We start from the raw sequence: 71,772 nt of genomic DNA on the forward strand, positions 1-71,772 counted from the left end.
ACACACACACACACCCTTAGTGAGCCCCTGCAGAGATTACCCTTGGACATACAGTCTGTGCATGTGTGTTATGTAACTGGAGAGGAGGAAACAGGGGGAGGACTCTCAGTTAGTCATTGTACGCAGACACGAAAATATATTGTAGATTTAGTTGTTTGGATCATTTGTTCTCAGCAGAAAGGTCTCCCATCCCTTTCTGCTGAGCTCCTGTCCATGTAGACGCTGACTCGTCGTTGCTCTGACCTTTTTCTCTGTAGCAGAGATCAATATCAGAGCGGTGTGGAGCGTCTCCTCTCAGAAACACTTGGTTTCTCTCTCAGGCTGCAGCTGAGCGGAGCTGACGGGGCCGAGAGTCTTCAGGTCTTTATGGATATAGAAGCAGGACAGAGATATAGGCTATCCAATCCCCCCCGTCACAGATACGCTAAAGGATACGGCTGGTGATGAAATCCTGTGGAAGAACAGTCCGATATTCCTTTGATCCACAAACTACAGATGAATCATTGGAGGAAATATCTCATTGCAATATTTCCAACCAATCTGGTCAATTTAACCAAATTCAATCTTTAATTTCTATGATTTATACATGCCTGTTGTTGTTCTGGACTTTGGACAGTGCTACATTAAAATACTTGGAAGTAGATGTGCAATGATTACTCTAATCTACTAATTGATGAGTCAATTAAGAATATCTACTGCTAAAATGGGAAGAAAATGCTGTTTTCGATCTCAAATATGGGGACAGTACATACCTGTGGGGATGGACTGACCAAGCAACACATCAGCTTGGACTTTGAGAAACAATCCATCAAAAATAAGTTAAATAGGCTCTTAAGTAGAATAGATCAAATGTTTAAAATACTAATTGTTGAAGTCTTACTACGATTTTTAGTTTTAAATAACTTAGCTCACGTTTTGATATATTACACAAGTAAAATATTTGACATGACTCAATAATATTTAGGAAACTGCTTAAAAGAAATCGATATACTCGGTAAGAAATCAAGGGTTTTGGGCTTTTGAGAGACAGATGGACAGGTTGTTGGGTCCTTTTGTTACGTAAATCAAAGGTAAATCAAATATCCTCAGACGCCACACGGGGAATAAATGCATCACGGTCATTGTGTCCTGCAGATCTTCTGTGCCCCGTCGTTCGATGATAAGATCCTGGAGGTGGTGGCGGTGTTTGGGAGCATGCAGATGGCCGTGTCCAGAGTCATCAAGCTGCAGCACCACCGCATAGCACAGGTCCGAACACACACACCTTAGTCAACAGCAGAGGACACACACACGTTTGAGAAGACACACATCTAACTGAAGCTTCTTGTGTGTGTGGCTCAGTGTCGAACAGTGAAGATCACGATCCTGGGAGATGAGGGCGTTCCCATTCAGGTGGACGGGGAGGCCTGGATCCAGCCGCCCGGGGTCATCAAGATCCAGCACAAGAACCGGGCCCAGATGCTCACCAGAGACCGGGTGAGGGAGAGAGGGAAGGAGGGGCTGAAAATCTCTTGGAAATTGTGAAGAGTGTGGGTTGAAATGGTGCTGATATATTCTATGGTTTTTCCCCGCAGGCGTTTGAGAACACGCTGAAGTCCTGGGAGGATAAGCTGAAGTACGACAAGCCTCCTCTGAGACCTCACCTGTACCCGCAGCAGTCTGTGGACCTGGCCACGGAGGAGGAGGCCGCCCTGGTGCAGCTGTGTGCCCGCGCTGCAGAGGAGCTCATCACGAGGTGAGCAGGGCACCCTCCTATTACAATCAGTCACGTGTTACTCACGTGTGCTAATGGACATGTGTGCTCTCAGGATATGTGAGGCAGCGAAGACCGACGGGCTGTTAGAGCAGGAGCTGGCTCATGCTGTTAATGCCTCGTCTCACGCCATCAACAAGACTCACCCCAAGTTCCCAGAGGTCGGTAAAACACACTAACACTGGTTCTAGGCTGGGCTTGGGACGGTTGCGGTGTCATTTAGCTTCGTTGTAGAGCACAAGTTTTAGCCTAAACCTCTTGGTGCTGTGTTAACTGAAGCTGCAGTTTGAGTTTAAACACAATGTAGTTTGTATAATCCTCACAAGCTGAAGAGGTTTTATATCTGAAGCTATGCTAATCAAGTTCTACTCGGCTACTGTAATTGGTTTGTTTTTACACTATGCTTGCCCTGATGTGTTTGTTGTATGACATGTGAGGTGATACTAAATACATGATGTCCTGTTTCCAGAATCTGACCAGGAACACGGCGATCGAGGTGGCGAGCACCGTGAAGGCTCTGTACAACGAGACCGAGTCTCTGCTGCTGGGACGAGTCTCTCTGGTGAGAAACCATACCTGTAACAGAACTACAGAATATGATTTCATCAGGACAACAGCTTGAGTTTGGTTCACTAGAGGGGAGGAAAATATACACATCCCAACACAAATGAGAGCAAGCTTTAAGAAGATGTGACGCTTTTGAACCTTGTTGTAGTAAATCCACTTTCAGCTGCATGTGGATGATGTTGTCTCCTTGTTTCCTTGTCTCCTTGTTGACCTGTTTCCTTGTTGACCTGCTTCCTTGTCTCCTTGTTGCCTTGTTTCCTTGTTGACTTGTTGACCTGTTTCCTTGTTGACCTGTTCCCTTGTTGACTTGTTTCCTTGCTGCCTTGTTGCCCTGTTTCCTTGCTGCCTTGGTCTCTTGCTGCCTTGTTTCCTTGCTGCCTTGTTGCCTTGTTGCTTTGTTTTCTTGTTGACTTGTTTCCTTGTTGACCTGTTTCCTTGATTCCTTGTCTCCTTGCAGCAGCTGGAGCAGCCGGAGGAGGACCAGCTGTCCACGGCTCTGCAGAGCGTGGAGCTTGAGCTGGGCAAACTGGGAGAGATCCCCTGGCTCTACCACATCCTGCAGCCCAACGACGAAGAGGTGAGCGGCCTCAGCACACACACATACACACACACACACACACACACACACACACACACACACACACACACACACACACACACACACACACACACACACACACACACACACACATCATGTCTTCAGAGTAATGTGGCTCCAGGTAACGGCAGAGCTGACCAGCTAAATGAAAGGCTATAGGTTGACTGTGCTTATGTACCAGGACCACTCTCTGGGTTACGGCAAGAGGAACAGTCGCAGCAGCATGTTCCGCATCGTGCCCAAGTTCAAGAAGGAGAGGGCCGCCAAGAAGACCAGTCCGCAGTCAGGTAGGGTGTGAGCTCTTTCCCCCAGTAGAGAACACAGCGGCCGGAGGGGGTCAGAGTCTGGGCCAGCCCCCTGAAGTAGTGTCCCTCTCGCTGCAGAGGAGGAACACGATGTTTTTGTTGTTGTTTATCCGTTTCCATGTAAGGGTTGCTTCAGCTGCATAGTTGGCAGGTCACAGTGACACAACGAGCGCTGCACAATTAATCAAAAATGCATTCATATCGCAATATTTCATTCCAAACTCCTGCAGCCCTAACTCTAGACATTCAATTCAAAATGTTTTTAGCGAACTCAGAAGATCACACCTTATATATTTTACTTAAAAGGAAGGTAGTGTTGAATCGGACTCCTCTCAAAAAGGTCTACAATAGAGGGGAAGCAATTTGATTTGTGTATTATAGTGAAGTGTACGAGTGTTTTGTGACCCTTAGCTTACCAGAAATCATGTCAGTCTTGTGGACACACTTAGGTTGATAAATGTTGGATATATTTCCAAGATTGAGTAGTGGAAACTTCTGTTTGTACTAAATTAAGTACCCTGATTGAATCCAGTTCTTGTGCTATACTTGGGTAGCAATGTGTACTTCTCTACAGCGTTTGTACTACGTTTATTTGAAGTTAATTTGAAGATTCAGACTCAGGTGCACGTTGCAAAACATATCGCTTATACAGAGGCTATCTGTCAGTATGCACAGTAAACAGAAGCTCCTCCTTTACCACTTCATGTTGAGGACTTTTACTTATAACAGAGTACTACACTGAGGCATTAGCACTTTTACCTCTGTACCTCGTCCACTTCTAGGTAAAACCAGGATGATGATCTGGAAGTGCTTCTATCCTCTCTCCAGTCTTTGATACTAAAACCTCTGTCTGATAGGATGCACACAAACATCATGCCATCATCAACACACACTCCATGCATTAAGTTATTATTTCTTTCCTCCACTGGTAGAAACACAACGATCAGGTGTTGTATCACACGGTGTGACCCTAACCATCATATCACACACCCCCCCCCTCCCCTCCATTCATGCTCTCATCATCATGGCTTCAAAGTGGAGCAGAACAAGGCTGCACCTGCAGGGGTGAGCAATGTGTCCATGCATTAGAACAAAAACCAGCTGGAAATCAAGTCTTTTTGGTTGCATTAAAAAGAGTGAAAAAGTCACGATCAGATTTCCGGATGACCAAACAGTAGCGTGACGTTGCTGCTCTCTCATTGGTTAAATGTTTTTATACACAGATGGTCTAAGAGTTGAGCAGTGAGATCAGCGGGCTGGTTATCTGGCTGTACTTCCTGCAGTATTCCTGCACACGCTGCCTATTCCTTCTACTTTATTCCATGTGTTCTCATTGCCGGTGATGTGCATGCCCCGCCCCCAGTCTTCCCTGGACCAGCACCGGCCTCCGTGCCTCGTTCTGACCAACCTTTGGCCTTTCTCCGACTCCTCCCAGCTGCCGCCACCGCTCTCCCTTTCCCCTACTCTCCCTTCCCTCCATTTTCTTCCATCTTTCCCACACATTGTATCCATTCGTGTGTGTCTGTCTGTGTGTGTGTCTGTTTGTGTGTGTGTGTGTGTGTGTGTGTGTGTGTGTGTGTGTGTGTGTGTGTGTGTGTGTGTGTGTGTGTGTGTGTGTGTGTGTGTGTGTGTGTGTGTGTGTGTGTGTGTATGTGTGTGTGTGTGTGTCTGTGTGCGTGTCTGTGTGTGTGTGTGTGTGTGTGTTGACATATCCACATAAAGGTGCTGTGAGAGGGAATGGATGAAGTTTGAGAGTGTGTGTGTGGATACCAGTGAGGCACCCTGAGCCTGTCTCTGCTCTGCCCCGTGTGTGTGTGTTTGTGTGTGTGTGTGTGTGTGTGTGTGTGTGTGTGTGTGTGCATAGTGGAGAGGTGGGGTCCAGAGGAGGTGGGGGTCTGGCTGGAGCAGCTGAGTCTCGGGGAGTACAGAGACACCTTCATCCGACACGACATCCGCGGCTCGGAGCTGCTGCACCTGGAGAGGAGGGACCTGAAGGTACACACAGACACACACACACACACACACACACACACACACACACACACACACACACACACACACACACACACACACACACACACACCTCTTTCTCCCTGTCCTCTATACTTCTGACACTCTTCTAGATGTCTCCCTGTCCTGCTTCCTCCTCCTCACGCTGCATTGCTCTTGCTTGGCTGCTACTGTCTGACGTTGCTTGGTGTAACCCACTAACACTAACAGGGGGGTTGGGATGGGTGTGGGGTGGGGGGGGGACAGGAAGTGTAAAGTCAGGCAGGAAGTATAGCTGTGATATTTATAGAAGCTGCATTTCATTTAGCTGATGCTTTTATCCACAGAGACAATAAACCATACAGATAGAAACAGTACAACAAATCAAATGCAGATATGTTGGATTCAAAGGTCTGTTCAATAAGTGCGTCAGGTCGAGGTCTTCTCTCAAATCCACCCCGTTTTTAAATGGTTTTTTGGTCTGAATTACAGGGTTATATCATCTGATAGTCACAAAGAAGACATGGACTCTTCTGTACGTTCTGTAATGATGCTACACAGAATGAATTACGGGTGTTTTTATTCAATTTAAAGCATCTGTTGTCTTCAAAAGGTCAACTCTGATTGATTCCTTACTCATACCGGTCTGTGATTATCCATCAACTGTTTTGTATCCTCTGATCTCAACTATAGTCAAGAATATTCAACTTTTCTGCCTTTTTTAAGACTCAAACACAAGATTAATGCTGTGTATAACTTTTATTTGTTGTCCTAAAAAGTGAAACACAGAAAAGGGTGATGATTTATTGCTATATGTTTTATAGACATTCAAACCAGACTTGGTCAAGAAAAGCTGCACAAGGTACAAGCGATACAACAGGTGGGTTTTCAGTCTACAGCGGAAGATATGAAGACTTGTCTCTGTCCTGATAACAGTAGGGAGTTTCTCGTTCCATCATTTTGGAGCCAGGATAGCAGAGGTGTGTTATTTTTAACCTGGGTCCACCTCACAGGAGCAGCGAGCCGATTGGTCGATACAGATTGAAGTGCACATGCTGGAGTGTTAGGTTAGACCCCGTCCCGATCTGCCATGGAGAATGAACTGACTGTGATGTATCTTTACACTGAAAATCAAACGTGCACAGATCACATGTTCACTTGAATTGTGTCTCTGCTCTCTGGGACATTTGTCTGCTCCTCAAAATGCAAGTGTTGCCCACCATCAGCTCTCCTGCTTTCACAAAGGGAGCAGGGACTGCAGGTTTCTCTTTCTAAAGTTGTTGGTAATGAATTGAACAGTAAAAAAACAGAGATGCTTTTTCTGAACATTACTGCTAAATCAAATTTGAATTATAAGCGAGTCAAATTCAGAGGTAAAGTAAAAAGTAATGAATACATTTAAAGAAACCTTTACAAAGATAATTAGAGAGTGCTGAAGTGTCTGCCACACCGTACTGCAGCTGTTTTCAGAGGTCCCTCAAGAATGAATCCAGCGAGTCGCTGTTTGTTTGTTCAAAATGTGTTTATTTTTGGGTTGCTGTTTTTTCAGATTGTGCAACTGATAACAAAAGGAAAGCGATTGGTTGCCTAATTATAAAAATGGCAACAGAGCTCTGCATCTGTTCAGAGTGGAACGGCGATTCATCCCGAAGTATAGAGGTGTCTTTCTGTGTTTCTAATGTGTGTCTTCTTTCTCTCCTCAGGATCTGGGGATATCGAAAGTGGGTCATATGAAGAGAATTCTCCAGGGAACTAAGGAGCTCGCCAAGGCCTCCATGGTTGACCTTTAACCCGGGAGCAGACGCTACCGGAGAGTGGAGGGGCGCATTTTTCCCCTCACAGTGGAAGAGTTTGGCAGCACCGTGGGAGGAGCAGGAAGGTGTTCAACAGGAGCTGGATGTAATCCCTCTGCTGAGAAAGCCTCTGAAATGTCGTCATCCAGAAACCTTTTGGTGCCAAACTGAGACGGTGGGATGGAAATGGATCGATCTTCACAAAAAAAAAAGCCATTTCTAAGTTAATAACCATTCATAGCACACAATCAGGTATGCAAGTATCCATACTGACAGCTGAGTTGTACTTACAAAACAGTAGCAGAACCAGGACTTCCATGAGCTTCAGTTTCAGGTGTGTGAGCGTGGTTTCATGAGCACTGCTGCAGAGAGGAGGCGGTCCCGGTCTCGGGGCGGGGTCAGTGGGAGACGGCCGCATGCTATGCTTGCTCAACCTTAGATAATTGCATGATTAGTGTCTTGATTATTTTGTGTGCAGAATAACACTTGAACAAGTTTTACACGACTTAAGTATTACGATGCCGTGTGTTACTACTGAAAGCATCCTTAGTTCAACTCTTTCTTTACCTAGCTTTAATTTATTTCGTTTGCATGATGATGATGATGATGATGTGTCAAAGACTCGTGCCATACCTTCAGTCATTTAGTGTGCAACGTGCTTTATTGGTAGAGGTCATTATAGGTTTTTAAACAAGCTGTTGAGGTTTAATTATATGGAGTTTAATATCTGTCAGGTGACACGTTCTTAGTGGATATCAGTACCAAGGTGAATGTGGAAGAAGAAAACATCTGATCACTTTGTTTGTAGTTTTTAATTCCAGTTAAGGTCAGATTAAAATGCTCGTTAGTCAGGAGGAAATTAAAGCATAAGCTGTAGGTTATTTTTTTAAAGGAACACTTATAAAAAGGCACTTTTTACGTCTTGCTTCGTGCAAGTGCAAACACTCATATCATTTCATAGCGTTAACGGTTCACCTCGACTTTTGAACTCAGTATTTAACACTAAAGGTTTTAAATAGAGCAGTTGATCTGCAGCCTGCATAGCGTCGTTCCAGCGCAGCTTTTTTGTTCTTCTTCTCTTTACAAGTTGTTAGAAAAACACTTATTTGAGTTTCTCCTCAGACTGGTGGCATTACAGGGTATATTTCTATGTGATGCTATGTTTTGTATATACATATATGCACTGTATATACAGTATACCAGTGTATGCAAACGATGTTTGTAAGTGTTGTAGTCCAATAATGCATTTGTAGATTTTGCTGACATGGCATGCATTGTCAGCAGCTGACACATTGACTGTGTATATTACACCATAACAGTTGTGTGTGTGGTTCTGATCTCTTGTACATGCTGTTGTATTCTTATGATGGTGCAATATTTTATCTCTTGTTTTGATACTGTCTCTGCAGCTTTCCAACATTTGCGATAAAAAAAGAAGCCGTTTTGTACATCCTCGAGGTTTGGGGGTTTAGATTTTAAGAAGTTAAAGCCTGCAGACCGCTTTTTCTTACGGACTCCACAGCAAAGTAAATCTTCTTCCAGCGGTTCACTCGTTTGTAGTTTTGCTCCTCTGTGCTTCCAGGATGGTACACTGAAGTAGTGTCAGTGAGTGGGCGGACATGACTGTTGTGTTCACTCGTGTACCATAATGCATCTGTGTGTGTGTGTGTGTGTGTGTGTGTGTGTGTGTGTGTGTGTGTGTGTGTGTGTGTGTGTGTGTGTGTGTGTGTGTGTGTGTGTGTGTGTGTGTGTGTGTGTGTGTGTGTGTGTGTGTGTGTGTGTGTGTGTGTGTGTGTGTGTGTGTGTGTGTGTGTGTGTGTGTGTGTGTGTGTGTGTGTGTGTGTGTGTGTGTGTGTGGGCTACTACAGCAGTGGATAACTTATCAGCAATTGTACATGTACCATTGCCAACCTCTTATATCAACTCTAGTTCCCTTTGGAGAATAATTAGTTGCCTTTATGTCCTCTAAGAGTTATATATGTCTGCTGTTAAGAAGTACCTACTTTTTTAACTTAATATCGAGTGCCACATGTTCACCGTTCATTTAAGTATCCTTAAAATAATAGAAATGAGTGAAACTACCAGAATATCCCACCAGAGGGCGCGAGACCCTGAGTCTAAACAGAAGCGATAACTGTTTTCTCATGCCGACAATCAATTCAATCAGGCTATCTGTTTTATGTTCTGCAGTATTGCTCATTGGCATGCAGGAGTTAATACCCCTATCAGTTAAATTGCAATTTAATAGAATATTTTTGATGCAAATCTAACCTAAAAGAAGATGTGTTTTGCAAATTATAGACAGAAATAGACAGATTAACACATATTCTTCATTGCCCCACAGCCTGACTGAAGACCATGTGTGGATTAACTCTGCCTTTAATTCATGAGTATATCAACATCATTGATGACCTGTATGACAGACGGCCTTCTGCTCTTATTTCAGTTTCTGTCAGTATGTGCTTTATATAGGGAGCAGTAAAGTAGAGCTGCTGAACGCTGCCTTCTTCTGGCCTCAAATCCACATTTAATCTGACTCCCCTCCCGCTGTCGCAGCTCCTCACCTCTGTCTGCGTTCTCTCCAGAGTGTCTGCTGGGTTTCTCTAATCTCAAGTGTTTTGGCCCCCAGACTTGAAGTAGCCCCCCCTCTTCTCTCTGTCCCTCGCTGTGTTTTCCAGTGTAAATAATGCTGCAAACTGCCTGGTTTTTTTTTAACCGAAAAACCAAACGAAACCCATGCAAGGATCTCTAAAAAAAACAAAACACGGGATGATAGTTTTTGACGTGGTTCCTTACAAAGCGACGGGAGAAAAGTGAGTTTCATTTGTTTACATTATGTTTACAATGGCACAGTTTTAATTTGTAAGAATATGTATGTAGGTATAAACAATATTTGCATATTTATTGCCTAAGGTTTAACTGACATGATGTGTATTGTGTTTTCACATTTGGAATATAATGTTACAGTCGTCACCTGTGTTACTCTCTGGATGATTCTTTGGTAAAGTAGTTGATCATTTCTATGACTACTAAGTGACTGTTTTCTGTGCCTTTTTATGGTTAGAATGCATGGTTAACTATTTATTACGATTTGGAGTCACTGAGATGTGTATTTTTGTATTCTGAATAAATAAATGGTTGAGCTTTTGTTGTACATTTGTAAGGTGCCTTAAAACAGGCTACCTATTCATATCTCTCTTCTTCAATAAAACCAAATACATATGCACTTTCTGCCTCTGTTTGTGTTGACTTCCCTCCAAGGACATGAATCAGTGCTTCATCTCAAGGAAATAGAATGAGTTTGAGTTGAGTGTGCATGAATATAAAGCAGTTTAGCAGCTTTTCAACTCAGGAAATCCTTCTGTTTAAAGCTCCTCTAGTGTGCCATATAGGATAAATCAGTAGTTGCCAGCTCTTAGAGTCCTACTCTGAACCCACAAATGCTGAGGACTCCAAAGGTTTATGATAGAAATGTATAGTACAGGTCCCCAGAACATAGAAACTGCGAGATGCTAACGTGCATATGTAGGGCAATTTGCACAATTAGCAATAAATTGTGTCAATTAACATTAATGTGGACAGTAAAAAAAATGTCTTGGCCTATATGGACAATTTTGGAGTGGTTTTGTGTGTTATTGAGGATGCTGAGTCCAAAAAGTGCAGATTTAACCATGTGGTCGATTTGAAGATTTAGGGGACTCTGGGTCATTTGGATCGGACAGAATAAGATAAGATATACTTTATTTTCCCAAATTAGGAAATGTTTTTGCTGCAGCAGCATGTAAAACAAAGTATTGCACATAATTAGGAATAAAAAGAGTAAAAAAAAATCAATAAAACAATATAAACATCTCAAAATAGAAGATAAAACAGAAGTAAAGAGGGAAATTGACCGTAGAGATAAATTCTGTAATCTATCTGACAAATAAAACACTATTGAAGGGCCAAATTACAGCTATAATGAAGGCCTATTTATTATTCAGTAGAGGTAATTACGTTCATCTGATGCTCTCTATATCCAATGGGTGCAACACTACGCCTGGTAGACAAAATCAGCCACAGAGAACTACAGTATGGCCACTGTCTGGTTAGAAGTGACATTTTTGATCCTGAAAATATTAGAAATGCACTCAGCATCCTCAATAACTTAAAAAATATCAAAAATATTCAAATGTGGACTAATAAGTTTATCAATGCAACCTGCTAATTGTACACGTTGCTCAACATATGCAAGTTAGCATCCAGCAGTGTCTATGTGCTGGGGACCAGTACTTTACATTTCTAACATCTAATTTGGTGAAGATTTCCGGGTTCACCCTTCTGGCAACTTTATAAATCAGTTGAGGAAAACTGATGTTTCCAAACCAAACGTTGAATATCTACGATGTGAATTAAGACTGTGGCCCGTTTCTTCTGGAACACCCACGGGCCCGAGCATTCCTCTCCACATCCTCTCATCTGATTTTACATTTTACTGCTCTCATTTTCCCCTGGTTGTAGTCTGGCTGCAGCCCTTTACAAACCATAAATGTTTTCAGGAGCTGATTCTGTTTGTTCTCCTCATCTCTGGCGATCTCTGTCCATTCCTTTCCACCTCTGTTTCCCCACTTGTCAACAAGGAGTTACCTCAACTTGTGAAACATGGGAAGTTTGTCCAACTTCCATATGTTGTTGCTGGTGATGTGCCCCAGTAAACTCAAGTTTCCAGGAGGTTTTAGTTGCGTTTGCATCGAGAATCTATATGACAATAAAATAACATGTCCAGGAAATGGAAATGTTTGGAAAACCATTTCAACATGCACTCATCAGGGTTGAGTTATTCAAGGTCTGACAGATCTGTTATTGCATTTCTCAGTTCCTTTATGCGTTAACAACAACAAACTACACAGTTTTTTAAAACTTGGTACACATACTTTTGATTGCTTTTCCCTTGAGATGTAAAAAAAACCAAAAAAACAGAAGGTTTTCAAATCTGCAGTCAATTCAAACTGCTTAAAAAGGTTACACAAGTTCAGTTCAGTTCAGTTCAGTTCAGTTCAGTTCAGTTCAGTCACCTGGATGGATTTTCAGTCAAGTGCACAAGATGAAAAAAGAAGAAGCAGACACACAGATTGTGGTCAATCTACAAATTGCTGCTTAGAAATAATTTAGGTTTGCCCAATAACATTAGAGCATAGCATCAGCACAATTAGTGATACAGCTGGTGTAAATTTACAAATGCTAAGCAGCCATTTGTGAGTGCTTTGTATCCGTTTCATTGAGTACATAAAGGGTGCTATAGGAATAACACAACTGTATATAATGTACCATAGGATGTATCTGCAGGGGGGTTTAAATACATGCCAAATGCGATATAATAACACGTATTTTTGCATTTCACTTCTTTCCATACAGGAAGTGTGCACGATTATATCTCATCATCCACTGTGGCATGAAATCAAATTCTATTAAACATAAATGCTGTTAAAAAATCAAAACAAAACCCGTTCAAAATACAACTGCAGTTCGACAGCGCCAGTGCGACACACATCGTTTTCTCTGCGTTCGATTGATGATGCCTCGGTCTTGTTTTCATGGGAAGAACGGGGATGCACAGGAACTGGGGAGTTCGGTTCATTTTGGGGAATCGGTGAAAATGAACCGCTAGAGGGTAAGGTGAACCGCTATTACCTAATATTTAAATAGTTATTTTGTTCACGGTCAAATGCTTATACAATATGAGTTGAAATAACGTCCTGGGTCAAGTAATAAATAATGCTGTGTATGAATTGTACATTACAAGTAATATTCTTATTTTTAATTATTTTCCGTATTTTAAACACCCCTTTTCAGTGGATAATACTACCTAACACAATTGTATACATTGTAAAATCTGTTTATTTTTTACACATTTATCGTTATTATTTATTTGTAGTTATATCTTGTAGTAAAATGCCCATATTTTTTAATGTGACTTCTCTATATTTGCATAGGTTTTTATTTTTTATTTTAAAGTGGATTGAATGTCAAGTAACACCCATGGTGGAATGTAACTAGGTTAATTGACTCAAATTATGCACTTAAGTACTATTTATCACACCTTAATTTCAGTATTTCCATACATATTGTTCGACTATACAAGAGTTCAAATATTTTACTTTCTTTTTCTACACTCATAATGACTGGTTACTTGTTACTGAGTACTTCTTCCACCTCTGCTTAACATCTATTTCCCGCTGAATCAATCAAGTATTTCAGACTCTGATTCTGATCCTTCCCACCTTTAATTAATTAAAACTGGAGATATGAAAGCAGTAGTGAATAAAACTAAGGTGGGCAAACTGCTGCTTCTCTTCCCTACTATTTTTAAATCCAGGCTTCTTGTCGCCTGCTTTTAATTGAACTATGCATATCTTACACTGTAACTGTTATGCATGTATTTTGGTCTGTGTTAATCTACATTAGCTTGTTTTATGTGTATTTTATTATCTTAATGACTGTTTTTAAATGCCTTTTATATTGTTTTCCCGGTGCACTGTTTCTTAATGCTCTTAATGTTATTTTTAATTAAAATCGTCGTACGTTGGTTGACTGGCGCTGTATGACTAAACTTGCCTTGCCGTGTTACGTCAGTTACGTCGCTTACGTCAGTTACGTTAGCAAGAGCCGTTCCAATCGGGCGAATCGTTCACGGTTCGCGCATGAAACCCAGCGGCTGTCGTCAACGCTGCTGGAGACCCACCGACACTGAGGGGTGAGGAAAAACCACTTCATAACGGCTGATAGTCATGCTGATACTACACTGCAAATGACAACGTAGTGCTGTTTGTTGTGTGTTTAAAAGCTAATGTTGTCGTTAGCTTCGTGGCTAGCTAACGACAATACCGTGACGTCACAGACCGCGGCCTGCTAGCCTCCGTGATTGACAGCTTGTCAACTAACAAGGTGGTTTTATCGAGCTCTGTGTGACTGTCATTATCTGTGTTTAAAAACGGGTTGTTTTGAGCTGAAACGGCTGCAGAATGGCGGAATGTGTTGACTGTGTTGTGTTAGCATAGAGTAGTAGCGGTGGTGAGTCAACATCAGCATCCAAAGAGAGAGGCTCCTCTGCGGGCCTGCGGCTGCTGCGGAGGAGCAGCCCCGCGAGCTGCAACAGCACACAGCTATTCCTCCACCATGACATGCCTTTATTAAGCTTTTGCTAATGTTCACAGGTGTGTGGCATGCATAGGAGTAGCATGCATCACACAGTCTGATGTATGACAGTCATTTAGTCTGCTCCTTGAATCGGCTGCTCGAACACATTTAGCTGAAAATGACTTGTAAACAACTGTGATAATCAGACTGGGTGTTGCATTCTACAACTATGCATGTCATACAGCTATTTACTTAAGGAAAATGTTCATGTAAACTCAGAGAGCTACAATAAATAAGTCATTTTGTATGTTATTGTAACACCAGCCCCACAAACTGCAGCAGTACATTACATTCTTCCAGCTTAACATGCATTTATTAACCTTGTGCTAACGTAAATTCAGCTAAATGTGTTCATGCAACAGATTCTAGGAGCCATGATGATGCACTTGACAATTAAAATGTGTTTGGGGCACGCAATGTGTAGTGAAAATGTCATTTCTTACATGCAAAATGACTAATTTAGCTCCCTGTCTTTGAGAATAGGTGTATGACATGCATAGTTATAGCCTGAAACACACCCAGTCTGGTGTATGAACGTTGTTTACAAGTGATTTTTTGTTGTTGTTGTTGTACATGCAACCGATTCGATGATGTCTTGACAATTTAATATGAATTTGCTGCATGCAATGGTTAGTGAAAACCTGATCTCTTGCATGCAAATTGACTCCTTTAGCTCTCTTTGAAGGAGGAAGGTTGTTTTTAAGACACTGCAGAGGTGACACTCAGGGTCCTAAAATAGAAATTGCATTGAGCTGTCCAAGTGGGACTGAACAGTGTGGCCTTAGTATCAATACTTGAATGTTTGCCATCAGTAGTTGACTTTGGATCTGACACAAGCTGCAATGATTGGTCGATCAATGGAATAATAATCGCCTGTTTTGCAAATATTTTCTTGCAAAAATGGCATCAAATGCAGTTCTCATCCTCTTAACTCTGCATTTATCTGTATTATGTCTTATTATACTGGATAACTGTGGGCTTTGGACTAAGAAAAGCAATACTTTTGAAGGCATTACCTTGGACTTTGTAAATTAAACCCCCAGTAAATCCTCACAATTGATGGAAGAAATGTTGACATACACAGTAGAAAAGCACAGGTGTTATTTACCTGTATTAGTGTCAGGCTCTTAGCATTGTACTGGGACACCTGTATAGACAGAGGCATCGTTAAGGTTTATTAGTAACACCTGTGCTCACACACCAAGATCTACTGGATGTGAAACACCTGATCAGGTGCTGAAGGTATATAGGTTATTTATTTGTCGAATTATTTATTACGGAGCATCTGCTGCTGCAAAATGTGTCTCTATATGCCACCAGCACTACATTATTCTCTGTCTGATGTCAACTTAAGAGATATTAGTTTACATTTTGAAGAAGTTAGCTATGAAGTCATTTGTTGAATTATTTTCTTGTCTGCTCCACCTGTGGCTCGTCACAGAGCAGCGTTTGTTCTCACACTGACTGTTTCTCCCGTCTGCGCTCCATTTCTGTTTATCTGTCCTTCCGGCCACCCACACTTGCTCTCCAAATGTTGGCCCACATCATCTCCGAAGCAAACAGGATTTCAGACTACACAGCTCCTGCCCTTGACAGGTTGTTTTTTTTCTGTCTCCCTCTAAGATGATCGCAAACACCCCCGAGAATCCCTTTGGCGGGATCTGCTTAGCTTCATTCCATTTTTGTGATGATAATTCCTTTGATGAGTCATTGTTTTTTAAGCGTCAACTAGTCTCATTTAATTACAGTTTATCCGTGACATGGCAAACACCAACTACTCCGGGTGGAATTGGACCACATCGGTTGCAGGAGGTGGTGACGGAGGTTGACTTTCGTTGGGTATCACTGAACACTGAAGCTGTGAACTGATAATATGAACATCCCAGGCTAATGAAAGCACATTTGTTTATGACTTAATCTCTGTGCAGGATGGTCACAGCCTTATGGGCACATTTTCAGAACATTTAAAGAAATGTATCCTCGTGCAAAGTGGTGGGGACATGTCCCAGCGCCCCCAGTATGAATGCCGCCTTTGACAGACGTCACTGGGCCGGCTTGCCTTGTGATTGAATTGGGATGTGCTGCATAGTTGGGGTTTATGCAGCAGCAGCTGGTCCTGTTGTTTCTGCACGGCCCACCGAAGCACCCACGAGAAGCTAGGAGGTCCCAGATCAGCGGCGGAAGCCCGTGGCATGTGCTCTGCCCCTCTTGTTCTCAGGATGCAGGACGGGCCAGATCAATAGGACCGCCTGCATGTGTCTAGACTCTGCTTTGGACCGTACCTCAAAGGAGAGGCTTGGATTTCTTGGGAAACTTCTCCTTCTTGTACACTGTAAATATTTTGCCTCCTTTTACCCGCTGCTTACCGAGCGTGTTTCCCCGGCTCTGATCACACACCCCTGTTCTCTGAGCCAGGCTGTTTGATCTGTGATGCGGGCCTGACTGTGTAAAGAATATCAAAGAAGCAGAGGCCTTCTGTAGCTTATCCTCCGCAGCAGGACAAGTCCAGGCCTCCTTTTAACCTCTCTGTTGTCTGCCCGGCAACTGTTTATAAAACATATCGTTTAAATTCCTACCCAAAGCTTGGTTACACCTTTTAAGCCAACTTAATTCCAACTCATTACTTGTCAAACAAACTAATTTACTCAACCTAAAGAAGGTTTTAGAATAGAGACATGTGATGGATTATCACACACTGGTGTCAGGGTGTTTGGAATACATTTCAAATGTTTATGGGCAGCACATTATTAGCTAGATGGATGCTTTATTTATCCTAAATTGATTATTTTCTCACAGGAGCACCTGGACATTTTCAATCGTCAAGAATTACAACATTTCTTTAAAAAAATGGAATAAAATAAAGATTAACATCAAAAAAGTTAACATTCAAAGAGCAATATATAGATATTCTCATCAAAGTAATACCTATACTCAGACACCAGATGCTATTCATTCAAATAAAACACATCATTCAAAGTAAGTTGTGATCCTGATGTTCTTTTTGTGGCAAATAAAAAAACCTCTTGTTCGGACAAAGAAACGTGAATTAAAAGTGCTTAATTCACGGTATTTCACACAGGTTTGTGCCTCTGGTTGTAAAATGTGTTGTAATCTTGAGTCCATTGATCAGTGAAGGTGATGCGGTTCATGTAAACCAGTGCCTTCCTGTCAGCAGAGACACAGTGTGATATCTGTGTTTACAAAAAGCTTCGTCATGGCTCCGTCATGTGATGCCGTGGTGAGACAAGCTGAGGAGAAAGAGAGCGACAGAGTTGCTCATGTTGAGCGTTTCTGTTTTACTGGCTGAGGATTGTTGATAGAACTGGAGAGACTACATAAGCCACCGGGCTCAGCTGTGGAGAGAGAGGATAGAACTCTGAATCTCTACGCTCTATTATTCCTGCAGTTCGTTCTCTGAACTTCTTTGCCATGTCACTAACTTTGCCACTTTCCTCTACTCCCAGGTGAGCGGCCAGTCAGCTCTCCGTCACTATGGACGCCTGTGCACGTATTAGAGGAGTCCCAATAAGATCCAGGGCCTCCGTACGGAAAGAGGTCTGTTACTGAGTTACAGCATCTCATTCTGCATCTATCTGTTGTGTTGTGTCTCTTGAAAGCATATTTCAAACCCCACCCTCCAGTGTGTCTTTATGGATGCCATTCAGTGTTGGAAATTAGCACTAGCATTAGCCACATGCTTGTAAAATATGCAATAGGTTGCTAGCTTTGCTTCACTCAACAGCCAAGAGTAGCTCGCAAATCATTTAGTCCATTTGCTGCGAGGGCAGGTGGACAAAAGCACAGGTTTTTGCATTTTACTTTCACTTGTAATGTGAATGAGCTATGTTAGGTTAGATCTTGTTTAACTTGTTTGTCCAGTTGGTTTAAAGTTTAACAGCATGCTGTTTATCTAATGTGTAAGCCAACAGGAAGTGTTTTTAAAATCTCTATTTGAATATAATCTGATTAGCCAGGATGATTGTCCCGTGCAAAAGCAGACAGATGCACCAAATATCAGTCTTTGCTCCTCTTGAATGCATGCTGTGTTAACTGTAAAATACAGAGACTTTGTTTTTTGTTGTGTTTTTATATGCTGGTATTTTAATATCTGTTTTTAGAATGAATTAGAACATCATTTTCTACAGTCTTATAGGAGATGTATAAGAAACAATTGCACATTTAGGGTTAATAATATAGTCAAATAGTCAGAAAATATATAAATGAAAGAGAAAAACTAATGAAGCGCCAAATACAATAAAAAGCATATTTATAAGTTCTAGTTATACTTATTACATTGGGTTATTGGGTAACTATTTAGTAACTCAAGTGATGCATATGTGTTTGCAGACGGTGCGCGATGGAGGCCCGCAGAGCGTGAAGAGCCTCTTCAGGAATAAGAAGGAGCTTTGCAGCATTGGCGTCGAGCTGCCCTCCAGAGACGCCACAAGACTGACGGAGGTTGGTCACAAGCTGAATCAAACATATATAAATCTCAGCCATATTCAGACACATCAACCCTGACCCTAAACTGTGCTCTTCCAGATTCACTTTGTGTGTCTGCCTGAGCAATGTGAAGGAGAAGATGCAACCCAACAGGTATGTTTTTATTCATCATAACGAAACAAAACTTGGGTTAGATTGACGGTGGCTAAAAGAAGAATTCACCCCTCTTCTTCTTCTTCTCTTCTTCTTCTTCGTCTTCGTCTCATCCTCCTCCTCCTCCTCCTCCTCCTCCTCCTCCTCCTCCCCAGGCCATGTTATCGATGCCAGGAGGGCTGTGTGAGCTGCTCCGGTCGCTCCACGTCCACAGCCTGAAGAACGACGAGGTGCTGCTGCTCAAAGACTCCCGCAGGCTGACGGAGCACAAGGACGCTGGGCCTCACGTAGGTCACTGATCTTACGCATTGAGCTCAGTCAGCACCTTTTTAAAAGTGAAGTGGAAGTGAGCAGAAAGGCAGGGAAGTGATAGGGAGGACAATACAGGGAAGTGAGAATGTGCTGAAGTTGTGTTTGGTTTGAATCAGAATCAGAAACAGGGTTTATTGCGTAGGTTAACATATACACACTATGCTACAATTCTGAAGGTTGTGAAGGACTGACAGTATTCAAATGAACAAGATAATAATTTCCCTTGAAAAAGTACCCTTGGGTAACTCATCTAGTGTATTTCTGTTCCTAAAATGCTTGACTCCTCAAATTCACGGCCTCGTCTGCCTCTTCATGGAAGCAGACCAAGTCTTTCTCACGCTTTTGAATAAGTGCAGGTGGGACTGACAGACGCAGATGTTGTTTGTTCAGCCTTGTGCTTCTTCCTGGTCCTGTGTACTGCCCGTCCTGTTTGGGTACACAGTGGCCCTGCAGCTCACTCTGTGGTTTTTTTGACGGGCATTTCCGACAGTGAGACCTCCCACTTATCTGCAGCAATGAGTGATTCTGCACATTTAACAGATCAAATCGCAATCAGACATTGTGTGCAGACATAACAGGACACTTGCAACAGCAAAGCTCTTTCACACTCTCAGCAGATTGAGGGACATAATGGCTCGTACAGTTTATAGACTGCATCTGCTTGTTGCTTACAAATAATGTCATTTTTATCTAAATGGTGGCATAAATCATCTGTCTAACGGATTTCCCTCCCTTTCATTTCTATTTCTCTCATACTCTGCTGTTTTCCTCCACTTTTAGTGCTGGTTGAAGACTGTGTGTGTGCTGAGACATAATCCCAGCGCTAGCTTCTACCCTCAGGCCAGCGTAGCATCCCTGGCCGGCTTGCTGGGGTGCTACGTGGCCGGCGTTCGCTATGCTTTGGAGCTCCAGGCTCTACAGAGGGGCACAGCTGAGTCCTGCCAGGCGGAGGAGGATGACACTAACCAGTCGGTCTCATCAATCGAAGATGACTTTGTCACAGCCCTGGAGCATCTGGAGGAGGATGACTCGGGAGACAATCCCTGTATGTTTTAACATCTAACGCTCAGTGGCATGTTGTAGCCTGGAGTCTAATAAGTAGAACATCTTGTGATCCAATCAACTGAATATAGATACTGCTGCTAAAAGAAAAAATAGAGATCTGATTTAAAACCCCAGTCTGTTTTTATACCATTATGACTCACAAGTGTTTGAATGTATCAAAGCACAATGGATAAACAGCTTTTGTTTTTAACTATATTTTATGGATAGCTATTCCTCATCTTGAATCCCTCTTTGTTTGCACCGTATATAACCAGTTCCTTCCCCTTATGTATCCCAACAGCTGCAGGCTCCTATCGCCATTTTAAAAAGCGTGATGTGGCATCACAGACAATCCCAGCCCACAGAAGAAAAAAGGAATTATCAGGCTCCCGTATCATCATCTGCTCAACCTCGAAGAAAAATTCAGCCAAACACAGTCCGGGTCCGGATGTTTCTGTCACAGTTCAGAGGTCGTCGGGGTTGGAGTCCCAGTGGACCTACTGCAGCCCCGGAGCTCGCCTGCCCTCGCCTGTGGTTCAAGTCAGTGACTCTGAAGACTCCAACTGCTCAAGCCCCAGCCCAATCATATTCCTAGATGAGGTGGGCTACCAGAAGAGCATGCGGGCCAAGCTGGACATCCCCCAGGTGCCAGGGGGTCCCAGAGATCGCGTTGAAGACTCGGATTCTGAAGTCAGTGAGTTCTTTGACAGCTTTGACCAATTTGATGACCTGGACGAGTTGAGCTCGGATAACTGCACTCTCGCGCTGCCTCTGGATGCGATCAGTGCCCCCACCACACAGAGCACTGGGTCAGCATCCAAGTATGTTTCCAGGGGGTGCTCAACCAAGGGCATGAACCCTCACCGCTTTGACCATCCCACTCTCCCAGCCAATGTGAAAAAACCCACTCCTCTGAAACCAGGCTCGCCCTACTCACTTCACTCTGAGGTGCCGGACTCCCCTCGACCAATGCAGACCCCATCTGATGAGAACGGGGGCCCTCTCTTCAGTCCCGTCAGCTCTTCGGCCTTCAGCCCCTTGGTGGACTCTAGTGGACCTCTTGAATACTTCTGGAAGGCAGAAGAAAACGGACAGGACATCTTAGAGCTACGTAAACCGCAGGATCTCTGCTCTCTGTATAAAACCTACTCGGACTTTGCCAGCAGTCTTTCCAAAGAAATTCTGGGATCTGTGTGTGGCTACCAGTCTGCCGTTGACATCAGTGACAACAAGAATCTCAGCTGTGTCTGCCACAAGGAATTCGAGAACCCTTCAGGCTACCTGATGAAGCTCTCGGAAATACAAGAGACTGTGACAGTGGGCGCGCTGCAGAAGAAGTCTCAGTCTCTGAAGGACGGCATTCAGAGGTTTGCCACTGACCTGGTGGAGATGAGCTTGGGCAGCGCGTTGCGAGACCTCCAAAAAGGTGTGTCCTCCTGTACCACCACCTTGTGTCACCTGGCTGCCAGGCTCACCTCCTCAGTGTTTCAGATGGCCTTCCATGAGATTGGTATGCGCCAAGCTTACGTGTTGAAAGATCGGGCAATCAATGGATTGGCTGGTTTCCTGGTTGGAGAGGTTGTATCCGGGGCGCTGAAAGACTTCCTGACAGTGAAGAAGCAGATTTTCCACAACACAGTGTCACAGTTTGCTGCTGATCTGGCTGAAGAGCTGGTGTTTGAAGGCATTATGGAAGTGTGTCAGTTCTCCCACCCCTCAACCCCTCGTACCCCTAGTGATTGGTCCTTTGGCCAAGCGAAAGATGAGGAGGAAGAGGAGGAAGTGGTTTCCTCTTATGCTTCAGACTTGTCTGAGTCGGTTATCCAAGAGGCCTTCATAGAGCTCTCTCAGGCTGATGTGGCCTTCACTAGCCAAGCAGCTATTAGTGTCTCTCTGGACAACATCTGCTATGTCAGTGCAGAGACTACAAGCGCTCAAACCTGCAGTACCTTTGCTAACCAGCAGGTTCTAAGCTCCAGCTCTGCTGCAGCAGCCCCAGGACCCTCAGGAGAGGATGCTTCCTGTACGGTGAAGAAAGCCCTGTTCACTGTATCAGGCATGGCCAGCTGTATTCCTGTTCCAAAAGCAGGCGAAGCCCTCACCCACCTGGATTCTGAGGAGACCTGTCAGTATAAGTCTAGCTTGTCCGATAGCCCACAAACCAGCCCCAGAAGACTTAGTGTGTCTGCCACTGACACCACCACTTCCACACACCTGAGTCATGGAACTCAGACCCCTACTCCGGGGGGAGACCACTCTCAAGGAAAGTCCTCATTCCAAAACTTCTCTGGCAACATGGTAGATATGATAGTCACCGAGGCGTGCGAGCTGATAACTGCTTCTAAGGTGAAGAAGAGTTTTGGTGACTGTGCTGAATTCTTTACAAAGACAATCGGCAGCAGAAGGGATTCTTCTTCTCAGCAGGACACTGAAAATGAAGAGGCTCCAGATTCCCCTTCAAAGCAGGGCGCTTGCTTCAGATATGTCTGTAGAGATCCTGGATATGTTAGAAACATCATCCCAGTTGAGCAAGCATCGGTCCCAAGCATTCCTCACATTTCCTTTCAGACGAGCCAAAATAGAGCCAGCTGGGAGTCCAGAGGTGTGGCTGAAGCACATCCTGTGATGATGCATACGCTTGATGTACCATGCACTGAGATGGGTGGACAAAGGAGGACATCTGTTCCGGGGGATGACTCAGCTCAGAGCCCTGGACAAAAGTCGGGTGGGACACCCGGTCCTCCTCCCTCTACCCCTCAGCAGACCAGCGAGGTGTCCAAAGAGAAACAGATAAAACAGTTCTCCAAGAAGCTGAAAAGCAAGCTGGCCAAGGAATTCTCCCCTGCTACCCCACCACCCACTCCTCACTATCAGCCTGAGCCTGGCCCAGGGCCAAAAGACGTCACCCCCGAGGCAGACAAGGCTGAGTTCATGCTCAAACTGATGAGGTCTCTCTCTGAGGAGGCAGACGGCAATGAGGAGGAAGAGGTTGAAGAGTTGGCAGAAGAGGGTGGAGTCGATGGCACTAACAGATATCCAGAGACAGGAAGTGGCCGGCGTGATTCAAACCCGATGTCCGCTCGCAGAGTGTCCAACAAGGAAGCTCTCCATTATGCTGAGCGGTTGGCTTGCCATATAGTCTCTATGGCAACAGAGATGGACACCCTTGGAGTAGCGGAGGAGGAGGGCGAGATGAGCAAAGGCAGTGGCAGAAGGAGAGACAGCGTGGCTCAGTTCTCAGAGCAGACCCTGAACACCTTGTGGGTTTATGCCGGGGAGGTGGCGGGAGAGGTCATCAACGACGTGAAGAGGATGGTGAGCTCTGCACAGCAGTGTCCATATCACAAAGACCTCAGAAGACGGAGCTTTGAGAGATCTAGCTCTGAGTCTTTGCATCAGCAGTCTCCACCCAGTGCAGAGCAGAACAAAGACTGGAGGGTAGGGCGGCTGGCTGAGCAGTGGTCTAATGACCTGATAGCCTCGGTCTTCCGGTCTCCTCCCTCCACTTCAAGCACCGTCTCCAGCTCCAGCACTGGCTTGTCCTCGGAGTATCCTAGCTGTGAGAGCGTGACGGACGAATATGCAGGCTACCTCATTAGGGTTCTGAAAAAGGAGGGAGGCAATAGGGAGTTAGTCCTGGACCAGTATGCGAGCCGTCTGGCCTACCGCTCCATAAAACTGGGCTTGGCTCATGCCAGTCGCAAGATCAAGCAGAGGTCCTCTAGCACCCGGCTTCACTCTTCCAGGTCGCTGCCAGATGAGTGGAAAGTCTCTGGTAGTGAGGCCTCGTTGCCCAAGAACAGAGTTGAGTCGGTGGTTGGCTCCTCAGCTGAGGCCGCTCAATGTTGTTGCAGTGACTCTGAAGATCAGAGTCAAAGGGAGTACACGGATCTGGTCAACTTTGCCGAGTCGTTAGCTTACAACATCACCTGCGATGTCACCCGCAAGCTGCATCTTTCCTCTGCACGACTTCCCAAGTCTCTCACCGACTCCTGTCTTTATAAGAAGTCCAAACTTGAAGACATGGCAGAGAACCTCATCAGGAACTCCTTCTCCTGCCCCCTGTTGTCCAAGGAGGCTAAGAGCAAGCATTACCACAGTACAGGAAGCCTTTATGACGGGGGCTACAGGAGCCGGGTGATGCAGGTTATTGAGCACTATGCCAGGAAGATAGTTGATGACACTCTGAAGATGAGCATGGCTTCAGTTGGACAGTCATCCCGGGAGCACCAGAGGAACCAAGGTCACTCTCACACCCAGAGGTTGTCTGAGGGCCAGTCGCTGGGCCATGCTCTTGGGGAGAGGACATGCCGTTATTGTCAGGTCCAGGAGTGCCCATACTGCACCAAACCGAGCAGGCACCATCACCAGCCAGCACTACAGAGGAGGAGGAGGGGGCACGACGGTCAGGCGAGGGCTGAGCGGCTCCCTAGCCTGGAGATTCCCAAGATCCACATCGACCTGGACCACAGGGCGATGTTTGCAGAGGAGATGGTGTCCATGGCGATGGAGACGGCTAAACGTGAGCTGAGCAACACCAGCCTTAACGCCGACAGCGGCATCGGGCATGATGGAGCCAGCTATGCCGAGAGCCTCACTGCCGAGATCATGACGTCGGCCATATCCAACATCTGCCAGCCCGGCACCATCAGGTAACCACGATTCAGTCCAGGAGTTGCTTTAGTCTGTTGGCTAGAGCCATGCATACCAACTGTAGCTTTGTTAATTCGATGTTTATGCTTTTTGTCTTCTTCCCCATCTCTCCCGCCTTTAGCTTCCCCTGTAGGGAAGCCGCCGAGTCGTCCGTCTCCCAGCAGCTGAGTGTGGGAGACGACAGTCTGGGCAGCTGGTCTAACCTGAGCTTTGAGGATGAGCATCCGGACGACAACAGCAGCTTCCTCCACCTCAGTGACAGGTAGACAACCACTACCTTTCTCATACATAGCGTACCAAATACCTGCTGCTATATCCCCTTTTGTCAGTATTTTGCACTTTACAGCTAAACCAGACACTCAAGATATTCATCTGATTAAGAAAGGTGTCTGTGTGGGTCACCAAAATATCCTCAAAGGTTAAAAAATGGAAGGATTTCTTAGGTTTTCTTAAGTTAGACTAACGCTTATTGGTGACAAGTTATTGGTTGTATTTGTCCTCATGTTTTTTGAAATGTTCTACCAGAGGAAGGACTGCTGTGAAGCCGTCACAGTTTTGTCTTCCCAGAAAGTATGCAGTGATCATTTCTTTGGTATGATGACAGCTGCTGTCGCTTTAATCTCACAGGAGATAGAGTTGCTTTTCCTATCAGCGTGGCAACAACAGGTGGCTTCATTGTTTTAGTCACATATGTGCTTGTTGTGTTTAATCATAAGTAAGATAAGGTAAGACAGGATGTTAGGGAATGTTACATCGATGGGGACAATTTACAAAACTCATGCAGTATAAAGGACCTCTCATTTATCCAGTAGTATGTGAACTACCTCCCAAATGCATGCATTTCTTTAACAAAGCCTTGCTATTTAAAAATGTATGCATGATCAGTCTTTAAGGTAATACAGGGGAGTATTTGATAGAGTAGTACTTTCTTGGTTGTAGTTCTCCTTAAAAATGTACATTTGTTGTGTTATGTGAATCTGTGCTGTTCATTTCCTCAGACCTAGAAGAATAGAGGAACATATTTTATTGCTAGTGTTAGACATTGTTCAGCAGGAGTCTCCTGTGGTTGCGTTGGGAGGCTTCCCAAGGTCAGCGCAGGGCACCGTGTATTGTTTGGGAATCTCATTTAGTCTTCACTGCCAAAACGCAATTTTGAAACACACCACAGGGGTAAGTAGTCGTTGTGACAGAACTGGCCCTTCTGTTGTTGGACGGACATCAGTGCTATTTTTGTGCATGTGTGCAAAAAAGAAAGGGAGAGACTGAGCGACACGGTCTCCAGCCTCTGGGAGTAAGGCGGTTACATGTTCTGGCAGAAGAAGAAGAACTGACAAGATTTGAATTTCTTTCCCAGGAAACATAATGTCTAAGCATTTAGTTATTTTGCCATCAGAGCCAAGTTAATGTACCCAAATATTATCTAAAGGTGTGTCTTTGAGGGCTCACTTCTCTTCAGGCACGATCAAAGTCCAGCATGTGTGATTATTTTGTCTCTCTTTGAATTCTCACTGCAACCACAACACAATCCCACTGAAAATTGGCAGAGGAAATAACGGGAAGATAAACAAAACAACACCTTGAAGTGTTTTTTAAGACACTTGATTAAATGAAGACACTCTCACCATGTGTCAGAGAGAAAGCTATCTGAGGTAATGCAAGATTAATGGAGCTATTTTTAGGAAGTGAACTGTGAGTGATGCAGGTTCCAGCTAGCAGGCTAATCATTGACTAATTGCTGTGTGTGTGTGTGTGTGTGTGTGTGTTGTCCCGGTGAAACCCGCAGGATTAACCAGATTATATAAAGGCAAGAAGGCCCTGATCTCACACATTTTCAGCCTTTAGCGACAACTGGTTTCCATCAACATGTACAGAGGATTCAGGGAAGGTGGGAAAAGCTGCATCATTTGGAGAATCCTGCTTTTGACTTTAAAAGGACACAATCTAAAGTATTTCCTCTTACCTGTACACCTGTGAGACGCCCAGTGTGGGTGATGTTGTCCGTAAATATGTGGACTTTTTTTCTAATATCATTTCCAACAATCCTGACTGATGTAGAAAAATATATTTCCTTTTTAAGTCAATTTTTTCAGCGCTTTTAGTGCCAGTTAGGCCAGTTTTTCCAACGCTTCTCTCACCAAGACAATGTAGATGGATAAATACCACTACAGCTAACGTACACAATACAATTAGATAACATTTTATAGTCACAGAGTACAGGTACTGGGACAAAGACAAGCAGTTATCACCTTATCGAAGCGCAAGTATTAAAAAGTATAAACACTAACTAGTATAAATGTGAATGCACTATACAGATAGTAAATGCATAGAGAGTATACTACAGACACTATAGACTTTTATACATATGGAAAGACATGGATTTAGACAATAATATGAATAAATATTTGCCCATTATAGCCAGTGAGACAGTTTTGTTGATAAATATGAGGTGTGTGGAGAGTTAATAACTGTGCTTTTAAACCTAACCTGTCATTTGAAGAGGTTTTACTCTGCTCATTATCAGGTTCATTTGTGTATGGACATGTTGCATGCTTTAATGGTCCAAAAGCTCTTGCTCTGATTGGTTAGCCTGGCCGGTTTTGTTGTGATTGGAGGGAACACAGGGATTTTAGCCTTTGCAGACCATTTACATGCACTAAATCCTATAGAACAAACTACAGGAAATGGAAAACCCAAAAAGCAGAATAGGGCTTCTTTAAAGGATTATTCCAGGGATAAATTTGCTTATTAAGTCCTCGTTTTTGTTCCATTTCAGAGCCTCTCACGTCCCAGTCTGTTATATAGTGGTGCATAACTTACCTTCTCTCTCCAGCAGCAATGGGAACAGCAGCAGTTGGAGCAGCCTGGGCCTGGAGGGGGAGGCGTGTGAGGAGCGCATGTCCTTCTCCCCCTCTGACAGGTTGGTCAAACACCCGTAACACGTGGAGGGTTTCACCAGCATGAGACAAAGACAACTGTCCAGTCATTGAGTTTACTGTAAGAGATCCACTAGTGGAAAATCTCAGCGGGAAATTGGAAACAGTGAAATTGCTTCATCATATGTAAATGATTTACAAGATGTTATTCTGATTTATACTTTGTCTCATACTAGGAACCACCAGTCCTTTGCATGACCACACAAAGCTCTAAACATAAATATTCCTGACATATGCTTGTTGATGCTGATGTCTGCATGTGATGTATTGCTCAAGCGTTGCTGTTTCTGCATGGCTTTCATTTTTGTTTCAACCCTTAACTGACAATGGACCGCTAAGCTAAAGGCGGCTAATGTTGGGCTATAAAGGAACTACAGCACGGTCACATGACTTCACGTCACCATCGCTAAGCTAAAGGAGGCTAATGTTGGGCTATAAAGGAACTACAGCACGGTCACATGACTTCACGTCTCCACCGCTAAGCTAAAGGCGGCTAACGTTGGGCTATAAAGGAACTACAGCACGGTCACATGACTTCACGTCACCACCGCTAAGCTAAAGGAGGCTAATGTTGGGCTATAAAGGAACTACAGCACGGTCACATGACTTCACGTCACCACCGCTAAGCTAAAGGCGGCTAATGTTGGGCTATAAAGGAACTACAGCACGGTCACATGACTTCACGTCCCCACCGCTAAGCTAAAGGTGGCTAATGTTGGGCTATAAAGGAACTACAGCACGGTCACATGACTTCACGTCACCACTGCTAAGCTAAAGGCGGCTAATGTTGGGCTATAAAGGAACTACAGCACGGTCACATGACTTCACGTCACCACCGCTAAGCTAAAGGCGGCTAATGTTGGGCTATAAAGGAACTACAGCACGGTCACATGACTTCACGTCCCCACCGCTAAGCTAAAGGAGGCTAATGTTGGGCTATAAAGGAACTACAGCACGGTCACATGACTTCACGTCTCCACCGCTAAGCTAAAGGTGGCTAATGTTGGGCTATAAAGGAACTACAGCACGGTCACATGACTTCACGTCCCCACCGCTAAGCTAAAGGAGGCTAATGTTGGGCTATAAAGGAACTACAGCACGGTCACATGACTTCACGTCCCCACCGCTAAGCTAAAGGTGGCTAATGTTGGGCTATAAAGGAACTACAGCACGGTCACATGACTTCACGTCACCACCGCTAAGCTAAAGGAGGCAAATGTTGGGCTATAAAGGAACTACAGCACGGTCACATGACTTCACGTCACCACCGCTAAGCTAAAGGAGGCTAATGTTGGGCGTGATGTCGTTCAGTCGTCTCATTTAGAGACTACCAGAGATCGTTCATCTGCTCTTCATGCTTTGCCAATCATTAAAATGAAGTTATATCAGTATTGTTTTTGGTAGCTGTTGCTGCCCTGCAGTCTTAGTTCTTAGTCCTCCTCACTTCTGTTTTGACAATGTCATTACTGCTTCATTATCCTCTTCATAAAAACAGTGAAAGCCTTCTTAGGGAGTGAAATCCTCATGATATCATATCGAACAGAGTCTAAGTGTCTGTAGCCGCGGGTGTGCCAACAAGACGGTGATTAACATTCTTATGAAGCAGAGAAATTACTGTTTACCTGTTGGCAGGCCACGCTACGAGTATTTGAACTATCCGATACGGAGATGAGATGCACTAGTCATGAGGTCTTAACAGACAAAGACATTAAAGCAGGAAAGTAAATCTACAGGAATTAAGAGAAGACGTTGACGGGAAATATGCAGGTTTCTTTTGTTTGCAGTGCATGTGGCTTCTGCTAAGCTAATATCAAAGGCTGTTAGCTTTAGCTTGCACAAAGTCTCGACTCCCTGGACTTTTAACCCGTCTCACTCACCTGTGTGACATTTCTCATCCAACAGTGACAACACAGAGGACAAGGAGACGGAGGTCAAAGAGGAGTCCAGCGGTAAGGATGTTTCACTGCATGCTTTCTATGTACATAAACCCTCATCAAAAATAAAACAAGGGAATGTACAAAATGTCTACACGTAAAATTGTGTAAGAAGGTCCAGGAATTCAACACCCTTGTCAGTCCTTCAGAGACTTGTTTATAGCCTAGCTGAATGTTAACAATTAAGAAATTGCAATTGAGAAGTTAACAGTCAATGAAGTTTGTTTTTTATTATTACTTTTGAACCATCAACACCATGAGAAAGCCTCAAGCATACAGTCATTAATATACCCTACAAATTCGAGGTTGATGGGTTCAGCACAATGCCAGATTAGCTGCAGACAGACATACCTAACCCTAATGACAAAAAAAAGAAGTGTTTAAGTTCAGGGTTGCCAACTCTCACGCTTTTGGTATCTCACGCTCTCACGCTGCCCAAACTATTCCCACGCCAAAAACAAGATGAACCGGCAATCGTTTTTGGTTGGTTATTTACAGTGTTGAGTTGACAACCGCTCAAGCTGTCGATCCGCTCCCTTCCCGCCCCCACCACTCATAACGACACTAACAGACAGCAGAACCGTGGGAGCCGGTTGGTCAAACAACGACCCGTATTGCGCATGCGAAGAATCCTTCTTAACGCCAGGCTTTATCAGTCGACGGTGAACTCCACTGAAGGAAAGGTGGGTTTGCACAGTGTAAAGGGATAGCGGTGAATATGTTTGACAACATGATGAGAGTACGATAACCTATTGTATAAAAGCCACATATATAAAGGCTAAGGTCCCGCTACGGACAGGATAGCAGTCATTTAGTGCGCATATGTGTAATCAAACCCATATCAAAATCTCACTCCAGCCAGGAACCCAAAGTTGGCAACCCTGTAAGTTGTTTTTACTTTTTAGAACAAATGTTTTTCTTTCATTATGTTGAGTTGCTATTTGACTCTTCTACCCGTACACAGAATTCTACTCAATTGTCCCTCCTGGCAATAAAAAGACACAAAGGAAGATTTATTCGTCTCATTTTATGCTTAAATTCTGTGGATATTAAGTCGACTTAAAAGATGTGCGGTAAGGAGTTAATCTGCAGTACCGTAACGGGAAAATAGAAGCTGTTCTGCACAAGAGAATATCAGTCTTTGGCACCGGAAAATATCTAAATGTTTAGCAGAGCACTTTTTCAGACAGCAGAGGAATATGGGGAAGAAGAACCCCCCCCCCATCCTGCACTTTCCTCTCTTTGGGATTCAGAACAGTTGGCCTTGATTTTGGGATGTCTGTGTACGTCTGCCTGTCTGCAGCCGGGGGATTTCACCACCCCCGTATCCAGCCACACTGATGCTCATTCAGCCACTCCACTCCCTCCACACTCAGGCAGTGTGTGTGAGTCTCTAGCCCCCAGTCAGAGGCCATGGGGAGGGGGCCTCATTGGGTCTGTTGTACTGTGGGAGCATGGGAACCGGGCTCTGAGGAGAACAGGAAATGTCATAAAAATGATTGTATGTGTCTGTCTTTGAGAGGCACAGAAGACAACAGCACACTCCTGTGTCTGATCAGCGATTTAAAAAGGATCAATCTGTAAAAAAAACAAGACAATTAGAGGAATAAAAACATGCAAGGACCATTCATATTAAACTACCAAGTGTCTCTAAGTAAAGAGTTCCTCCAGGTGACTCAGCTTCACACTAAACTGTCCCTCCCAGCTTCCTTACATTAAAGATTAAAGTAACAAAACAACCTCTTTTGTCTCTGCTCAGTTTAGTGGATCATCAACATTTTTCTATGGATTTAATCTGCTATAACATACGTTTCCAGACTCCTTCTAAGACATCCAAACATCTATTCAGAGTTTGAGGGAGACTCTAACATAGTCCGATGAATATGACATCATGCTTTTCTATGGATGTCTTTTGAGAGCTGCTGCAAAACTCTAAATGTGGTCTTTAAAGTCTTGTTTGTAGCCTAGCACAATGCTAACAATTAAGCAGTTGCAAGTGAGGAGTCGACAGTCAATGTTTGTTTTTACATTTTCAACCAACAAAACCACGAGAAAGCCCAGAGCATAAAGTCATAAATGTGCCCATGAGTTTAGCACTATGTGAGGTTAGCTTGCAGACATACACTCATGCACACACACACAAAACACTTTTGAGTCTGATGCACCGAACACATGACCCCAGCCTAACTCCTGCAAAGATAACTAACCTGTGTGTGTGTGTGTCTGTGTGTCTGTTGCTGCTGCAGGGACTCTCTGTGTGGACCGGACCCAGCTGCAGGCTCCCCGGACGGCGCTGCTCGTCGTGAACTCGGACATCAGGGAGCTCGGGCGCGGGCCCCAGCAGGTGACCATTGACCCCCAGCTCAGGAGCATGCTGCAGTGGGTGGCAGCCTCCATGGCCGACGTCCCCCTGATCCAGCTGAGTCCCGACAGAGAGCTGCAGCAGGTGATCACTCTTCCAAACATCTTCTCTATCATCACAGCTGTTTTAAAACCGAGTCACTCTTCTGATGTTTGTTTTAAAGGTTTGCAAAACCATGGAAAAACTACAGCTCATGCAACGATTTAGTACAACAGGTGGTCGTTATAATCCACTTTTTAAATCAATAAAATCTCCTTTTATTCAAACAAGTTGTTACGTACGAACAAGCACACGTGTTGGGGATCACTATTAGAAGGTGTCTTAAGCACTAATAAGGATTAAATGACCCGTTTTAAACTCCTGGACCTCCCTGCTGTTTCTCCTACCTGCTACAAATCAATTTACAAATGCTTAACATCTCCGTCTACACTTTCTTTCTTTTTAACAGATCTTTATTGGTTTTCAACAGAAACACCAAATATACATTTTGCCATCATATCAGTAACAGAGATAAATCAAATCAAATAAAATGTTGCCATCCATCTATCCTTAGCAGGCAAATCTTCCAGTTAACTGCCCCCCATCTGCCCCCGCAGTGCAAGTAGGCACCCTCCTCATATTGCTCTATATACACACACATCTCCCATTAATGTAGTCCCAGTCACATCAGCATCCCACAATAAACAGTGATACATCAAGCAGTAAGTGCCACACAGTAAGAAAAGACCCTTACGGATTTATATCAGGTGGGCGTGGCCATTGTAAGGAAGACTGGCCCCTCATCACTAGATGAGTCAATTCGTCAGGTAGATAGTTGAGCAGAGGAGCCCACACTTCACCAAAGGACCCCTCATTACCCTTCACAACTGCACTAAGTCGTTCATGGGGGAGGACCCTGAATATTTCCCTATACCATAAGGTGACAGTAGGTGGTTTATCATTGATCCAGTTAATTAAAACACATTTTCTGGCCAATAGTAGTAAAGACCAGTACTGAGTACTTCTACTTTACTCAAGTACAAGATCTGAGTACTTCTACTTTACTCAAGTACAAGATCTGAGTACTTCTACTTTTACTCAAGTACAAGACCTGAGTACTTCTACTTTTACTCAAGTACAAGATCTGAGTACTTCTACTTTACTCAAGTACAAGATCTGAGTACTTCTACTTTACTCAAGTACAAGATCTGAGTACTTCTACTTTTACTCAAGAACAAGATCTGAGTACTTCTACTTTACTCAAGTACAAGATCTGAGTACTTCTACTTTACTCAAGAACAAGACCTGAGTACTTCTACTTTACTCAAATACAATATCTGAGTACTTCTACTTTTACTCAAGTACAAGTTCTGAGTACTTCTACTTTACTCAAGTACAAGTTCTGAGTACTTCTACTTTACTCAAGTACAAGATCTGAGTACTTCTACTTTACTCAAGTACAAGATCTGAGTACTTCTACTTTACTCAAATACAAGTTCTGAGTACTTCTACTTTTACTCATTCTAATCCCTGTGTCCTCTCAGCTCCCTGCGGTGGTGCAGCGACTGCGGGAGAGGAGGTGGCGGGTGGGGGAGCTGCTGCACACCCTGCTGCGGTACTGTGAGGAGGCTCAGACCCACAGCCAGCCCAGAGACGAGGTTCCGCAGGCGGGCAGAGAGACGCACCGCACCCCCCTCTTCCAGTGGCTCCTGGAGCACGCCTAGGACTCCTCATCACCTCACCTGGTTCCTTCTCTGCTTAACTCACCTCTCTTACTTCCATCTCCTCTTCTCTTTCCTCCTCTCCTCTCATCTGCCCTTGTTTCCTCTCCTCTTGTTTCCTCTTTTTCGTCTCATTTCCTCAATTACACTTTCCTTTCCCTTCTTGTTTTCTTATATCTACATTCCTTTTCCCACCCTCTCCTCTCCAGTGTTTAGTTTTTTCCCATCTGCTCTTGTTCCCTGTACCCTCCTTTATTCTGCGATCATTTCCAACTCTTTTGATTCCTCTTTCTGTCCTCTGCACCCTTGTTTCTCTCCTGCTCTTCTTTCATATCCTCTTTTCTCTCCTTCCTTTCTTACCCTCTCCTCAGTTCCTATCAGGGCTTTGCAAACCTCGGTCTCTCCTAGAGGGCGCCAAACGAACCCTCTGGTCCTGAATGTGTGCAGCTGCTCTGCATGCTGAGACCAAGAGTTGGATTTACCTTTAATTTCCCACCTTCTGTTTGTTTTTGTTCGTGCAGTTTTCATATTGATCTTGCTGCACTCAAACATGTGTTTATTCAGTGAGCTGTCTCTCCCTCACACCTACACTTCTTCAGAATTAAAGCCCTCACACCTTGCTGCCATTGTGCTTCAGCTACAGCGAGAGAGAGAGAGGGAGACAGAGAGAGACCCATCCCATGTGATCCAGACACAGACAGGATCCAGTAGAGAGAAATGTTTTTAGGGAATCCCCATGATGTCATCACACCCATCGCACACCTCTGTGGTGTTTCCACATGTTCAGAGACCAACTACACACACACACACACACACACACACACACACACACACACACACACACACACACACACACACACACACACACGTGCACGCCACACCCTTGTATTATCAGAGGAAATCCACTTCACTGACACTCCATCAGCGTCTGACACCAGTGTCCCCACAGCGTATTCCATTACTGTATCAATCCGCTCTGAATGACGGGGCTTGTTGCTCACAGTTTTTCTCTGGAGCTCTGATGAGTTAAATGCCGGAGAAATGACTCATTAACATGTTGCCATGGATACAGATTGACAAGACACTTTTAAAGAGGCCCTGTTCTGGTTTTTGGGAGGGTTTACCTTCCTTGTAGTATGTTCTATAGGTTTCTGTGCATGTAAGTGGTCTGCAAAGGCTAAAATCCTATAGTTTCTCTCGGCACTTCTATTGGCTAGTGCTCAGTGATAGGCTAAGGGGGCGGGATATCTCTAAGTGGTTGACCTATCACAACAGAGCCGGCCAGTAGACTGGTCTCTGGTTTCAGACAGAGGGTGAAAAGAGGTGCTGCAGCACAGGCAGTATGAAAAAAACAACTACTTACTGATATGAAGCTCACAGTGAGCAGAATAGGGCCCCTTTAAAGTTAATTGATGGATCATTACTGTCATTTTGCATTGATGCATTACGTTGGCAGTAGGATGATGGATAGATCTTGCAAGTATTCCTGTTTTATCTGCAAGCCTCGACCTCCTGGTTTGTCAAACTTAGTAAAAAACTTGATGCTGTTTACTAGGTATAAAGAAAAAGTATATTTTTGAAGGTAGAGAACGTGTAATCAAACATGAAATGCTGCTCAAAGCTACGAAAGAAGCCATGATATTGGATTAATGTTGCCAAAAGTGTCTCATCAGGTTACTCCCCACCACACACACACACACACACGTCAGTAAGTGTCTGATCCATCCGTTCGGGGAAGATCCAGTGACGTAGATACAGGATCTTTTACTAATTAAAGACACCTCTAAAACCACAGTATCACTCAAACATGGACTCACACAAATTCTGTCACCCACGCTCCACAGTCACCTTGTGGAATGACAAGCTTACACACACACACACACACACACACACACACACACACACACACACACTCATGTTACTCACCAGCCAGCCCTCAGAGTGTGTGTGCTCGCACAGCACTACCAGCCACTTGCTGAGATGCACTTTTTGTTTTGGTTTCGTCCGAGGGGAGAACGGGCGTTTCCTGCAGAATGACCCCACAGAGAAAAGTCCGGACTCTTGAGTTTGAAACACTGTATTATTCCACAGCCTCCTCACATCTATTACTCCTAAGTGTTGTCGGTGGTGCTCACGTGCATGGCTGAATCTTCATCGGCTTTTAAAGCTTCTTCTTCTTCTTCTTGGCCTTCACTAACGGGCTGCAGTGATCGGTGTGCCTCACAGTATGCTTCATCTATAGGCTGCCAAATGATATAATCTTAACGGTGTTTGTCCTGTTTGATTTGTTTTCACACACACGAAAAAAAGTGAATATATCACGAAATATATATACCCTTTTTCAGACTCTAAAGTGAAGTATTAACCTGAGAGCGTGCATATCTTGGTTTACATGGAAGGAATGTATAAAGAGTCCTAATTGAATACGAAGAGAGCGTACAGATCCTCTCATAGTGTCTTGGTTTTCTCGTTTCCCGGCCCCTCTGCTCTCTGTCTTTACATTCCTATATCTCGTGTCGTCGTCTGTGAAAGCTGTTCCTGCAGAGGCTGACACATACTGTACATTCGTTTTTCCCAGTGTTACTTTCTGCCTCAGACAGGAAGATAAGAGCTGTGCCTCACCTCCGCTCACCTCTGTGTTTCTCCTGCTTCCTTGTGAAACCCTGCCAAATGAAGATATTTAATAAGTTATGTAAGTTATATGATAACAGTGAGTTCACTGCTTGTTCTCCCCAGCGCTGAAAGCTCTACAGATGTTTGTGTTGAAGCTCGGTGTGATAATAAAGCTTTTTCATGTGCTCTCAGTCTACTGTCTGATTTATGGAGATTATTGTCCTTATAACTGTATTGTTTTACTTTGTCTGTTCAATTTTAAACAATTAAATTCATTTTGAAGTGGGTTGTTTTTCTCTGAGAAGACAAGATAACTGGGTTGGTATATTTGGCTTTTTTTTTTACTAATGCTTTGTGTAAGAAGGGTTAGGAAATACAACCGAAAGCCAACTAATCAGACATTAAATATGACATTATTTTACCAAAGAAAAGTCCCAAATATTCCCTGCTTCTAGCTTCTAAAAAAAAGTGAGATTATTTGCGTAAAATAATAACATTAAAAATCATAAAAAGCGAATTAATAAAAATAATAAGGACTTTCATTTTAATTCATGAATAATATAATCAGGGAAATATTGGTGATGTTATTTAAGTTAAATGTGGAATGCAGGATGCAATCTGAGAAAACAAACATGAACGAAATTGTAAAGTATTTATGATAAATTCCCAGTTCTATCCATCCAGTATGTTTGAAGACATCGTAGGCTCTGAGAAATGTGTCATGGTCATTTCAATATATTCCTCGGACCTGAAAATGTATACTTTTACATTCACAGATTTATTTCTTGAAGTAAAAGTGTTAAGGAACTTTTCTAAGGTGTAATGATTTTACTCTCCAACTCTCCAAATAACAAAAGGTAATTATACAGATGTGTGAGATTATACTCCTCTGCATTTTAGATCATTTTTACATTAATGATTAATGATGCATTTTTATATTGAATGAACCAACAGCTGCAACCAAAATGACATCAAAACAATAGTAAATAAATAGAAAGAATAATCCCAAAACACTTTAAAGGACACTCTTTTTATTTAATAATCCAAAAAATAAATGACATTTTGCTGAAATTACTGATATTTAAATCCAACTATGAATGCAGGAAGCAAACATCATTTCTAAACTGTCAAAAATTCCTTTACAAATGATATCCTCAAACGTCATTAGGTAACTGGAAAATGAAAAAGAAAGGGTCAGAAGTTAAATGAATCATTATTTGCAGCTTCAATGCTGATTCAGAAACTGCAGCGCAGCGTACTGTCAGTGAACGCCTCTCACTTTGCCTTTAATCCATGGTATTACTGTGTGGATTTCTCAGTGATAGCAGCTCATTGTTGACACCAGCGTTTCCTCCACACCTATCAGAGCTGCTCCACCTCCTTGCTGTAAGCGGTGCTGCGGCTGCCAAAGGAAACAACGGGGGGGGGGGGTTTCTCAATAACAGGACCGCTCTTATGCCTGGATACAGCCGACAACACAGCCTTTGTTGCTGTGTGATTAGAACATACCACACATGTATAATTAATGTTCCTGTACCTGTCAGTGAGCGGAGGATGAAGGAGAAAGGGGAGGGGAGGGGGGGGAGGCGGGCATAATTGCAGGCTGTGTGTGGTGATGCAGCCGGGGGAGGAATGTGTCTGACAAGCACATCTCACATCTGAAGCCGACAGACAATGAGAGGCCATGTGAGGTCATTTCCAGCCAGCGGACAATTAGGGGGAGACGTGGGGGTGTGAGGAGATCTCAATCTGTGCACATTGAGAGACAGGCTTGGTGGGAAGGATGGCAAGACTGGCATTTTCTGTTCCTGAGCAACGAGACAAATCTGTGCCCCAAACACAGGCAGCGCTCAGATTTAGAGGTCGAAGGAGGAGGTTATCTCAAAGTTTGGATCACAGAAAAGACCTGGAAGACAAAGCATGCTTAAATATCACAAAACAGCCAAGGCTTATGTCATGAGCTTGCAGATATTGTATTCTTCTCAAATAAGTCAAATAAGTCCTATTGTCAATACATATCAGGCAATCTTCATCAGTGTGTCCCCACCCAGGGACCACGCACGCAAAGAAAAAGTCAAACTAAATTGGGAAAGTCCCATTACCAACTGTGCAAGCAAACTGGGAATAAGACAATTCATCATGTACATTTTTCAATGTGTATCTAACCAACAGGTTGGACTTCAAAGGTTTCTCTTCTTCTACAGATAAAGACGTTTAAGAAGTCGTGAAATAGAAATAATCCAAATTCAAGATTTAATTTCTGGTATTTTCATCCTGTCTTTAGGAACAGCTCACTGGCTTTAATTAGGGTCGCATTCATTGAGGGATTTCTTTGAGCATTGAAGTTCATTTTTGTCTTTATGGAAAAATGTATTGACAAACAACCCAAACTTTTCCCAGATCTTTCAAACAGGTTTGGAAAGATATTCATATTTGGGTTTGAATGAATAAATAAATAGTCCTGGGTCAATCAAAGCTAGGTTCACAGCAGTTTACAAGGAAATCTGATCCTTCATCTGCTCTTACAGGAAGACTACTGTGCACACACACACACACACACACACACACACACACACACACACACACACACACACATAAAGGAGCATCAGATGACAGTACAAAAACCTCAAAGTTGTGAAAGACTTTAGTTAATGCACTTCATTACATTCCACAATGGGGCACACACACACACACACACACACACACACACACACACACACACACACACACACACACACACACACACACACACACACACACACACACACTGTCATGGTGACTGTGTGTAAATTAGTGGTTTGAAGGAGCAAACCTTAACAGTGTTACAGCTGTATGAGTGCATTGGTCACTTTCAGCGTTAATTATTTAAACCCTTACCCTGTCATTCTGTAAGAAAGATAAAATGATAGGTTCAGAGAACACGTACACACACACACACACACACACACACACACACACACACACACACACAGTAAAAGTTTCAATATTTTGACGTCAATACTTGTGTACTTATGTGAAAGTACACAAGTATTGACGTCAAAATAAACAATGTGCAAAAGTTTAGAGAGTAAATGTACGCATTTAGACAACACACACACACACACACACACATACACACACACACACACACACACACACACACACACACACACACACACACACACGCACACACACACTGGGCTGGATCCTGGCTTGGTCAGTGCGTCGTCCCCCCCCCCCCCTGTGAGTCACTGACATCACTTCCCTCCCAACAGCAACAAACGGCGGGTTGTTGGGAGAGTCCACTGGAGGAGGGGGGGCTTGAGTCAAGCCCCTGGAATGATGAAAGCCTGAACTGGGCTTTGTGTCGGAGGGGAAAACCAGCGACATCATCCTTCTTTTGTTTCCTCCTGAAGAACATGGCTCTGTTCATCAGCGTGAACTCAAAGGTGAGAGCGGGCTGAGTCAGTGGTGGGGGGCTGCAGGATGACCTACTGTGCATGGGAATGGAGAGAGTTTTACGACATGAATTCAGAAATTAATTTCCTCCTGGAAGCTGCTCCTGAGGCGGAGGTTTCCTCCTGCGGTCCGGCAGTAATGGAGAGAGGTTTATGGGGTGGGAAATATAATTACATCTCTTCACATGTTTTTGAACAAGCTATTTTATCCGAAAGGCTTAGGTGAAGCGGGATCCCCCTCCCTCCTGAAACACCGGTATCACACACACAGGATATTTGTATTAAAGCTCATAAAGATGATCTCTACGAGGAGCAGTCGGGGTCTCTGTGGCTCTGAGGTAGTTGTTTGTTTTTAGCTTTTACTCTCTAAAGATCTTGACTCTTAAATGCACGCACATGAAGAGTTCCAACTTTATTATCAATATCTCTGATTGTGTTACAAACAGGGAAACCGAAACACACACACACACACACTCACACACACACACACGGTTGTTTTCTTTATGTGTTTATGTGTGTTTTATCTTTACTGGGACACCTTTTGTTTGTTTGTTTGTTTGTTTGTTTTAACAAACAAATGGGAGAAACTGAATTATTTCAACGTAGTATTTCACTCTCCTGATGAAAGATCACCTCCTTTTTTGTCAAGAATATTATTCCACACCGCAGAGCATCTCCTCCCTCCCGCAGCAGGTGTCAGGCCTCCGGTTGTATCTTCCTGCTGTCCATTAAAAATGACTTTTGATTTAGTGTTTGCTTGTTGTGTGAACACAGAATCAGGACGGTGTACGAACGCCAGGGGATTATTTCCGACTGCTTCTCAAGGAAAACTGTTGTCAGTAGAAACTGAGGGTCAAATGATGCTCGTAAACACGGCAGCAGTGATGTTATTTGTCCAAAAGTTGTCCTTCTTATGCATCAAAGTGATCAGAGTTTGGACAGATGTTGTCTTCTGGAACAGATCCCAGTATTTGGGGTTTGACCTCAACTCTCCATTTGAACCCTTTCTCCTTTACTTCCTAAGAGTACGGCCCTCACTTTCTCACGCCTCCATCACCTCCCGTCTGGACCTCCATCGGCTCCCAGTCAAGTCCTGTGTCCTCTACAAACTCCTCCTCCTCGTCCTCCTCCTCACCTGCAGATCTGTCCATGCACGACGTCCTGCACACCTGTTATTCGGTTACCTGGGAGTTGTTTAATCCCTGATAAAGAGACACATTAACTCACTCTCCTCCTGTGATGTTTGAGCCCATGGTTACAGTCGTGATGGTGAACTTCCTTAACCTTGTTTTCTTTAGTGATTAATAGAAGATCTCATCGTCTTTCAAAACGTGAGCCCAACACCACCCTGACATTTCCCTGCTATTGTCCGCCTGTTTCCAGAAGTGACCACTGTCGCTGTATGTGTGAGTGTGTGTGTGTGTGTGTGTGTGTGTGTGTGTGTGTGTGTGAGTGTGTGCCAGGGAGAAACAATAACTAAAACACTCCCAGGGCATGGCACAATGAAAGCGATCAGCGTGGGAGCAGAGGGAACACAGAAAGAAGATAGAATGAAACCCTTTTTATTGTCACACACATGCACAGCAGAGCACACACAGTGAAATGTGTCCTCTGCATTTAACCCATCCTAGTACTAGGAGCAGTACCACAGCAGGGCCCAGGAGGTGAACTGGGACCTCTCAAAGTAGCAGTCCACTTTCCATATTTCAAGTCTGTTTGAGGACTTGAACCGGCGACCCTACGATTCCCAGTCCAAGCCCCTACTGACTGAGTTACTGCTGGAAAAGGTCTCTGCATTTGACCCATCCTAGTATTAGGAGGAGTGGGCTGCCATTATGTACGGCGCCCGGGGAGCAGTATAGGTAACGGTGCCTTGCTCGGGGACACCACGGTAACAACTTGGTCTTTCGGGACTTGAACTGGTGACCATCCAGTTCCCAGGCCAAGCCCCTATAGACTTTGCCACCACCGCCCTGAAAGACACAGGGAACAGATAGGGAGATCAGAGTTTATGTTGGGGGGGAACAGTTGAATCATGTCGAGTGTTTATGTGGAAAAAACGATTGGAAAGCAGCAGAGAGAGAGGGACGTGGGTGGAGGGGAAATATCCGAGGGAAGAGGGGCTGCCCGTGTTTCCCGATGAGACGCCGTGTTGTGATTGGAAACAGCAGCCGGACCTCGAGGTGGTCAATAATATTAAACACAGAGCAGGGCTGGGGCTTTAAAAGTGTGTCATCTAAGGAGCAACATCTGGGAACCTTGCATTACCTCAATGTTCGAATACAGGCAAATAAACACAGGAATAAAGAAACATCAATAGGATGTTTTCTGCTTGAGAGCATTATGAAGACAACAGAACAAGGAAGACATAACGTTGAATCATGTCCTTTACTGCCTTTATTCCTGCTGTATCCTAAGTATGATCTATACTACTGTTATTTATCTTCTCCTACCTATTGTGTGATCTTGTTTCTATTAACATGTACATGCCTTTTCATTTCCCAGTGTTCAATTTGTGTCTCCCCTTTGCTGTCACAATGTCTCGGGACGAATAAAGCATTCTGATTTCCAAAAGATGAAAGTGAAAAACACCATTTACCAAAAACCAAAAAGCTAAATTAGGTAGTGTGCGACCCTGTGTTATAACATATCATTCTATATTTTCAAGAGGACATATTTCTGCTATTGTTTTTAACTTCATATCAGTATTTAGTGTCTCTCCTGGGACATGTCTCCATGCCCGCTCTGTTGTGATTGGTCAGCCGCTGACAGATGTCCCGCCCCCTTAGCCTATCTTGACATGTGATATGTGTTGGAGCGCTAGCCAATAGAAGCGCGCGTGTTACATCGCTATGCCCTGGAAGTAAACAAAGGAGTCCAATGGAGGCGCTTCATGCAGGGGGGAGGGAGTGTATGGGAGAGCAACTCTAGAATTGTAGCCTTTGCAGACCGTTTACATGCACTAAAACCTATAGAACACACTACAGGGAAGGGAAAACCCCAAAAAGCAGAACCGTCAGAGATATACCAGTCATTTATTTGTCTTATTTATACAATTAGTTACTTGTATCCTCACACTCCCAATGCTGATTATTAATTATGTGAGAACGTTGGAGGAGAACTTCTCTGACTCACAGGAACAGCAGGCGACTCTGGAGGGGGGGAGAGCCACGGCTGTGAGCTTTCACTGTTGTGTTGCTTCACCCTGTGTTGTGTCTCCGCTCGTCCGCCCAACACTCTGTTGACTCAGGTGCATGCGTAAGTCTCAGGGTTTAACAGAAAGCACATGGATGAGGAAACATCTTGACAATCCCTGTGTCTGTGATGACCTCAGGGCGCTTCCTCCACGCTCGCACACCCACCGAGCGATGACAGCGCGTTGTGTGTCTGTGATGCGACCTCACAGAGGAGGCAGGGGTCAGGTCCGGGAGATCCTGACACGGATAACTGGATCAGAGACTCTCTTCATGATGTCATGCTCGGTCCTGCCCTGGTGTTTTTCCTCCTCCATCCTTCTTCACCTCCTCCATCCTCCTCCGCAGGCCATGTATTTGCTAATGTTGGAACAAATGCTTCACAGGAGAAAATGTGGTTTGGAGATGAATGAAGCTCAAGAGGTCGTCCAGTTTCATCAAATTTACACATGCTTCACTGATTAGGTGCTCCTTTCATTGCAGAGCCACGCCCTGCTCTTCCAGGCTTTCATATCCTGCACCTCGGCCAAAGAAAGAACTTTTGGTACTCGTAGTAATCTGTTAAGGATTTAGCTCAATTGAAATGAATGCTCCGGCACTTCCAGTGGTTTGGTTTATATGAAGCTCCTTTTCTTGCAGGCTTCTCGCTGTTTGAATAATATTTCATTTCCATTTAAAAACAGGACTTACCATCAGCGATGAGAGGATGCTCTCTCATACATGCATCTACTGCACTGTAGTTTGATTAACACGTGCAATTATAACTTAACGAACACAGTATGTTACACTGCTCAGTACTGTAGAAACTATGTGCAATAACACGGCTGCGTCATTTATTATTGTTAAACATATATTTGGGCTTCAATCCGCTGCTACTTCAATGCTTTTAAACATTCACTTATATTTTTATAATAATGCTGCTATTTATATATTCCAAAGATGTGTATTTTAAAAAACAATTTAGTTATTTTATTTTATTTCAATTTCATTATTTTTTATTTATCGATTTCTATTTATTTAATTTAATTTATTTATTTTATTTTAATTAGTTTAATATGTTAGTCTACTCTTTTGTTAATTTACTCTTTTTATTTTAATTGCCTTTAATTTCAGTAACAATGTAAATTTCCGCAGGACTAATTATGACTTATTTTCTAACGAATTGCTTTTATTAATAAGCGTTCTCAGCAGTCTTGTTGGACGGTCTACTTTAGATATGGCTGCTCCCCAGAGGGCGTCCTCTTCCTCTTCCTCTTCCTCTTCCTCTCTTTGCAGGCGTGTTCATGTGACCCCTCCCACAGTCTCAACGTGCCGCCAAGAAGCATCATTAATACCATAAAGGCCGGATAATTACTGAAGCGACTGGTGGTGTCACGTGTCATTTCCCTGCACACAGTCCCGAAGAGGCTGCTTTATAAAATGTGCTCGGTGTTCACCCTGACTCTCCCACACACACACACACACACACACACACACACACACACACACACACACACACACACACACACACACACACACACACACACACGGTCTGGAATACCCCTGTTCAGGCGGATCATCACTCCAATTTTCTCTTCAAACACAAAGTTTTGATTAAACCACAGGCCGGTGTGATGTGACAGAGGAAGAGGAGGCAGAAGAGGAGGAGGAGGAAGAGGCGGTGTGTGTGTGTGTGTGTGTGTGTGTGTGTGTGTGTGTGTGTGTGTGTGTGTGTGTGTGTGTGTGTGTGTGTGTGCCTGCAGACTTTGAGTGACCCTCTCACCACAGAGGATGTGGGAGTGAGCAGAGAGAGACAGCAGCAGCCTCTCCATCAGATAAAAGAGCAGCGCAATAATAAGCAGTGGAAAGATCCGGGTTGATTACACTTCAGATGTCTTTCGTTGCACGAGGAATCTGGAGAATTAGTGATTCACTTCAGATACCGACACAGAAGCAGCACCAGGCAGCAAACGTTTCCTCATATTTGGTAAACGTATGCATCTCTAGCCTTCTGGTTTTCAAACCAAGCTGAATCCAGTGGAATCATGGCTTGGTTTCTTTGAAGCTGAAATAGCCATGGGCAGAACCCGACTGACCGTGACTCCACTGTATGTCTACTCTGCACACCCTGAACCTTCACCTCTGACCCCCTCCACCTCCGACTCAACTGCTCAGTTGATGTGGGTTCAGCGTCGGAGCGAGTGCAAGGGCGTGGTTAACTAGGAATGCTCTTAAAAACCGGAGATAATCAAACGGTCTTAACAATGCTTGTCAGATGCAAAAGGTAAACAAGTTTTATCTTTGCATGTCTCTTTCCGCTTTTCCTAACTTGCCTCTCTCGCTCTCTAAGTCTTGCTGCACCTCCTTTTTTCCTGTCGCTGCAGCTTCAGGGATTTTTGGCAGTCTGTCAATCCCCGACAGAGCATCAGCTTCCACTCCCTGGCAGGCGGCACATAGCAAAACACGAGGGCATGGAGGCCTTCTAAACCAGGGGTGCCCAACCAGTCGATCGCGGTCTACCAGTCGATCGTGGGCTGAGTTCCAGTCGATCGCGAGAAAATGTTGTGTGTAGGCTATCCTCCTACTGTTGTGTGAAATAGGCCTACATTAAAACTTCCAACTTCAAACATCTTAAATAGGCACAATGAACTGCTGATCGCGTGAAGCAGTGTGTAGATTTGTACAGCTATGGTAACGTAGATCAGGCATAATCCAAACAAAATCTCACGCGCTTCTTTCTGTCTGCGCGCACAGGGTATGGTTGCTAGGTTCTAACTAAGGACTCAGAAGGGTGCGAGAAGCTTGACTAGAGCGAGTGGATACTACCATGGCGGCAGAAGCTAAACAATCCAAAAGTTATCATTTTCATTCAGAGTGGGAGGAGGATTATTGTTTCGTGTATTCCAATGCCAAGTCCATCTGTCTTATCTGCAATGCAAATGTGGCTTTACCAAAGAAAGGGAATTTGGAGCGGCATTTCAACACGGTCCACAAGAGCTACGATACAAACTTCCCAGCTAAATCACCACTGCGCGCCCCAAAAGTCAAGGAATTGAAAAGTCAGCTAGCAGCACAACAGTCCATTTTTACCAGGCCCAATACCACGAGTAAGGCTGCAACCACAGCTTCTTATCGTGTCTGTCGTGTTCTTGCAAAAGGAAAGAAATACACAACAAACACATCATAGAACAAACACATCATCAACATGATCAGCTCCGTGAACACCTTTAAAGCAAGTTGCTGCTGCTATCAAGCAGGATGCAACAGTGTGATCTGCGGAACTTTCCACACATGGACACAGAACTTGAGCGTCAGGGCCAAGACTGTGCGGAGCTTGAGAGTGCACGTTATGATGATCAAGTGCAAAGCATCTTGTCAGAATTTGACAGGCGCTTTACTGACTTTGCATCCATTGAGCCTGTTGTCAGTTTTCTCAGTTTTCCATTTGGGGAAAATATAGAAGTGGTTTGTGTAACGTCCAAAGTGGCATCACTCTTCAACCTGGATAGCGGTGCTATTGAGAATGAGATCCTCACACTAAATAATGACATTGAGCTCAAATCAAGAGCTACACCTGACACAAAGGTCCAATTCTGGAATCTAATGCAGAAAGAGAAGTACCCCAACCTCAGACCAACTGCAGAGAGTTGGACTGCACTTTTTGGATCAACATATTTGTGTGAGTCTGCCTTTTCACATAATAAACCATTAAGTCAAAATACAGATCCACCATGACTGATGACCACCTTGCGGCCTGCTTACGGCTGGCACTCTGCTCCTACTGTCCGGACTATCAGAGACTAGCTTACTCCTCTCAGTGCCAGAAGTCCCACTAAGGTAGAGAACCACTTTTCCAACTTGAAATAGGCATTGTATTAATTGGGTTGTATGTTGTTGTGTTGTTACGGGCCAGTCCTAGGCCTACGACGTACACTTACTTCAATACATGTATTATTATTGTTCAAACAGAAAATGGTGTGATTATATAGGTGCACAATTAATTGTGGCTACGCTATGGCTTTCGATATGGCTTGGTAGATCTCGACACACTATCAACTTTAAAAGATCTTGGCTCAAAAAAAGGTTGGGCACCCCTGGTCTAAACACTCTCACACACACTCTATTATGCACCTACATGCACGCTTGAGGGAGAAGTGTGATACAGTCCAAACAAAATGTGTTAATCTGAAGTATCGCCCCAAAAAAACCTGGCCTTCCCTGTCTTTCCTGCTGCAGCTCCTTGAGGAAATTGCTGAGGGCACAGGAAACCCACAGCCAAACACAGTTTTCTCAGGGTGTATTAGCAACCTCTGAGCACTTCATAGAACCACATCAAGAGCCCGGGGCCAAGACCGCCACACGGCCAGCCAAGTGCACGAGGTCGCTGTGTGAGTTCAGAAGGTCACCTGGGGAAGAAACGCTCCAAAACATCAACAGCAACCACTCCTGGATAAGCATAAACTCCAGTTACAGTGCTATCAGTCAGAATAAAACACCAACAGAGGCAGTTTGAAACACAGGCGTGGTAAAAACAAGAGTAAAAGTGAGGAGGGGAATGCGGTCGCACTACAACATAACCGAAATCATGTGTGTGGTTTTATGAATGCCCATAATGACGGAGTATTAAATGATTGTAGCGCCATGAGGTTTGATGGTTTAAAGGGGGCGGGGGAGAGGGGGAGAGGGTACGTATAAAAAGCCAGCTTTCTCCCATGAACTCCTCTGGCAAGCAGAAAACGTTGCACGGATTTTGCAGAATCACCCGACCTACTACAGCCGCCCCCTCCTCCCCATTGTCACTGAAATATCTGGTGTTCCTGAAGAGGGCTTGATTTCTGCTGGCGGAGGGGAAACGGGAGAGGTGAGGGGGGTCACTCTGCCATGTTTAGATGCAGCAACAGCCACCGAGTGTGACCGCTGCACATCTGTGGGCACACAGCGAGGCGGTGCCGTGCGACAAAACCTTGCAAAGCACGTTTTTTTTTTAGTTGCAAAGGAATTAATAGCATCGTGTTGTGTCGGTTTATTTTAGGGACGAATCTTAAGCACACAAGCACAGTTATTTAAAGCTGCATTTGGAAATTGTATTCATAGTTGGATGACATTTTTGCAAGTCATTTGAAAGGAGAATGAGCGTTCCTCTTAAAGGGGCCCTTTTTTGCTAATTTTTGTGATCAAATTTGTATTTTGTGACATGTCTCCATGCTTCAATGTTCAAAAAGCTCTTTATTTTTCTCAGACTGCCTGTGCTGCAGCTCCTCTTTTCACCCTCTGTCTGAAACCAGAGCCCAGTCTGCTCTGATTGGTTAGCTGGTCGGCTCTGTTGTGATTTATCAACCGCTTAGAGATGCCTATCACACACAATGTGTTTGAGCCTGAGTGTTTCGTAGTGATGTCAGAAGTAAACAAACGAGTCCAATGGAGGAGATCAAAGTGTGTTGGTGGGAACACAGGGATTCTAGCGCCTGCAGACTATTTACATGCACTAAAACTAGAAGGAATGCTGACTTTGATGGGTCGTACAGACAGGTTTAAAATGAGCTCAGTCTACCATCTACTTTACTTTACTGAAGTGTGTTTTGATTCCCTCTCACCAGGCTGTTTTGTAGTTGCAAGCTTTTATTTTGAACACAATTCACAGAGCAAAGACTTTCCATCGATACGTGGGCGATGGAAGGACTTTCAGAAGGAACCTGGTACCAGAATTAAGTCATGTTGAGTCTGGTTGAGTTAAACCGACCCAGACGTTAGTGAGGTGTCTGTCTTCTCATTTAACTCCTGGAAAGAAATCCACTCAGAGTCTTTTCAAAGTGTTGAAGGATTGCCTTAAAGCAAGAGAAGACATGTGGCAGAGGAGACACAACCACCAATGAAAACTGATCAATTCACGTCCTTAAACAGACACAAGGCCTCAGGATCATTACATCACTGTCATGGAGACAGAAGAAAGTCTCTATTGTTCACACTGCGGGGAATCTCTGATACTGAAGGTGTGACCTTGTGAAAACTGATGCCACCCTCAACCCTGTGGTCGCATTACGCATGAGAGAACAACTCAAGGTGAGAGGAAGTGACATCAGTGTGTTCACGTAGGAAGGCCAGTTTTGTGGTCAGACGCACACACAGAATCTGAGTCACGGTGACGCTGTGCTTTCAGGTTGTGCAGTAGTTTCTGAGATTGCTGTAATAGTGGAAATCCGCATTTGTTGTCATCTGTGATCAGTGTCTCAAAAAGATGACCACAAAATAAGTTATTACATCTGTTGTTTGTGAGTCAAACCAACGCTATTCCATGGAGTTCTAAGGGTAAAAGTTACAGGGTATTTCTCATAAATAAGGTGATTTTTTTGGGGATAACCAACAACTTTTGGAAAGATAAGACATCATAAATCTCTAACCCTGTTTCATTAGCCAGTAACGTAAAAGGTGGTTTCAGCTTTAAAGAGCATCACTGATGTGCAAAGACTAAAGACGTAAAGAAAGCTAAAGCTTGTTTTTTCATTTCTTCTGTATCGGAGTCTAATAAACGTACTATTAAAACGTGCACAGAGCGTAGGCCTGCTGCTCCTGGTTAGCGTCACAGTAAACACTCTGATGGATAACTTACATTTCCATTGGATGCAAAAAGGGAGGATTATAAATAGCTTTGTTATTGACCGTCAGACTATCGGAGTTTCAGGAGTTCGGTCTAATTTGAGGTATTCCTGCTCTGCTGTTAATGAGTAATTGGCTCCTTTTTGAACCCAGTAGTAGAGAGGAAATGCTGCCCCCTATTTCTGTGGTGTATTACACATTATACCTTTAAAGGATGCGGCAGATATTTAAGGATACTCATATCACTCTACCACTTATCATTTAACCCAAAAGGGAACGTTTAATCCCCAAAATAGATGCAAATTAACCACAAAACTACCTGAATGTAGCATGGCAGCACCGCTCCTATACCTCTGGAGACATTAAAGGGATAATTAGGGTTCAACAAGTACACATGCATGACTTTAAACCAGTTTTCTGTTGAATTTTAAGCAACAACCTGCAGTGTGAGGTATGCGACGATCTTCCAGGAGCCTTACAAACAAATATACTTTAAAGATCTAATCTGTTTCAAAGGAATGAGGGAAGTGGGAGTGCGGAGCTGAACGCCTGCCAGGGACTTTTAAGCAAATTCCAGTTTAGAAAACACATCTTGATGGAATGTTAACAGGTTTACAAGTAGCAGATAGGAATGTGTTTCCTCAGAATGCTGTCAAACAACCCCATGTGTCCAAAATTAACTTCTCAAAAGTAAAGATTGGTGAATTATTGCACTGGATTGATGACCTATTGGTATAAAGTTGAAGCTGGATGTAAATGTTTTATGGTCTGGACCTTTTGTGTCTCCTGATTGTGCCTGTATCACGTCTCTCTACAGGCTGTAAAACGATGACTGACTGGTATTAAGTGAATGTTTTGGCACATCAGTTATTTTGCATTCCAGTCTGTGCCGCCTTGTGTCACAGGGGGGTGTGGACGCGGGGAAGGGGGGGTTGAACGCTCAGAAGGGGGTGGACCACGTGTCATAAGTTTCTGTTCGGGCCCCGTGCAGCCATAAAGGTTCTCCCTACCTGCGGTGCGCTCAGCTGAACCCGGTGCCGGTCCCGCTCCACTCTGATCCAGGAGCCTGCCTCTGATTGGCTGCAGAGAAACGCGCTCTCTCAGCCCACCCACCGCTCGGTATACACTCGGCTCTCTCTCTCTTCCTTGCATTGAGTCTGGGACTGGTCGGCACACAGGGCGCATCATGGCAGCTACGCACAACGAGTACCGAGGAGGCTACCTGCGGAGCGACATGGAGGCCGGGCAGCACCGCTTCCACCCGGGCTCCGAGCCCACTTACCGGCCGCTGCTGTTCGGGACCCTCGCTGTCATGGGATTGCTTCAGGTGGCCTCCAGCGTGGCGATCTTATTACACCTGACGGGATATCTGCAGGAGGTAGGTTCTCTGTGTGCTCGGGTTTAACTCAAGCTTTGGTTTCACGCATAAATGTTTCTCTGCAGGCACTGTCAACACTTCTCCGCGAGACACATTGCGCAACTTTATAATGCCATAAAGTGCCAGATAAGTTTTCCAGCTCTGTATAAAGTTGGCGGTGTGAGGTCTTAGAAGTATGCAGAGGTGGGAGAAGTACTCAGGTCTTGCACTTGAGTAAAGTAGAAGTACTCAGATCTTGTACTTGAGTAAAGTAGAAGTACTCAGATCTTGTACTTGAGTAAAGTAGAAGTACTCAGGTCTTGTACTTGAGTAAAGTAGAAGTACTCAGATCTTGTACTTGAGTAAAGTAGAAGTACTCAGATCTTGTACTTGAGTAAAGTAGAAGTACTCAGGTCTTGTACTTGAGTAAAGTAGAAGTACTCAGGTCTTGTACTTGAGTAAAGTAGAAGTACTCAGGTCTTGTACTTGAGTTAAAGTAGAAGTACTCAGATCTTGTACTTGAGTAAAGTAGAAGTACTCAGATCTTGTACTTGAGTAAAGTAGAAGTACTCAGATCTTGTACTTGAGTAAAGTAGAAGTACTCAGGTCTTGTACTTGAGTAAAGTAGAAGTACTCAGGTCTTGTACTTGAGTAAAGTAGAAGTACTCAGGTCTTGTACTTGAGTTAAAGTAGAAGTACTCAGATCTTGTACTTGAGTAAAGTAGAAGTACTCAGATCTTGTACTTGAGTAAAGTAGAAGTACTCAGATCTTGTACTTGAGTAAAGTAGAAGTACTCAGATCTTGTACTTGAGTAAAGTAGAAGTACTCAGGTCTTGTACTTGAGTAAAGTAGAAGTACCAGAGTGTAGGAATACTCTGTCACAGTGAAAGTATTCTAAATGTTCCTCCAGTGAAAGTAGAAAGTACTCTCCTCTAAATGTACTTAAAGTAGCGACAGTAAAAGTAGTCATTGTCTGATTGGTCCATTTCAGAATAATATCTCTGATATGTTTTATAATGATTGATCATTAAAGTGTTCTCAGAGCTGGTAAAGGTGCAGCTAGTTTGAATGGCTTTGTATACTGCAGGGTAGCTGCTGGATTTACTGCAGGTGAACTACAGTCTGATTTAAGGGTTTATTATATTTACCATCATTAATCCTAATCTGCCTAGCAACTAAAGGGATTAAATACATGAGTAGAAGTACACATTAGCATAACAGGGAAATACTCAAGTGAAGCACCTCAGAATTGTACTTCTACTTGAGTAAATGTACTTGTATACTTCCCAGCTCATGAAGTTTATGTTTTCTAGACAAGTGGAGAAAGAAAGAGAAGCCTCCACATCGAGCCAGTTCTGCAGTTTTGTGCGCCAAGATTTCCTGCACTCTCGGCGTCTCTTTCAAGGCAGCAGGCAGTTAAACTCTGCAGTAAAAACAGCCAGACTTCCAGATAACATCTCTAAGAGACACTCTTTACATTTTCCACACATTAGTTATAGTTATAGTTATAGCATCTCCGTCTGCTGTGCAAAGATGCCTTGCCAAATCAAGATGTTTTCACTTGAGGCTCCCAGGCTGCAGTTTCTCTTGTGCATGTTTACACGGCTTATATCTGTAATTTATATGTGTCATAAGTTGTAAACCTCTGAGCGTAAGCAAAGCTGTTCTGGAGGAGTCTGGCTAAGCTCGAGCAGGGAGAGGTACTGTCGTTGCTTTGTGTCATGTCATCTCTGCCATCTTGCAGGGCTGCTTGTCTGTGAGCTTGTAAAATAACATTTGGGTTCAGCCATGATTGTTTTTTTAAAACCTTTTGGCGGTTGTGGAGTTGAATAATTGTCGTGTTTCAACAAGCCAGGAGGGCAGACCACATGTCCGCTCTGTCGGGATGCTGGAGTTCACCTGAGGAGCATCTGTCTCTGTTTCTGGGTTTGTGTTTTAAATGTCTTCGGCTTGTTTTTTGGCATAAACACATCGCAGTGTGGTAGCAGCTAGTTATGTACCGGGGTGTGAGCCAGAGGGGAATAAAAGTAAAAGAGGAGGAGTAAAAACCTCCAGAGAACAACATGAGACAGCGTGTTTAATTACACGGCTGTGATTGAATTGTGTATGAACACTTGCCTGGATTCATCTGGTTGTGGAAAGGATTCAAAGGCTTGATGCACAGTAGCTCCAGTGTCGTTATGGCACTGAAAAGTCCCAGGCTCCTCCAGCAATGCAACATAAAGATATTTAAAGACACAAAACTATAAGAATAGTGCAAGAGGAAACGGAGAAGAAATAAAAAAGTGCAAGAAGAGATGAGTGGGGTCAAGCTTTGGTCGGTCAGAGTAAGATTTGACTTTTGGACAACCACGCAAAGTCATATGGTAGCACTTTTAGCATGAGTCAGTAGTGTGTGTGTGTGTGTGTGTGTGTGTGTGTGTGTGTGTGTGTGTGTGTGTGTGTGTGTGTGTGTGTGTGTGTGTGTGTGTGTGTGTGTGTGTGTGTGTGTGTGTGTGTGTGTGTGTGTGTGTGTGTGTGTGTGTACAGTGCCTTCTACCCCCCAACACCTGTGCAACTTCCTGGGGATGTTGCGGAGAGCTGGGAGCTGCTCCTGAGAATGTGCTGATGTGTCGGTGTTTTTGTGAATCTGTTTCTTAAATTATTCTGACACAACAGCCCAGGAAACCAGAACCAACGGCCCAAATCACTTTGACTTTCTCCCGCTGCGGTGCATTGCAGAGTGACATGTGGAAAATAACTTCACCTCCCACTCCCACAACTTGTCTTCCTGTAACGAAAATATTCCTCCCGCCCACACCTGTCAGGGAAACATCCTCGTGACAAATAGAGCTTGTTGGAAATTGCATAACTTTGAATTTGTGCACACTGACCCCGTCTAACCTGTGCTTCTGTCTGCAGGTAGATCTGTCCACGACTCGACACCGGTCCATTGAGGTGAGTTTGACCCCGGGTTAACCCCGCACTGCACAACACACACTCCCTCCTCCCTCATACACATTGCATTTCTCCCCTGCTTCCCAAACCTGCAGCTGACTTTGCATATTAAGAGTCCTTCTCTGTCGAATGATCTTTCAGTCACCGGGTCGCAGATCTTTCTGTAAGCAGACTTTCACTGACAGATGGATTCGCTTTGGCTTGTGTCCGAGAAGAAGCTGTGGTGGAACAGAGCAACGCAGCCAAAAATAAAACCTGTAAGGGCCAACAGGCGCGTGATTTAAGACTCTTTTGAAGCATAGCAGGTATTTCCTGCTGTCACTCACTGTCGAGGAGGAAGTACAGTGTGTGCCCCAGGGAACGTGGTGAAATTTGCAGCTGATATAGAACTTGGATCACTTACATTTGGACAGGTATATTTTATTCTTCCTAGATGTTTGTTTCGATATGCATATCAGGAAGTATCTAATTAAATATGTGTGTATTTGCGGCGTTTGAAGAACATAGTTTCATTTCCTTGACATTAAATTCAAATTCAATGTGTAAATACTCTATGAGAATGAGGCATTACTTCTGATGAATTTATGACACATCTGCAGACCCAGGAAGACAACATGTGTATTTTGCATGTTTTATCTCCACTTAAGGAAGCAAAGTAGCCCCAAATCACCCAAATGTACTATGGAAATAAACAATATTCCCCCTGTTCCTGGCCTTAAAGTAGCAACACTAAATAAGATCATGATCTGCAACATTGCTCCGACAGAAGTCCAGATTTTCCCAGGGCTGTGTTTTCACTATACACCACAGCTCCTGCAAAGCACTAACCCACAGCTGGTCACACAGACTGCGGGGGGTCAGACCGCAGCAGCAAAAACACCTTTTGATATTTTGATATGGGGGTCAAGAAGCTTTGTTCCTAAACCCCTCTCTTACTGTCACTGTGCTCGGAGTAGTTTACTGTGTGAACTATTAATGAGTCACTCTCTGGCGTCAGCGGTCGCAGAAAGCTCCTCCACAGATCGGCAGTAGCATGAGGGAGTTATAAAATATAAATTCTTAATTGTTGAAGTCATGTATTTTCTTTCTAATCCCTTTTTTGGAAGTCCCCACTGAGTTTTTGGCAGTACCGTGGAACCAGGAAGTAAAACAACATGGACTGCTCTACTTCACCAGTGTTTGGTTTCCCATAACGCTTCACTTTCCTTTGAACGATGTGTTTGTGTTTGCCCCGGGTATCCCCTGGTGGAGCTCTTGCACAAAACCACCCAGCCTGCGTTGGACCGAGCAGCTCATTGTGTCTTTAGCCCCTTGGTTGTTTCCCATGCAGCACGGGGAGGCCGGCCGGAGCTTTATGAGGTGTCAGGGTGACAGGTCCATTTGGCCACGTGCCGTGTTGTGTTAGGGTCGGCCCGGAGATCGCCGCCGCTCTCCTCCTCTGACAGATCAGGGAATTTGTGAGCGAGCCGTCCTCCGTGGACAGCTGTCAGCTCTTTTGATAGGAGACAGGACCTGCACTGTGGTCAGTGTGATCTGGGGGGAGTGGTGAGAACAGGATGAATCAGACACTGAGATCTGTATCACAAGGAGGAGATCTGAGCACACATCTGCTCCGGTGGCCGAACGCTGTGAGAGAGGAGCTTTTTGTTCTGGTGGAGCGCTCTTCAACACAATGGAAATGTTGACTGATCTGTGTGCTCTGTGGTACTCCAGCATTTGGAAGTACAGAATGCAATTCCCGGAGACATTGTGGTGTGAATGCTGTGTGGCTTTTGAGGTGGGATCGAAGATAGAATACATAGAATGAGACTAAAAGTAAAAGCCCCTAAAAGCAATTCTGAAAAAGTGAGTTTTTGAAAGTGACTGAACAGAGCGGACAGAGTTTGCAGCCCTGATATCCTCTGGTTGTTCCAAAGTGGAAGAGCAAGTCCTAATCGGGCTGAACGTCTTGATGTTTGGTCAGAATTTCTGCAATGAGGGATGTTGGAGAAGAAGCAAATAACAGCAGAGAAACAAACTGAATGCTTCTCAGTTTCTCAGCATGAGCACCAGATAAAGTCGTCGCCTTCACGGCAGTCATTCCTGCTCGGTGCAGCCTGCTGGTTGTCACCGTGCCGCTCTTTAATTGTACATCACACAGCAGATCAGAGCGCTGCCAAGCTGCAGCTCCGTCGTCTAAATAATCCCTTCTTGCTCGGTGAGAGAGGTATGGTGTGGTCTCGCCACAAATCAAGATAGATCCCACAACGTCGGGTCAATTGGGAGCGCCTTCTCAATCACCCTGTCGCCTTGGCAGGACTGTGTTTACCCTCGACTCATTCCAAGACACTGCGCTATAAACATGTTTGTGCAGGAAATTGTTTTCGGAGAGAGTGCTAATCTTAGTCTGAGAGATGTGCAAATGTGTCTGGATTTTTTCTTTCTTTTGGGGGGGGTTGCGTATTTATACTTCATGGTAATATTAGCACAGCGCAGGTGCAGCGTTGCAAAACAGTGCTGTAGGTGTGTGTGGGTTTACTTTTAAGATGGTATGTCTCCATTCAAATCAACACTTTCCATTTCCCCGTGTTGTTCTTTCTGTAGGTGTTGGCTCAGTGAGGTGACTTAGGTCATGGTTAATTACCCAGAAACCATGAAGAAGTAAAAACACCTTCAGGATATAAATGAAACCCCATCAGTTGGGTGTGATGGATGACAGTGATGAACCACATGGAGTTGTATCTGTTGCAGAAACATGCACACTTGAAAATGACAATGAACATTTTCCTAAACACTGCGAGGCCTTTTTGCAGCAAGCTGTCACACCTAGATGTGTCGTGTGAGTGTTCGATGGTTTAATCTCTCTTCAGATAGGCAGCGGAGTTGGCAGGGCCGGTGCAGGAACTGTTTACGTTGTTTGGAAGCCATGTTTTCCCCTGGAGTGTATACGCTCCGTCTTGCCTGAGGATGACAGCCCGGCGCAGACAGTGCGTGGCGGCTGAACGCAGTCCAGAAGCTATTTATTTTTTTGGTGCCAAATCCGTGAGAGGCACAATCCATCTGAAAGGTTACACTCACCCGGAGGCCTCCCTGTCACCGCCTCCGGCCCCGGGGAACAACCACGGCTGTAATAAGAAGGGCGCAGCGAGCCAAAGACGACGGAGGGACTGAGGGGGGGGGGGGGGGGGGGGGGTGTTATTAAAAGAGACAGCCAAACAGAACCGCCGTCACAAACCGGATTGTTGCTCCGTGGAAAAAGTTGGTTTTGGGTTAATCATTGGTGTGTGTGTGTACGTTTCAAATTAGGCAACTTCTTACACACAGAGATGTTTTTTGCTCCTGTTTGTTAAGTCTGTTTCTTTCTTTCTTGTTTTTTCTGCAGGAAGTGGAGACGGAGCCGGTGCTGAACGCTCTGAGAGACCCGAGGAAACAAAAGCGCTGCAGAAATCCAAAAGACAGTCTGCCATCAGCGCATCTACCGATCAAAGCGCACCAGGAGTTCTCCAAGAGTGAGTCCAATTAACACCCTTTAATTAGTGCACAAGAAACACTTACCTGTCAATCACAATTCAGCCTTCTCTGTTTGGGGTTGTCATTATTTCTAAATGTTTACAACCATTTACTGCCAGGCGAAGCTTCCTGCTTCTATATTTTGCTAACAAATTACCGGTTTGAGAGTAGTTATGGTAATGACATGGTATAAAGCCAAAGATCTTACTTTCCTATGACAAAAAAGCAGTTTAACTAAAGGACCATATAATGTCCGCTAGATAGCAATATGACACACTTCCTACCCTAACCCATTCCAAACAGCATTAGATTCTCTTCTGCACTTTATTGTATTACTTATATTAAGAGTTTAATACACATTTAACCCTAAACCTTTATATTAGGAAGCTTGTGATGTAGGGCAGGGGTTCAGCTAAAACGTGTAAACGTTTTAGCTGAACCCGTGTAAACCAATATTACTGTACTAAAATGTAATACAGTCCATAAATATATATTTATATATATATATATATATAAATATATAAATATATAAATATATATATAAATATATATATATTTATATATATATATATATATAAATATATAAATATATATATATATATTTATATATTTATATATATATAAATATATAAATATATATATAAATATATATATATTTATATATATATATATATATAAATATATAAATATATAAATATATATTTATATATTTATATATATATTTATATATACATAATGGTACACAACTGACCAACAAAGTCAAATGTAGGCTGTGTAATTTGAAATATCTAAACCAAGCTTCTTAATTCAGCATTGTTTGTTTATTTTAATAATAATAATAATAATAATATTTATGATATATCTTTATTTGTGTAAAACAAGACCTGAAGTGACAAGAGAAATAATAAAAACCATTAAAAGGTGGAAGTTTTTTTAAAGGCTAATAAATAGAAATATGTTTCTAGCTGTAAATAATGTCCACTGAGTCTGATATCTCCTGGAAGGGTAAGATGTAAATGATACAGCAACACCCGAAAAAGATGGATAAATTAACCCAAACTTGCTCTTCTCTCCGTGTAGAGGGCGAGCCCAAAGCCGTCACTATCGACTGGGATGAGCTGCACGGATACCACAACAAGATGGGCTACGAGAAGGGCAAGCTGCTGGTGGAGGAGTCGGGTTTCTACTACATCTACGCCAAGACCTGCTTCCGCTACTACAAGCTGGAGCCGGAGGACGGCAGCCAGGCCGCGGTGCCGCCGGTGGACGTCAGCAACCGGCAGCTCATCCAGTACGTCTACCACGAGAAAATCAAACAGAACAGCAAGTCCGTGCTGCTGATGAAGACGGGCAGCACCATGCGCTGGAACATCACCAGCTACAACATGTACTGCGCCCAGCAGGGCCGGGGGCTGCGGCTGGAGGACGGGGACGCCTTGTTCGTCACCGTGTCCAACGCCTGGGTGCTGGACCCCGAGGGAGAAGGGACATACTTCGGGGCCATCAAGCTGGGTAACTGAGGGTTGAAAAAGAAACACGTGGGGAGCGGACATGCTACTGAACATTTGCCAAAGAACCACTGATTTATAATGTTGTTAAAAAGTGTCTGTCGTTATTGTTTTTGTACTTCACCAAATAGCCTTGGAGCACTCTATGAGAAATACATGGAAAAGGTTCACCCCCCCCCCTAAAGAAAATATGCCACACAAATTCATCTTAAATAGCCCGGGACTCTTTGGCCTCTCTAAACGAAGTGTTGTGACATTTCAATACATTTCAGCTCAGATTACGACAGTGTTTACGGACTGACTAAACAAACCCTGAGGGAGCAGCCGAGGAAGAAGGGTTGCTGGCGAGACGCACAGCAAGAAAGGGTTTATCAATGTTGGAGGAAATATCCGGTAGTTACACGGAGCATCTGGTTGTACTTAGCGGATTAGCACAGAATAGAAAAGCAACAGGGCTGACGCACTGAGGCACTGATCACTCTCCTGAAATCTAATATTTAAGAACTTTAAAGCAAAAGCAGCACATCTTCTCATTTAGGAAGCAGGACATAGTTTTTATATTTGGTAGTGAAGCCAATTCACTTTCTGTTAACCCACTCATGGTTTTAGTGATTAGATATAATGTTGGGTTGTTTAATCTTTACCAAAGCATCATATTTTAAGAGCTTCTCCTAAGTATTGTGTGTCAAAGTCTGAATTTATGAAGTACCTAGTAAATAAATCAATGCAGTGGAGTAAAACGTACAACATTGGCTTCCAAAATATAGTTTTATAGAAGTACCTTAAATGTGTACTTGAGTAAATGTACTTTCCACCACTGGGTAGATCACCCTGAACATAGATCTCCACATAGATTCACTTTTTTAAGCAACAGATCCGATTAGTTTTGCTCCAGAAACTCATTTCCTATCCACCTTTCAGTCCCGTGAGTTTCCCGCTTCATTGAAGGCGATTACACGACAATGTCATCGTAACCTAAGGAGGGAACGACGTGTGTTTGTTATGTTTATGACGATTTAAAAAGAGAAAAAGGGATGCAGATAGCTGGACTGTCTGGCCATTAATGACATGACTCTTGTCTTCTTAAACTAGAGGAGCCGAATTGACTTTGGTTTCATCTTTTAACTTAAATTTTGTTTTTCATTTGGCTCGACACCGAGGTAAATGGGAATATGCACTAAGTATTTATTTATTAGCTATAGAAGTACAGAGACGGGTCATTGATTAAATGACCTCTCGACTGTGTAAAACAACCATTTATATTTCTGTATGTCTGAGTGACATTCATTATGCAGCACTTAGAGGAAATAGTAGACACGCTTTTTGTAATTAAAACACAGGGGCTTCATTTTAAATTCCATATTTATGTATCTCGATTATTTTTTGTTGACAATTCTGTGTGCACTCGCCTAGCCAAAAGCAATATGGACATTCTTCTACAAGATTGTAGCAAACCTGTAAAATCTTCATCTGATTTTCCATTCGTTGTTTTTATTTTATTTATGTAATGTATGTTTTAATAAAGAAAAGTACTTTTGTAGAAGAGTTTCTCATTACTCATTACAGAGATAGATTGTGTAGACAAACTCACAGCAGACTCTCGGACCACAGCGACCTGCAGAATAAACAGAGTGCATGATGGGAATATATTTAACAGGATTAAGTAAGCAGGATACTTTAGAAAGGGGAAAGTATTCCCTCAGATTGTATTTCTTCTTTAAGTTGTACTGCTAGAATCTGCCAGATGCCATTTTGCATATGTGTGCACGATAAGCAGGTTGTATTAATTAGCACCAATTAGCATATGCAGACAATAGGTGAGCGTGTCGGAGGTATGTTGAGGATGCGGAATCCATTTCTGATATTTGCCGGATCAAAAATAGTAGCTTTGAGTTCCATAAAACTTAAAAATCAAACCTAAATTCATAGAAATCAGTCAAACGGGAGTACAAATATGGCCACTTTCTGGATAAAACTGCCATTTCTTATCCTGAAAGTGTCAGAAATAGACTCATTGTGGCGGTGGGTCTCCCATGAAGCCCCCACGGCGTGTGCGAGACGAGTTTAAAGCCAAACAAATCCTCTATTGTCTGTGTTTGGGCGTTCACCAGCATACGGCGGAGGGTGGTTGGGGTTCACACGTCTGAGCCGGGACCTCACACAGCTGCAGCTTATTGTTACGAGTCGGTAATCAAATCTGAGCTCTGTGGAGGAAAGACTTGGCTGAGGTGCAAGAGGAGCTGATTAGTTTTAATCACTGGAAGGTATCTATAGGTTTCCCTTTCCTGCAGTGTGTTCTACAGGTTTTGGTGCATGTAAATGGTCTGCTAAGGCTAACATCCCTGTGTTTCTCTCCCATTTACTCCCTCCCCCTGCCTGAAACGCCTCCATCCGACACCATTCTTCAACACATTTTACGTGATAGGCCAATCAGAGCAGACTGGGCTCTGGTTTCAGACAGAGGGTGAAAAGAGGTGCTGCAGCACAGGCAGTATGAGAAAAATAAAGAGACTCTACATACTGATATACACCTGAACATCAGCAGGAGAGGACTCTTTAAAGTAGAGACTCTACATACTGATACACACCTGAACATCAGCAGGAGAGGACTCTTTAAAGTAGAGACTCTACATACTGATATACACCTGAACATCAGCAGGAGAGGACTCTTTAAAGTAGAGACGCTACATACTGATATACACCTGAACATCAGCAGGAGAGGACTCTTTAAAGTAGAGACACTACATACTGATACACACCTGAACATCAGCAGGAGAGGACTCTTTAAAGTAGAGACACTACATACTGATATACACCTGAACATCAGCAGGAGAGGACTCTTTAAAGTAGAGACACTACATACTGATATACACCTGAACATCAGCAGGAGAGGACTCTTTAAAGTAGAGACACTACATACTGATATACACCTGAACATCAGCAGGAGAGGACTCTTTAAAGTAGAGACACAACATACTGATATACACCTGAACATCAGCAGGAGAGGACTCTTTAAAGTAGAGACACTACATACTGATATACACCTGAACATCAGCAGGAGAGGACTCTTTAAAGTAGAGACTCTACATACTGATATACACCTGAACATCAGCAGGAAAGGACTCTTTAAAGTAGAGACTCTACATACTGATATACACCTGAACATCAGCAGGAGAGGACTCTTTAAAGTAGAGACACTACATACTGATATACACCTGAACATCAGCAGGAGAGGACTCTTTAAAGTAGAGACACTACATAGCGCCCCTTTAAGTATCTGAGTTGTTCTTCCACCACTGGAAAACAATAATACCTTTTCCAGAGAAAGAATGTTTCTTGGAGAAACATTCTTTATGCAAATAAACAATACTGGCACTTGCAGTTTTGCAACGGCACAAACAGCTGTGGTGCCCAAAGGGCTTCTCAGTTTCAGATTGAAATAGCTGTAGCCGGCCCCGGTCGTGGCGCAACTGGCTGGGGCACCTGCACCGCACACCGGCGACCCGGGTTCGATTCCCGACCCGTGGTCCTTTCAGGATCCCACCCCGACTCTCTCTCCCACTTTCCCCTCACTCTCCACTGTACTATCCGATTAAAGGCAAAAAGCCCCCAAAATATAACTTTAAAAAAAAGAGAGCTGAAGCCCTGAGTGTAAACAATGGACTTCCGCAGAGTGCCACCCTTCAGAAGTGACTCGGTTTCCCAACGCTTGGCGCTGAACAGAAACCATTAAAATGTGTTGTGTCAGTAAACATTATGGGAAAGCTTGGCATGCACTGGACCCCCCCCCCCCCCCCCCCCCCCCACACACACACACACACACACACACATTCTCTCTCTCTCTCTCCACACACACACAGACAAAGAGGTTTCACTTGCTTACTGCAGTCTAATAAAATAGGCGCGTTTGGCAGAGAGTGCAGAACTCATCGGCGTGTTTTATTGCTCACACATGTAAAAACACAGGGGGCTGTGAAACGCAATGGCCCAATCCATGTCGGAGAATGGGTGTAAACCAGTACAGGGAATGAAACGGGTTGCTGACTGGTGTATTTGCTGTTGCCGGTGTGCCTTCAGATATTCCATGACGGCCCGTCGGAGCTGTAATCATGTCTTCTCTGGTTTTATGACGCGCCGCATCAGACATTATTTCACAGCGAAGAGGTGGAACTGTTGATTCAGAAAAACAAGTCATGTGTTGGAAAATATATCAGGGTGTTTTCCCCCAATAAGCAGCACAGCAGAGGCATGAATATAGAATTGAACGCCATTAGCTAACGATGGGTGCTCGGCTTTACGAGGCTCTGTGGTTTGGAGGAAATAGATGGTTTACCGAGCAGCTGGAGGCTTTGTTATGCGCAGTCAGGTTGCTTAGTGTTTTGCACGCTTACACATATGTACATCTACACACACACACACACACACACACACACACACACACACACACACACACACACACACACACACACACACACACACACACACACACACACACACACACACACACACTTTAATCTGCTGAGCCAGCACAGGCAGCTATTTTCCCAAGCTGGGCCCTCGCCCTTTTGTCTTCCCCCCGATATACCTCACATGTCTCTGGCTTTTGATGTCTGACGTTTTTACCGCTTGGCTAATGCTAACATTAGTGTTATTAAAACAATAACAGAGTGAGATTTATTGGGCTACGCTGCAGACGCATGGGCGTGAGATAGCAGGAGGGTTATTACTGTAACCAGGGCCCTGTCATCTCCTGCATGAGCTGTCAGCAGAGTGTGTGTGCCAGACTGTCTGTGTGAGAGTGTGTAGGTCGACCAGCCTTTAGAGAGTTATTCCATTAGAGGACACACCCATCATCACTAATATGAAAGCCGTCCTAATGGGTCAGTGCGCTCAGGCTCATTTCCATCTCTCTTCCATGTTTTATTCCTCTTCAATCAATCAGACTCCGATTTAAAAAAGGTCTGAATAATAAAGTTATCCCACTTTGACCCTGTTGACCCTGTACCCATTTGACCTGGCTTCAGCACCATGGATAGCACATCCACAGTCTGACCTTAAAGGGATAGTCCAGATCATTTTAAACTGTGTTTGTATTGGTAACGTATCCATAGCTAGATGGTTGGAACAAGCTTAAGTTTTAGGAAACAAATAAAATACAGCAAAATGTATTTTATCCACCTCAAAAAAGAGAAATGTCAATTCAAATGTCGGCTAAATTATGAATGTTTTACTTACTATCAGACAGCCTGATTTGACAGGGAATGATCAGGGTTAGTTCACACGCATAATGTCACAAACAAACAATCAGGTTTTATGGCTTTAAAGGGAGTATAGATAAAGAAATCCAGATCCACGTTGGAAAGGGATGTCTGACAGCAAATAAAACTGTGAAAATATTCAAACATTGACTGAGATGATATTGACTTTTTTAGGTGGCTGAAATATGTTTTGATCGAAGCATTTCATTGCCTAGCTTCTGTGCCAGTACTTAGACCTGTTTTCTACTAAGTTAGGCTGTAAATATGCATTAAACAGCATGCATTTTACCTGATATTGATTTGTTTAAGTGGTTAAATTAGTTTTACTTTACCTGTTCCTCCTGTTTATAGAAAAATACCTCACGCAACTCCCAAAATCCAAACTATAAAGAAAAGAATAGAGGTTGTGTGATCGGGTTGAAGGCTGCAGAAGAGATGCTAAATGGATCTTGTGCTGAGATTGTTTTTATCAAACCTTATGAACAATATTCCTTTCATCTTAGGCCCAAATATGATCCATAACGGGATGAAGCAGTGATGTTTTTCTGCTAACGATTCATCACCGACTGATTTACAATACCCAGTGGTGTGCTCACATTGAGTTGGGGTTATGTGGACTGGAACAGGCATGGAGGTGCTGAGAAAATGAACCAGACTGTGGTTACACTGGGCAGCTTCCAGGTGTGAATATGTATAACCGTGTGTGTGTGTGTGTGTGTGTGTGTGTGTGTGTGTGTGTGTGTGTGTGTGTGTGTGTGTGTGTGTGTGTGTGTGTGTGTGTGTGTGTGTGTGTTTGTGGCTGCGGTCAGTGAAAGAAAGATGAGTGTGTCTTGATACGAGCCGCCATTCGAAGCCAACATTTATCCGTCCTGAGCACAGAGAAAAGTAACGCTTGTCATGAATCCATCACGTTAAGAAATACCCAGTAGTCAGTTGTTCTACTTTTGGGAAAAAGTCTCCAGCTGTGGGTCAGAAGAAACCTGAGCTGGGATTTCACAAAGATTTGGAAATATTTGAAGGACATTAACACTGACAGACCTCTGCTCTTATTGATGACTTTACAATATGTTGCTGAATCCGTGTCTAATTTATTCAAGCCTGCGGTTCTCAAATATTGTCTTCATTCCAAGAAAAATGCCCCCCCCCCCCCCTCTTTGGAGACCACTATTCTGCCCATTTATAGACTGGACATCCAAAACAACATGCTGAAAGGCCAGCGCTGATACTGAGTGAATTCGGCACAATTTTCCCACGAAGCGTTTCCTATAGCTTCTTTAAAAGATCAGAAATGACAGAAACAAATCCAAATATATCTATATTTGTTTAAGCTTATATAGCAAGCAATATTCAATGTAAACATGTTCACTGCATCATGAGAATATACACATATATATAATTATTTTCATGACTTCCTACCTCCAACAAAAATTGGAGAATGAATACACACTAATATTAATCTGTGTTTTTGCACATATGACACACACAAAGTCCACTAACTGATCTTTATTTTCAGGGAAATGCTTCCTCTAACTTGCACTAAATACTATAAAAAGTTGTTTTTCTGCAGACTCAACATTTTGAACACTCTTGCGATGTGTCTCAATGGAAGGCTGTACACACTTTGCACGAGATGTATTTTCAGTATTGATTTGTACAGGTCAAGCTGCTTGTGCAATCCCATGAGACCCGAGTCCAGGACAAAGGGTATTATCTTATATTTAATAAAAGCCCCAACAATTGTGAGTGACAAGTGAGTGTGCATGTGGGCTCACACACAAACAAGCATGAGGCAATATGGCACATTATGTTCTTACTTTCTTCATGTTTGAAAATGTGCAAAATATTCCATCTAGTTGTGTTTGTTTCCCTAACTGTCCTCACGCAATAGTTCTCATTGTGTTCTACAAATTCCCCCTTTGCTTAAACTAAAACCCTTTGATGGTTCTGATCAATTGCAGATTAAATCATTGGGACCTCAAATTACACCCAGAGCAAGAGGGAGTTTTAATAAAGTCCGAAAACAGGAAAGAATGTGTTTGAATTTACACTAATAGACTCAGACAAGACAGACACACAGATTCATGCAACCACAACCTTGTACCCACACACTCTCTCACACACACACACACACACACACACACACACACACACACACACACACACACACACACACACACACACACACACACACACACACACACACACACACACACACACACACACACACACGCGCGCACACACGCATGCACAGAGGGAATCCCCATCCGTGATGCAGCAGCAATAACCCAGAGTAATCCCTGGATCATGGTCTCACATGGATCAGGTCTTCCGTTAAGATGTGGTGACACCTGGACACAGTCTTATGTAATCCTCAGGAGGACACCTGCCTCTCAAAGCCCCCGGCGTTAATGGGCCGTGAAAATGAGACGCAGACGTTCTTGAGATGAATTAAGTGTCTAATAAACATTTTGTCCTTTCAGCGGGTCTGATGAGTGACGGCAGGGGGATGACTCAGACTGCAAAAAGGGGGTAGAGCCAGGACAATGTCAACATGAGACCTAAATCAGCCGAGGCTCCCAGACTTCCCAAACCACCGGCAACAACAAGCAACACACCCAGAACTGAGACAAGCTGGAATGTCATTCATATGGTCTTCATTTCACCCGTCGCTCCCTTCCTCTCTCTGAGTTTTTCCGTCCCACATCCAGGAGATGGATTGGCTGCTTGGTCTGTTTGCTGGCTGAACCAACGGCTTGTTGGAGGACTTGTTCTCATGTTGCTGGTTGGCTAATTGGCTTGTCATAAGGTCAATGTTGGTTGATCCTTTTTTGGCAAGTCAATATTAGTTGATTGCCTTATTTTGGTTCCAGGGCTTCATAGAAGTGAGGTCAGCGATTGGTTTGTGGAGTACGGTTTTGAGGCCTTGAGTTTGGCAGCTTTGGTGTCTCCATCTTGTTCTTTGGCAACAGAGGGTGACACTTGAGATTGGATGTTCAAATTAAACACACACACAATGGGAAAAGGGTTAAACGCTGTGGGGGTAGCTACGTGTCAATCACAAGGTGGCCCCGCCCCAAAAACAAACCTTTATTTATAATCTATTTCACTGTAAATTGGACCATAAGTACTGGAATGTTCTCATAGACTTCTATACAACTGGACCTACTAATGCAGCCATTGGAGTTCAAGGCACTTTACTTCACTGTTTGGTTTCAACTGAGATATAAAAATGACTTTGACACTTGTTGAATTAACCATATATTTTTATATATATATATATTTTTATAGTAAATATGATTTATTTTTATCCAGATAATATTTCCTGCAAAAAAATATTCCCCTGTTTTCCCCGAATGGTACGATCTTTACCTCTCACTACGCGTCTTTGGTCACACACGTGAGCGTCATCACAACGTTTCGTTAGTGCTTAAAATGCGCGTGGCCGAATAGTATGTCAACAACTTGGATCATAATGCAGATGGACAAGCGAAAAACAGAAGGAGAGAAAGCCCTGCAGGAAGGAGATGCTAATTGCTGCAAATTACAGGTACGCTCACGAGTCACTGTTGCATGGTTGCCGCCCTCAGCACGTCATCACATCACAACTACACTTCCTGTTCAAAGTAAAAAATAAGTAATGGCTCGGACTCTTAGTAATGTTGCATGGAATAATGCTGACCATGAACACCTGTCTGCTCTCAGGTGTCAGGTGGAAGCGCCGCCTGTTGCTGATGCTGATCAACCAATCCAGTCAGAGCTCTGAGGAAGTGTCAGGTACAACCCTCACACACTCCATTATATGAATATGAAGCCCATATCTCCAGGCTCTGTTATGGTGATAAAACTGGAGGCACTTGGTTTTCTTTCTAACTATTTGGATGTTTTGTGTGAAGTGATATTAACTGCCATATCTGTTTACAATGTGAACATACTGTAGCAACAGGGACAGGCCTGAATTGAATTAGGTCAGATGTGTCATGGATAATTATTCCAGTCAGGCCCTGAATTGTTGAATTATGTTTGAGTGTATTGGCACGCCACTTCTGTTCTGACTTAATATTACGGTGATCGGTGTTAGGGAAGCCTCCTATTACATCACACTGTGAGAAGACAACAGACATGTACTGTAGTTCACTCCTTCACAACACTGCTAGTTATTACTGTGAGAATTTCTTCCTCAAATGTTCTGCTTTGATCTGTTTTATTCATAGTTATGCACTTTAGAGCGTAGGTTGGAACCAACACGTTATTTGAAAGGGTACTGGGAAAGTGTAAGTGGTATTAAAGCACGATTAAGTGACTTCTTTTTAATCATTAGCCACACATATTAATGGCAGACTTCAGCAAGCTTTGACTAAACACTAGACCTTCAAGGCAGCTGTGTTATTAGCTCTATATTTTGATAATCTTTTGAGCTCATTCTTTCCTTTTTGCAACATTACTTTTTATTCTTTCACTCTTGCAGTTAATACACATATGAGCTGAGCTTTTGGTACAAGAGTTTAATACTGTTTGGTTCCTTAACTAAACAAAGGGCCATTAAGAACATATTTTGCAACTGAAACTTGAGACAAATGAAGACAAATGGAAGGCCTATTGGTTGGCTGTGTTTGTCAGTCTGTTGTTTATATTGGTTGGTTGATAATAGGCTCATTTGCCCACTGTCATATAATCAGCTGGTTGTTTATCTGACTGGTCATCTGATTGTTTGATTGGCCTCCGGGTTGTGGTGAAACCCTCAGGACCTTCCCCAGCTGTTTATGCGGACTCTAAATATTATAATTGTGACGAGCCCTGCATTGTTTAACAAATGATCAAGAACACAAGGCTGCCGGTCATTGTGTAGGTTGTAGTGGTAACATGTCACGCTCTCCTAAGCGTTGTAAAATAATGATCAGTTGTCTTCTCTCTGGAGGAGAGGAGCGGGTCACCGGAGTTGAAAGACGGTGTATTAACTTGTGACCACACTCACCGACATGTTTTACTTTCCATAACTCGAACGGCAAAACTCCCCCTAACACTCAGAAGCAAATCAATATCAGTGTTGGAAATCTTGCTGACTTATTGTCGATCTAGACTGCAGTGCACTGCCCCAGATCTGTTATACGATCTTTATCTCAAGACATTCTGATTAAAGCAGCAGTTTCTCATGCGGCCAGGCCTTGACACGACCACACAGAAGATCCTCACCACCGACACACAGCATCTGTCAAAGCCACGTCTTAACATGTATAATCTCACTTCATTTAACCGTCTCCCGCTGGTTTCCCCCCCCCGAGCAGCGACGTGAACTCACAGCCTGTCTGCAAATACAGTCTGACGGCTGTTTGGGCACATCAGGAGATGAACTCTCATTTTACAGTGTGGACAATGAGACCTGTCTGTATACCATGTTGAGGAATGTACAGAAACAGCCCGACAAAACACCCATGGTAGAGAGTAGTTACTCTGAGTGCAATTTACTCTACTTAAAGAGGCCCTATGTCGGGGTTTTCCCTCTCCTGCAGTGTGTTCTGTAGGTTTCTGTGCATGTTAATGGTCTACAAAGGCTAAAATCCCTGTGTTTCTCTCCCTCGCACTGCCTAAAACACCTCCAATGGACTCCATTCTTGCTTGACTAGCGCTCTAACATATTGTAGGCTAAGGGGCGTGACATCTCTAAGCTGGTTGACCAATCACAACAAAGCCAATCAGAGCAGACTGGGCTCTGGTTTCAGACAGAGGGTGAAAAGAGGTGCTGCAGAAGGAAAGGAAGTAGAGACACTACATACTGATATACACCTGAACATCAGCAGGAGAGGACTCTTTAAAGTAGACACTACATACTGATATACACCTGAACATCAGCAGGAGAGGACTCTTTAAAGTAGAGACACTACATACTGATATACACCTGAACATCAGCAGGAGAGGACTCTTTAAAGTAGAGACTCTACATACTGATATACACCTGAACATCAGCAGGAGAGGACTCTTTAAAGTAGAGACACTACATACTGATATACACCTGAACATCAGCAGGAGAGGACTCTTTAAAGTAGAGACACTACATACTGATATACACCTGAACATCAGCAGGAGAGGACTCTTTAAAGTAGAGACACTACATACTGATATACACCTGAACATCAGCAGGAGAGGACTCTTTAAAGTAGAGACACTACATACTGATATACACCTGAACATCAGCAGGAGAGGACTCTTTAAAGTAGAGACACTACATACTGATATACACCTGAACATCAGCAGGAGAGGACTCTTTAAAGTAGAGACACTACACACTGATATACACCTGAACATCAGCAGGAGAGGACTCTTTAAAGTAGAGACACTACATACTGATATACACCTGAACATCAGCAGGAGAGGACTCTTTAAAGTAGAGACACTACATACTGATATACACCTGAACATCAGCAGGAGAGGACTCTTTAAAGTAGAGCACTACATACTGATATACACCTGAACATCAGCAGGAGAGGACTCTTTAAAGTAGAGACACTACATACTGATATACACCTGAACATCAGCAGAGAGGACTCTTTAAAGTAGACACTACATACTGATATACACCTGAACATCAGCAGGAGAGGACTCTTTAAAGTAGAGACTCTACATACTGATATACACCTGAACATCAGCAGAGAGGCCTTTAAGTAAACACACATATGATATACACTGAACATCAGCAGGAGAGACTTAAAGTAGAGCACTCATATGATTACACGAACATCAGCAGAGAGACTCTTAAAGTAGAGACATACATACTGATAACCTAACACAGCAGGAAGACTCAGCAGAGTAGGGCCCCTTTAAGTATTTCCATTTCCTGACTTTCTACTTCTAAAACACTACAATCTAGAGGCAAACTTTTTCCTCCTCCAAATGTATTTAGTTAACTTGAATCACTTTGAAGATTCACCTCAGTAACACACAGTATGATCAGCTAACAATGAATCATGTTTCATTATTGGTTAAGATTATACTTTGAGATTTGATCCATTAGTGAAATTCACCCAGCATTACTTTAAAAAAACAAGCTGCAAAATGACAGCAATGAATAATGCATCAATCACTACCATCCACTAATTAGCATCTCGTTCTGAATAAAGGAGAATGCAGGATGTTTGCTTGTATGATATTACTACTTCTAATTCATCCACCTGTCCTTACAGGGAGTGCCACGCTCGGCTGACTGTGGCGTAATTTGAGTCAAAGCCTGAATGGGAGTTAGTTACATTTGTCATATAATTAGTCTTCATTAGAAAGTCAGTTGAAGGAACAGGTTGATCGGGTTCATAATATTGTTGAAGTTGACTTGGAACGGTATCAGGAACAATTAGCTTTCAGGAAACCTTTTTGGAGGTTGACGCACTGTTACATAACCTGCAGCCCAACAGTTCAAGGCTCATTCAACAGAACTGTCGGTCACATAGCACACACACACACACACACACACACACACACACACACACACACACACACACACACACACACACACACACACACACACACACACACACACACACACACACACACACACAGAATTTGACCTCTGCAGTGGGCAGCTATTGTACAGCGCCCGGGGAGCGGTCCAAGTCCCTACAGACTGTCCCACCCTCATTAGATGCATGCGTATGTGCAAGGTAATTGCTTTTGAAGTAGATTTCTGGTTGAATCCTTACTTTTA

At 43.6% G+C, this 71,772-nt stretch overlaps 3 protein-coding genes across 17 annotated transcripts in view; all 3 read left to right on the plus strand.

Annotated features, from left to right (window-relative positions):
* Positions 1 to 10,231, plus strand: part of dgkh (diacylglycerol kinase, eta) — a 62,499-nt gene extending 52,268 nt beyond the window's left edge. For 4 of the 11 annotated variants that reach the window (XM_063888027.1, XM_063888023.1, XM_063888033.1 and 1 more), the window contains 10 exons: positions 1,135 to 1,248; positions 1,342 to 1,476; positions 1,575 to 1,735; positions 1,809 to 1,914; positions 2,223 to 2,315; positions 2,778 to 2,897; positions 3,078 to 3,205; positions 5,088 to 5,218; positions 6,037 to 6,092; positions 6,916 to 10,231. In XM_063888027.1, coding sequence (XP_063744097.1) covers positions 1,135 to 1,248; positions 1,342 to 1,476; positions 1,575 to 1,735; positions 1,809 to 1,914; positions 2,223 to 2,315; positions 2,778 to 2,897; positions 3,078 to 3,205; positions 5,088 to 5,218; positions 6,037 to 6,092; positions 6,916 to 7,002 — 1,131 coding nt within the window. In that variant the 3' untranslated portion in view covers positions 7,003 to 10,231. The remainder of the gene's footprint in view (positions 1 to 1,134; positions 1,249 to 1,341; positions 1,477 to 1,574; positions 1,736 to 1,808; positions 1,915 to 2,222; positions 2,316 to 2,777; positions 2,898 to 3,077; positions 3,206 to 5,087; positions 5,219 to 6,036; positions 6,093 to 6,915) is intronic. The other 7 variants (XM_063888024.1, XM_063888034.1, XM_063888025.1 and 4 more) reach the window with 6 other exon arrangements.
* Positions 10,232 to 13,635: 3,404 nt separating this feature from the next.
* akap11 (A kinase (PRKA) anchor protein 11) lies at positions 13,636 to 36,519 on the plus strand. Of its 5 annotated transcripts, none has more exons than XM_063887748.1 (12): positions 13,636 to 13,738; positions 17,646 to 17,736; positions 18,529 to 18,639; positions 18,724 to 18,777; positions 18,933 to 19,064; positions 19,870 to 20,134; positions 20,435 to 24,785; positions 24,908 to 25,048; positions 27,560 to 27,703; positions 29,622 to 29,668; positions 31,900 to 32,099; positions 33,539 to 36,519. In XM_063887748.1, the coding sequence occupies exons 2-12, from the start codon at positions 17,674 to 17,676 to the stop codon at positions 33,716 to 33,718; spliced, it is 5,688 nt and encodes a 1,895-aa protein (XP_063743818.1). In that variant the 5' UTR covers positions 13,636 to 13,738; positions 17,646 to 17,673; the 3' UTR covers positions 33,719 to 36,519. The 5 variants fall into 5 exon arrangements, with proteins under 5 accessions (XP_063743818.1, XP_063743820.1, XP_063743821.1 ...); XM_063887750.1 differs by having other exon boundaries at positions 27,617 to 27,703; XM_063887751.1 differs by having other exon boundaries at positions 27,620 to 27,703.
* Positions 36,520 to 50,555: 14,036 nt separating this feature from the next.
* Positions 50,556 to 60,367, plus strand: tnfsf11 (TNF superfamily member 11). Its single transcript, XM_063888302.1, has 4 exons — positions 50,556 to 50,910; positions 53,792 to 53,827; positions 57,189 to 57,315; positions 58,397 to 60,367. The coding sequence occupies exons 1-4, from the start codon at positions 50,719 to 50,721 to the stop codon at positions 58,834 to 58,836; spliced, it is 795 nt and encodes a 264-aa protein (XP_063744372.1). The 5' UTR covers positions 50,556 to 50,718; the 3' UTR covers positions 58,837 to 60,367.
* Positions 60,368 to 71,772: the final 11,405 nt, after the last annotated feature.

The sequence above is a fragment of the Eleginops maclovinus genome, chromosome 7 (assembly GCF_036324505.1).
Source record: "Eleginops maclovinus isolate JMC-PN-2008 ecotype Puerto Natales chromosome 7, JC_Emac_rtc_rv5, whole genome shotgun sequence".
In the NCBI taxonomy this organism is placed as follows: domain Eukaryota; kingdom Metazoa; phylum Chordata; class Actinopteri; order Perciformes; family Eleginopidae; genus Eleginops; species Eleginops maclovinus.

Excerpts from the sequence above, each read along its gene's own strand:
- akap11 (XM_063887748.1), top strand. The coding sequence starts at position 17,674 with ATGGACGCCTGTGCACGTATTAGAGGAGTCCCAATAAGATCCAGGGCC. Across the intron at positions 25,049-27,559 it reads TTCCTCCACCTCAGTGACAG|AGCCTCTCACGTCCCAGTCT; the intron begins GTAGACAACCAC and ends GTTCCATTTCAG. Across the intron at positions 27,704-29,621 it reads TCCTTCTCCCCCTCTGACAG|TGACAACACAGAGGACAAGG; the intron begins GTTGGTCAAACA and ends CTCATCCAACAG.
- tnfsf11 (XM_063888302.1), top strand. The coding sequence starts at position 50,719 with ATGGCAGCTACGCACAACGAGTACCGAGGAGGCTACCTGCGGAGCGAC. Across the intron at positions 50,911-53,791 it reads TGACGGGATATCTGCAGGAG|GTAGATCTGTCCACGACTCG; the intron begins GTAGGTTCTCTG and ends TTCTGTCTGCAG. Across the intron at positions 53,828-57,188 it reads CTCGACACCGGTCCATTGAG|GAAGTGGAGACGGAGCCGGT; the intron begins GTGAGTTTGACC and ends TTTTTTCTGCAG.